Source organism: Equus asinus, chromosome 22, assembly GCF_041296235.1.
Source record: "Equus asinus isolate D_3611 breed Donkey chromosome 22, EquAss-T2T_v2, whole genome shotgun sequence".
Taxonomy (NCBI): domain Eukaryota; kingdom Metazoa; phylum Chordata; class Mammalia; order Perissodactyla; family Equidae; genus Equus; species Equus asinus.
In genome coordinates this window covers 56,284,182-56,356,270 of record NC_091811.1, presented here as the reverse complement: position 1 = coordinate 56,356,270, position 72,089 = coordinate 56,284,182, and the positions used below count along the sequence as shown (strand labels likewise).

At 34.3% G+C, this 72,089-nt stretch overlaps 3 protein-coding genes and 3 pseudogenes across 3 annotated transcripts; 1 reads left to right on the top strand and 5 right to left on the bottom strand.

The window, feature by feature from the left end:
* Positions 1-13,142: 13,142 nt before the first annotated feature.
* Positions 13,143-14,081, bottom strand: LOC106832641 (olfactory receptor 6C74). The gene has a single exon (XM_014843474.1). It carries the CDS (start codon positions 14,079-14,081, stop codon positions 13,143-13,145), a length of 939 nt encoding a protein of 312 aa, XP_014698960.1.
* A 12,790-nt stretch (positions 14,082-26,871) lies between these two features.
* LOC106832640 (olfactory receptor 6C3-like) lies at positions 26,872-27,805 on the bottom strand (annotated as a pseudogene).
* An 8,600-nt stretch (positions 27,806-36,405) lies between these two features.
* LOC106832603 (olfactory receptor 6C1) lies at positions 36,406-37,347 on the bottom strand. Its single transcript, XM_014843437.3, has one exon. It carries the CDS (start codon positions 37,345-37,347, stop codon positions 36,406-36,408), a length of 942 nt encoding a protein of 313 aa, XP_014698923.2.
* A 14,930-nt stretch (positions 37,348-52,277) lies between these two features.
* LOC123279804 (olfactory receptor 9S13-like) lies at positions 52,278-53,206 on the bottom strand (annotated as a pseudogene).
* Positions 53,207-55,825: 2,619 nt separating this feature from the next.
* LOC106832601 (olfactory receptor 9K2-like) lies at positions 55,826-62,057 on the top strand (annotated as a pseudogene).
* A 2,040-nt stretch (positions 62,058-64,097) lies between these two features.
* On the bottom strand, positions 64,098-65,069 carry LOC106832600 (olfactory receptor 2AP1-like). The gene has a single exon (XM_014843436.3). The coding sequence runs from the start codon at positions 65,067-65,069 to the stop codon at positions 64,098-64,100; it is 972 nt and encodes a 323-aa protein (XP_014698922.3).
* Between the last annotated feature and the right edge of the window lie 7,020 nt (positions 65,070-72,089).

Genomic DNA, 72,089 nt, shown 5'->3' with positions numbered 1-72,089 from the left:
TCACTTAGAGAATGAATAAATTTATATAATAAAAATATATAGTAACTTCTTTTTACACTTTTTAGTCTATCCGTTTGCAATATATAACTTCAATATATCCCATTCGATTTGATAAAAAATTGAGCTGACAAATAATGAATCAATGATAGGGTTTGGGAGACTTCCATTGCCTCTGTATGGCCAACTTACCTCTGATATTCATACCTAACACTCAGAATGACTGAAATATGGAAAATATTAGCAACTGCCATTGTTTTAATCCAAGGAAACCAGCATTTCTGAGAACAGTTGCTTTCATTGAACAAATTTGCCTTCACTTGTCAACGTTTTTGTCTTAAATTTCCATTTTATCCAGAGGGGATGTATTTCTTTGACCACAGAGAGTAAGAAAAGAGGAAATACACAAAAGAGAAAGAAATATCAGAATGTGTTTTAAAACTCTCTGGTATGGTGTCTACATAGATTTTATGTAGCACAAGCCAGGTAATTTTTTATCTGTTCTCTCAGCCACTGGCTCAAAGGGACTAATTCAGTGAATCACAATTGCCAGAACAGGAATGTACACAAAACACTGAGGAATACAAAATGTGATACACATTAGTATTGAAGTTGGAAAAGGAAGCTTAGGGGTCAGTGATCAATGAGACAGAAAAAAAAGTAACAACAAGCAAACAACAACACCGTGTGAAGCTTGCTTCCGTTCACATTATTTTTCAGACAGAGTTTAGCAACCAAATGTCTTAATTCCTGATGCAGATCTCTACCCAATACTCCATGCCATTTTTTAAAACTGGTAATCTGCCATATTGTACTAAGTGCAGTCATTAACTCCATTATTTTTAATCTGCCTTCCAATAAGAATTTTTGTAGCATACTATTACTAATACATAATACTTTTCTTCCTGCTCACTCTTGCTTGCCAGGAATGACAACTGAAGAATTTCTTGATTTGATCGATTAATGTTGTAATTTATATGCCAATTATAATATTAGGAGTTAGTACCTTCCCTGACTAGTCTATAATAATATAATCATGCCCAATGAGAGAGTGTGAGTGAAAAAATTGTGCAAGTCCTTCATAAAAGTTATGCAAAATTCAGGTCCTTGAAGTTTCAATTATGTACAAAGTAGAGCAAACACAATTTTTTCCTGTTTCTCTTCTTTTATTTATTATTTATTAATTTATTTTTTATTGCAGTAACATTGGATTATAATATTGTATAGCTTTCAGATGTACATCATAGTATATTTTGAATTCTGTGTAGATGACATCATGTTCACCACCCAAAAACTAATTATAGTCCGTCACCACACATGTGAGCCTCATCACCCCTTTTCCCCTCCTCCCTCCCCCCTTCCCCTATGGTAACCACCAATCCAATCCCTGTTGCTGTGTGTTTGTTTGTCATTGTTTTTATCTTCTACTTATAAGTGAGATCATATGGTACTTGACTTTCTCCCTCTGACTTATTTCACTTAGCATAATACCCTCAAGGCCCATCCATGTTGTCACAAATGGCTGGATTTCATCATTTCTTATGACTGAGTAGTATTCCATTATTTATATATACCACATCTTCTTTATCCATCCATCCCTTGATGGGCACTTAGGTTGCTTCCAAGTCTTGGCTATTGTGAATAATGCTGCCGTGAACATAGGGGTGCATGTATCTTTACACATTTGAGTTTTCAATTTCTTTGGATAAATACCCAGCAGTGGAATAGCTGGATCATATGGTAGATCTATTTGTAATTTTCTGAGGATACTCCATACTGCTTTCCATAGTGACTGCACCAGTTTGCACTCCCACCAGGAGTGTAAGAGGGTTCCCTTCCTTCCACATCCTCTCCAACACTTGCTGTTTCCTGTCTTGTTAATTACAGCCATTCTGACCTGAGTGAGGTGCTATCTCATTGTAGTTTTTTTTTCTGCTTTATCTCCCCAAAGCCCCCCTGTACACGGTTGCATATATCTTAGTTGCAGGTCCTTCTAGTTGTGGGATGTGGGACGCTGCCTTAACGTGGCCTGACGAGCGGTGCCATGTCTGCGCCCAGGATCCGAACCCTGGGTGGCCACAGCGGAGCGCATGAACTTAACCACTCGGCCACGAAGCCAGCCCCCTCATTGGAGTTTTGATTTGCATTTCCCTGATAGTTAATGATGTTGAACATCTTTTCATATGCCTGTTGACCCTCCGTATATCTTCTTTGGAGAAATCTCTGTTCAGATCTTTTATTATGTTAAGGTATTTTCCTTACATATCCATTTTAGAGTTTTTATCATAAATGGATGCTATAACTTGTCAAACGCTTTCTCTGCGTCTATTGAGATGATCATGTGATTTTTATTCTTCGTTTTGTTATTGTGGTGATTCACATTGATAGATTTGTGGATGTTGAGCCATGCCTGCATCCGTGGAATGAAACCCACTTGGTCATGATGCATGATCTTTTTAGTGTGTTGTTGTATTCGATTTGCTAGTATTTTGTTGAGGATTTTTGCATCGATGTTCATCCATGATACTGGCCTGTAATTTTCTTTTTTTTGTGTCATCCTTGTCCAGTTTTGGTATCAGGATAATGTTGGCTTTGTAGAATAAGTTAGGAAGCCTCCTCTCCTCTTCAATTTTTTGGAAGAGTTTGAGAAGAATAGGTAATAAGTCTTCTTTGAATGTTTGGTAGTATTCACCAGGGAAGACATCTGGTCCTGGACATTTATTTTTTGGGAGGTTTTTGATTGTTGTTTCGATCTCCTTCCTGGTGATTGGTCTATTCAAATTCTCTACTTCTTCTTGGTCCAGTTTTGGAAGGTTGTATTTTTGGAAGAATCTATTCATTTCTTCTAAATTATCCAATATGTTGGCGTATAGCTTTTCATAGTATTCTCTTATTATTTTTTGTATTTCTGAGGTGTCCATTGTAATTTCTCCTCTTTCACTTCTGATTTCACTTATTTGAGCCTTCTCTCTTTTTTTCTTGGTGAATCTAGCTAAGGGTTTGCCAATTTTGTTTATCTTTTCAAAGAACCAGCTGTTGGTTTCATTATTTTTTTCTATTGCTGTTTTAGTCTCTCTTTCATTTATTTCTGCTCTAATTTTCATTATTTCCTTCCTTGTGCTGATTTGGGGCTTTGTTTGCTCTCCTTTTTCCAGTACCTTTAGATGCGCTGTTAGATTGTTTATTTGGGATTTTTCTTCTTCGTTGAGGTAGGTCTGAATTGCTATAAACTTCCCTCTTAGAACAACTTTTGCTGTATCCCATAGATTTTGGCATGTCGTATTTTCATTTCCATTTGTCTCCACAAATTTTTTGATTTTTCCTTTGATTTCTTCATTTGCACGGAGTATCTTTTTCCATCCTGTCACTTTCAGTTTGTGAGTGTCTTTAGGTCTGAAGTGTGTCTCTTGCATCATATATATGGGTCTTGTTTTTCTTATCCAATTGGCCACCTTATGCCTTCTGATTGGAGCATTTAGTCCATTGACATTTAAAGTAGCTGTTGCCATTTTGTTACTTTTTCCTGGGTGTTTTAGTAGTTCTTCTCTGTTCCTTTCTTTTTCTCTTGCTCTCTTCCCTTGTGGGTGGATGGCTTTCTTTAGCAATATGTTTGATTTCTCATGTAGTACTTATTTGGTTACTTATTATATGTTTCTGATTTGTGATTACCATGAGGATCCTAGATAATATTCTGTGTTTATTGCATTCTATATTGAGCTGATAGACTCTTTAGCTTGACTTCTTTCTAAAAGCTCTAGTTTTTCACTCCCCTCCTCCCACATTTTATGCTTTGGGATCTGAACCAGTGAACCCTGGGCCACCAAACTGGAATGTGTGAACTTAACCGCTGCACCACTAGGGGCCTCTAAAGATAACTTTTATACCCAGACACAGATGTCCCAAGGTTTACTTTAACTTTTGTTTCAGAAAAAGGTAAGTTAAATTTAAAAATTAACTTATCTTACACAAAGTATATTAAGATTTGTTTTTCTATCATGGTACAGAGTAGAATATATGGGTTAACTAAATTAAGGGTGATTAAAATCATTTAAAGACATTGATAAATTATCAAATAGACATAAAAACGAATGTTTTCTTCATAGTGATTCGACTAAAATATGAAATGTGAGAATTATTTATTTTTCAAGATATTTCCCCCTTTCACTTAGGTTCACGTTCACTACAGATCACAGTATTGGGATGCTAAAGAATCCTAATATACCTCTATCATCCTTTCAAGTTTGGATAAACTTTTCTGAAAGTTTTATTTAATCTTTAACTGGAAGTGTTACATCAAAAATTAAAACCTAGAAAAAGAAACAATCTATAAGTATAGAAATTGAACATACCCCATGATTTTAGCTAAGCTACAGTTTTATCTTTTTGTCTAATAAAGACACAAGGGAATCTATTGAAATTATTAAAGAGAACAAGATAGGAAAACATTATCTCTAGACACCGCTCTTCAGAAAGTATTATTTATGTACAGGAAAAAAAAAATCCACACTGTTTGTTTTTAAAATTCAGGAAATATGCAGCAAAACACTGGTTGTTTCACAGTCCTGAGGGAATATGGGAAAATTTGCTAGGCTTGTTTTCTCCAATAAGGAAATTTCTGCTACTTACACAGAAACACACACACACAAACTAACATGGTAAACAGACTCTATATTAAAATGAGAGTTTTAACTATCAATTGGTAGGACATTGTCTGAGTATTCAAGTCTGATGAGTTTGGTAGATTTTGACGGAGTATTTCTTCTTGGAATTTGGAAAAAACCTCCGGTGCCACATTTGGTTTGTAACTGGTTGGTCTGTGCAGGAAAACTTAAATATCTGAAGCACTTTAATTGTATTGACATAAAGATATACTCAAAATAGTTTAAAAGGATTGGTTATGTATACCACTTTGGGAAATAAACTGTTAAATGTTGTTAAACAAAGTCTCCTATAAAGGGCCACTTTGTCATGACTCATAACAAAAAGTCAACAGCAGCAAATCCCAAAAGACTTAATACTGGTGTCTGAATGGAGAGGAAAATTGCTTCCTGCCGTCCGTTCTTAATAAAACTGCAGGCGTGGCATAGGAACTAGACTTGAAAGAGCCCAAACACGTTGCTCTCGTACAAGAATACCTCACGACAATGCCTTGAAAAAAACGATCATTTCTCAACTGATTTGCCTGTGAATCTTGAAAGAGATTTGTTCTCTATATAGGTACGTTATAGGTATATTTCGTGACTCTTCATTCTGTTCTATTGACCTATTTGTCTACTTGAAGACAAGGCTTTATTGTCTCTTTATAAGTATTAAAATCAGGTAGTCTTAGTGCTCCCACTTTGTTCTTCTTTCCCAAAGCTGTTTTGGCAATTCCAGGTCCTTTGCATTTACATATAAATTCTTTATTCAATTTGCCAATTTCCATCATAAAAAAAAAACTTCAGTCGTTATGATTGAGATTACATTGAATCTATAGATCAATTTCAGGAGAAGCAACATCTGAAAAATATTGAGTCTTCCGACTTATGAAGAGACTAGGTCTCTACAGTGTTTGGGTCTTCTTAATTTCAGCAACGTTATGTAGTCTTCAGTGTACACGTCTTGCAAATATTTTGTCAAATTCATCCCTGTTTTTTACTTAAATTGAAAACCACATTATTTAAAATTTAATTTCTAATTTTAATTTAGAGTATATAAAACAGGATTAATTTTTGTATTGATGTTGTACCCTGTACTCTTTCTAAACTCATTTACTAATTCTAGTAACATTTTTGTAGATTCGATTGGATTTTCTTCTTTGATGATCATCTTGTGTGTGAATAAAGACAGTTTTACGTCTTGTTTTCTGATCTGGATGCCTTTTATTTACTTTGTTAGACTTATTGGACAGGCCAGAACTTTCACTATAATGTTATATAGAAGTGAGGAGAGTGAATATTCCTTTATTCCTTTATTTTTTCTGATCTGATGGGAAAAGCATTTAGTTTTTCACCTTAAATATGCTATTAGCTGTAGGTTACTGTTAGATGCTCTTCATCAAGTTGAAGTGGTTGCCTTCTATACTTGGTTTCCTCAGTTTTTCTCAGCAATGGATGTTGGATTTTGTCAAATTACTCATGTGTGACAGTTGAATTATTTTTCATGGTTTATTAATACAAAGAATTATATCATTAGTTTTCTTTTAATGTTAGACCAACAATGCAATCCTGAAATAAACCCCACTTGGTCATGATGCATTATCACTTCAATGTAATATTAAATGCAATTATATTTATTAGAATTTCTGTAACTATATTCATAAGGTGTATTTGCTATAGTTGTATTTTCTTATAATGTCTTTCTCCACTTTTAGTATCATGGTAAAGCTGGCTTAACAATGAATTGAAAGGGTTCTCAACTCTTCAGTTTTTGGAAAGAATGTATGTGAAATTGGTATTTCTAAAAATTTTGGTAGAATTCACCAGCGCAGCCATCTGGGCTTAGGTTGTTTTTGTTATGTTTTGTGGGATGGTTTTTACCTACAAATCAATGAGGTAAACAGGTATAGGGCTATTCAGGTTATATATTTCTACTTGAGAGCTTTGGCAGTTTATATTTTACATGGATGTTTGTCCATTGCATATAAACTGTCTTTTTTTGGCACAAAGTTTTTCACTGTATCTCCTTCTTATTCCTTTATTATCTTATGATCTGCAGTGATCTCATCTTTCTAAATTTTCATATTAGTAATTTGGGCCTTCTCACTTTTCCCTAATGAGACACATTAATCTTATTTATTTTTCTCAAATAATTCACTTTTATTCATTTTTTTGGTCATTGTTTCCTGTCTCATAGAGTTCTGCTCTAATCATTCAGTGTGTATAGGATAGTCCTCGGCAATTTGTGCTGAAACAAGCGGACATTCATACATCATAAAATTAACTTTATTCTGAGACTCAAACTATATTAAAAATGAAATCAAAAAGGATCATAGACATAAATGTAAAATGTAAAACTATAAAATTTCTAGAAGGGCAAATAAAAGAAAATCTTTGTGGAGTTGGGTTAGGCAAACAAATCTAGATATGACATTAAAGAGACAACCTAATGAGTAAATGATAAACGAAACTATCAAAATTTTTAAAAACCTGCTTTTTGATAGACATTGTTATGAGAATAAAATGACAAATTACAAACTGGGATAAAATATTTGCAAAGCATATATCTGATGGAGGATTTGTATCTAAAATGTATTAAAAAAAATCTCAAACTTCATTAATAAGAAAAGAAAAACCAAATGAAAAATGATCAAAAACTAGAACAGACGCTGCACTAAAAAAGACATGGCTAGTAAATAAGCACATGAAAAGAGGCTCAACCTCACTAGTTATTAGGTTAATAAAAATTAAACTGGCAATGGAATATCATCCCTACATATTATAATGGCTAAAAGTTAAAAGATTGACCATACCAAGTGTTGGTGAGGCTGTGGAGGGAGTGGAACTCTCATACATTGCCAATGTGAGTGTAAAATGGTACAACCACTCCAGAAAATAGTTGCCAGTTTCTTAAAAAGATAAGCATGCACCTCCCATACAAGCCAGCCATTCTTCTTCTATATTTTTACTCACAATGTCCAAACACCTATCCAGAGAACATCTCATAAGTGAATGTTCATAGCAGCTCTATTTATAATAAAAAATGGAAATAACCTGATTTTTTAAAAGCTGGACATAAAAAAAATTCAGAAATTTAAAATGTAAACAAGTTCAAAAAGTTGATCCAATTTGACAAGACAGAAGATATCTAACATTACACATAGGTCAACCTAAGCAGCCTCTAACTGTTCCATTTAAGCCAGTGATCTTTTCAATACTACTAAATTCTTTATTTTTCCTCATTTGAACTTGAGAGATAATTTAAATTTTAGCTGATCATTCCCAAATGAGCTGAGTTCTGTTTAAATGCTCTACATAGAACATAAGTATTACTTGAAATATATTTTCTATGTATATTTCATATATTATTGAAAAGGTTGTTGTAATGTCTAGACATGTATACCAGTGTCAATTTGCAATGTTTATTCAAAAGTTCTTAGCTCATGAAAAAGCTTTTTAAATATGTGGAAGATATAGGGATTTACATATTTTCTCTGTGATTGAAATACTCTAATATATGCCGTCAATTATTTTGTCTCCTTTGTTCCTTTATCTCATTTCATTTAATGATTATTTCGGGGGTCTTTCAAATACATCAGACTTCTCAAAATTAGTTGTATTTAATCAGGAAGTATTGAATATTGCAACTACATAAAAATATAAAAGTATATGAGAGTTTAAAAGTCAGTGAATGTTACCTGACTTGTGGTTGCACAATTGCTTTCATTTATGATCTAGATAGCTATTCCAAGTTATAAATGACTTACCCTGTCCAGGGCAGACTGATTTAACTTCCCCCCACTGAGAACATGGTAGAAACAAGAGTCAAAAATAAATGAAGATTATTCTTGCCAGTTTCTCAAAAAGAGACATGTATCTTTTGTAATACTATAAAATATTCAAGTATTTCAAGAAGAAATGTAATTTCAATGTTTTTACAGAGAAAGATTCAAAACAGATATGCAATCTGGAAATTATATGCATCTGTTAATGTCTTCCAATTTCACTCACACTCTTTAAAATCACTGGACCCGGATATCACAGAGAATTTAATTAGAATCATCTTCATGACAGATAAGATTTATTTTCTGGGTTTTTTTCTTATATATTTAAATCAAGTAAAATATCTTCATAAAAATTCTAAGTGAAAAGGTGATGGTCTAAATGAAAAGATGTTTGGGAAATCGCTCATTTGAAAGGAACACAAATTTTGTAACAAAGAATTATTGTTTCCAATTGTACGCTAACAAAAGACACAGTTTTATCCTTTTCCTCACAGGAGACACAAAGCAATTAATTGAAAGAGAAAGAAGAAAGAAAAAAGAAGAAGAAATGTCCTCTGGTGACTGGTGTCAGGACATACCAATTAAGCAAAAAGAGAGAGAGAGAGAGAGAAAAGAAAACAAAGAAATAAGGAGTTAAAAACTACTGTGAATTGTTTTAACTACAAAACTGAAAGAACATTCTCTCAAAAGAGAACTAGAAGTGATTTAAACTCTATACTTAATGCCAACAAGAATTTCAGATACTCCACTGCCCTGGGACAATATGACCAATTCTACTGGAAAGAGGGTTTTTCCCCAAAAGGAACCTGTCTCTTTTGTCCACTAGGCAATATGTTAGGATTCCAGTAACTTGATTGTGACCCATCCCCAAAATTGGAAACTTTCACGGCCCAGATTTGTTTACCAGTCAGGGACCCACACCACTTGTCCATCTGTTGGTTGTCATACCGAGGTGACTGCCTGTTGCTGTGATGCTGAAAGCTATGCCACTGATATCCCACTTCCAAAAAAATTGGCCATGAAAACCCTACGCATAGCAGTGGAGCATCGTCTGATATAGTGCCAGAAGATAAGAGGATGGCACTGAAAGCCCAGGCTGGGTTCCACTCTGCTGAACACAGGGTAGATAGGAATCAGAATTGACTCAAGGGCACCAACAATAAAATACTTAAATGGCTCACTGTTTATTTTTATTTCGAAACAATATGAAACATAAAGAAAAAACATGGATCTTTTATTCCTGAACCATTTGACACTCCATCTGTTACTCAATATAGTAGTGTGTGTTTATGACAAAAAAGAATATTCTACTAGATAAACACAATACAACGTTCATTACCAGGACATTAACATTGCTACATTATTAACATACAATTCTCCAATTCTATTCAAGTTTCACCAATTGTCCGAAAATTTTCCTTTGTAGAAAAAAGAATATAGTTTAGCATTATGTTTACTTTTCAAAATGTTTTAATCTCCTTTAATTCAGAATAGCTATCTAGTCTTTCCTTAACTTTCAAGATCGTGGACCAGAAATTATTTTCCAGTAATTATATATTGTGTCACTCGATTTTTGTCTGATATTTCTGCATGATTACATTAAATTTATTAACCTTTGGCAGGTACATCACAGACATGATGATGTTTTCTCATGGAATCCTACAGGCATCACACTATTTTATTTTTTCCCATTATAGGTGATGTTTTCTTTCATTTCTTGATTAATATGGCTATTTACAGGATTGTTCACCATAAAGCTACTCTTTTGTTTTTGAAATTAATAAGTATTTTGTACAGATACATTGAATACTATGTAAATATCTTAATCTTTGGAAAGCTTTCAATTTATAGGTTTGTTGCTTTCTATCATTACAAATTTGTGGTTTCTAATTTTATTCATTATTATCATTATTTATTTTGATGCTCAGATGCCCCAGAGTTGGCCAGTGTAGGCCCCTTCAAGATTGTTCCCTTGTCCTTTTGACATATCCCATCAATTTTTGAGAGTTTCTTTATTCCCTGGCACCACAAAGCGCTCCAGACTCAACTTGTACCTTTTCAACACCAACCTTGATGTAAACAATTTCTTCAAGGAGTCTTTTTTTTTCCCTATAGTGAAGAAAGTTATTTCAAAGCCAAGATCTGGGTGCTGACGTTACGTATGCTCATTGCCGTGCGGGGTCAACATTGTCAAGTCCTCACAGTGGCCAGATTTACACACACACGTAAACACACACACACACTTATGCATACACGTATACACATGCACAATATACATATACATTCTAACATGTACAGAGGGGCGTATATACATATATACACACACGCTCATTCATGCATTTATACTCATGTACATTCTAACATGTACAGAGGGGCGTATATACATATATACACACATGCTCATTCATGCATTTATACTCATGTACATTCTAACATGTACAGAGGGGCGTATATACATATATACACACACGCTCATTCATGCATTTATACTCATATACATTCTAACATGTACAGAGGGGCGTATATACATATATACACACACGCTCATTCATGCATTTATACTCATGTACATTCTAACATGTACAGAGGGGCGTATATACATATATACACACATGCTCATTCATGCATTTATACTCATGTACATTCTAACATGTACAGAGGGGCGTATATACATATATACACACATGCTCATTCATGCATTTATACTCATATACATTCTAACATGTACAGAGGGGCGTATATACATATATACACACATGCTCATTCATGCATTTATACTCATGTACATTCTAACATGTACAGAGGGGCGTATATACATATATACACACATGCTCATTCATGCATTTATACTCATGTACATATTTAACACACACAAACATACCCATATATTTATACTTATATGTTTTTCTATAATCTCTCTATATGTTAGATAACATGAGTTCACTCCATTACATCGATCTAGCACCACAGTGGTTATTCCACTGTATTTATGTGACGTACAATTGGAAAAAAAATGTGGGTTAAAATGATGCCATTTCTTCCAGAGATGTTTATGTTTTGATTTAGCTGGGTACTGAAACTCTTAGGAATCCAGGACAATCTCAGTCCAAATGCCCATATTGAGATGATTTGAGGCAGAATATACGGACCTGTGAGAGTCAGTTTACTAGAGTTTCTCAACTCAAAATCAGAGGTGTTCACCCAGTCTCCTCTGATGTGCCCTGTCTCTGTCTCCTTGGACCCAGGAATCAGTTAAAAACACTGAGCTTTTCTTAGTGATGACACTTCTACATCAGCAATTCCCTCAGGGAAAAGGAGGCCCAAAGTCTAAACTGATTTTCCTGGATCTCGCTTCCCTGTATTCTGGACTGATAATTCTTCCTTATCTTGTTTTCTCTCCAATTAATGTCAAGCACATGATTTTCATATTTCCCATTCCTTCCAGCAGTTTTGTGTCTGAGGATTAATGTATATTTAAAGTTCTCTGAAGTTACTTTCTTCATTGTGATGTGAGTGACATTTTCCTAAAGAAAAGAGGTTGAAATGCGTCTTCAGAAATTTCATGTCCTGTAAAGTTAAGCTAGTTTTATGTAGGTCGTTTACCTATTCCCTATAGTTTTACAGCAGTGCTTTTATATATTGCAAATACTAATCATTTCTGGCTGTAAATATTGCCTCTCAATTTGTGGCTTATATTTTTCTCATTTTCTGATGTTTTTGAAAAACTAACTCTCAGCTATTTCTCTGCATAAAATATCTTTCAACTCCAATTCTTAATGATTTTGCTGCATATACAAGTCTAATTATTATTCTCTCTCTATTTTTTTTTTTTTAAGGAAGATTAACCCTGAGCTAACATCTGCTGCCAATCCTCCTCTTTTTGCTGAGGAAGACTGGCCCTGAGCTAACATCCATGCCCATCTTCCTCTACTTTCTATGTGGGACGCCTACCACAGCATGGCTTGACAAGCAGTACCATGTCCTCACCTGGGATCCAAACCAGCAAACCCTGGGTGGCTGAAGCGGAACGTGCACACTTAACACCTGCGCCACCCAGCCGGCTCCTCTCTCTGTATTTTTAAGAAATCATTAAACTATCTTCGTATCACAGCGTTGCTGTTGAATTACTATTCGCCCTTTGTTTCTAATCTATCTTTACTCTCTTATTGCTCTTAAAATGTTCTGTTTATCCTTGCAGTTTCCAGAATTCCATTATGATTTGCCTACTCATGGATTTCTTTTTATTTAAATTTGCCTAATATTTATTTAGTTTCCTAAAAATTCAAATTGGTGTCTTTCATCAGTTATGGAAAGTTAATAGCCATTATCTCACAATAAAAGTTTTCCCTGTTCTAGATATGTTCTGCTACTAGATATCCAATCCAACATACATTAGAACAGAGAAGTGGAAAGGAACATGGAGAAAATGAAATCCCACTTTGTCTCTCTCTGAGAGAATTTTGGAAGAAATTCTATAGAGGCACCAAATAAAACAGCAAATGAACTTGACAATAAACAAGAATTATCTTTTATATGTGCTCTCAGCATGAGGGGAAAAACAACAGTGATGGTTAGACTTTGAAGGTTAGGCAAGCCCCAACAGAAATTATAAGTCACAAGATAGGTAATATTATTTGAATACAAACATTGAATATCTCTGTGACACACTGCACCCTTCTTGTTTTATTTTACTCATAACCTCAGTTAATATCACTAAAGTGGTTCACTTCAGTGAGAAAAATTCTATTCTTTTGATCATATGTTTAAAAGCATCTTTCACTTGTTTGTTTCTCAGTGTATAAATGAAAGGATTCAACATGGGGGCAACAGAAGTACTGAGCAGAGCTATCCCTTTATTTAAAGACACTCTCCCCTTTGCAGACGGTTTCACATACATGAAGATGCAGCTGCCATAAGAAATGGACACAACAACCATGTGAGAAGAACATGTAGAAAAGGCTTTCTTCCTCTGTTGAGATGAAGGAATCTTCAGAATAGCCTTGATGATGTTTGTGTAGGAGAGAATCACTAACACCAGTGTAACCAGGAGCGTCAAAATGGCTGAGAGAAGCGCCATTAATTCTACTAAATCTGTGTCTGTGCAAGAGAGTTGCAATATAGGAAAAACATCACAGAAGAAATGATCTACAGTATTGACTGCACAGAAATCAAGCTGGAGACCCACAAGGAGTGGTGGAAAAATTATTATAAAACCAGCCAACCATGAAGCAAAGACCAACAAGCTGCAAAGTCTGCCATTCATGATGGTGTTGTAATGCAAGGGTTTGCAGATGGCCACATAGCGGTCATAGGACATGGCAGCCAGCAGAAAAAATTCGGTTGCACCCAAGAGAATAGTAAAAAACATCTGTGCTGCACAACTGTTGTAAGAAATAGTCTTATCACCTGTTGCCATACTGACAAGAAATTTGGGGATGCAGACAGTTGTGAATAAGATTTCTAAAAATGAGAAATTTCTGAGGAAGAAATACATGGGCATCTTTAGATGAGAATCCAGTAGGGTGAGGGCGATGATGGTTAGATTCTCAGTGACACTCAACATGTAGGTGAAAAAAAGGAGAAGAAAAATGACCACCTGTAATTGTAGATCATCAGTCAGTCCAAGGAGAATAAAGGTTCTCACTGTTGTGTGGTTTCTCATAGCTGACTTCTACAAAATAAAATAAAATAAAGAATAGGGAAAAAATGAGAATTAAAGGGGAAAATGTTGCATGCAATACCAATTATCTTGAGATCCTCCATAAACACATTGTTACCCACAGCCAACCTCCTTTAATATTCTGCTAGACAGAAGTAACACCTATAAAAATTTACTCACATAAGTTTTACTCAAAATTTCATTAACTAAATAGAACTCTTCTTTTGTTTTCCTTTTTCAAGTGTCTTAAATCAGACATTTCAAATGGACTGATAGTGTCATATAGAACCGAAAGAAACAAAAAAACTTTCATAATTTAACTTTCGTCTTCTGTATTTGCAATTCTTCCCTGTCTATTTAGTTTATATTAAAATATTTTACACCATCTAGTGACCTATTCTTCTTCTTCTGTTTCTTTTCTTCTTTTTTTTTGCTTTTGTTAAAAGAATCATTTGTTTTTATGATGGAAATACAAAGTAGTGAAACTCTCTCATTGAGTCATAGATGGTAGGCTACACAGGACCTCAAGAAATCTTTGAAAAGCCATTTGCTTTGAGGGAGATAAAGTTTCGCTATCCTCACTTTATAGAGGAATAAGGTTCATTGTTCTTTGCCAAACACCTCTTCCTCTGTGTTTCTCACTTTTTATGGTGGACTTTGTTATTCTCCAGGTCAGATTTTAGCTGAGGCCTCTCTGCCTTTTAAAATTAACATAAACTTCACCTAAACATTCTCTATCCCATATACAGTGGGAATCCAATACTTTCAGAAAACTTCTGGAAATTTCAAGCTTTAACCCTCATAACCCTTTTAGCTTTGCTTTCCCTGTTTTTCCAGAGACTTGAATTTACTTTCATCTCTCTCACCCTGCTTGTTCTCCTTTGTCTGATATATGCCCAAATAGACATAAAGCATATCCTAGTGCATGATGTTTACATCATTATGTAACATGCTTTACTGATTATCTCCAGTGACAGAGGAGAGTTCTAGAAAACAAGCTATTTAAAAAAATAAAATGTTAGCTTGACCTGCTCGCTAGTTCGTATTAGTGTCACTGCCCTGCGTGCTTCCCCCTGTCCCCATAGCAGCCTCTTCTCTTTTATTCACATCCAACCTGTCTTTGTGATTCAGCACGTAACGATTCAGAATTATGTTAACCTTTTCATTTCTTCTTGTTTTTCTGTCTTCTCCCTGACCATACCTATGCTCTCACATTTATCACCTCAGAAGTCTATCACCAATTTTTTTTTTAAAGAATGACAATACTTTCCTGAGGAAGAATTATTGCGTCGTATGTTAAATTGCATTTTAATCTTATTACATTTCACATCTTCCAGTTCTGGTATCTAAAAAACTACAAATATTCCAATGGCTATAAATGATTACAATACACCTAAGTTTTTTTTCTTCCCTCTTTTACTTCATTTCTTTCTTACTTTTTTTTCTTTCCTTCCCCATTCTCTGCAAATGGATCATTCTTCTAAAAATATCTATATTCTGTCCACTTAAGTAAACTTCATACTCATGTTAGTCTATTTTAAAGGCGAAAAGCATAGGGAAACATCAATCAACAATGACATGTTCTATAGTGTGCCAGAGTATAAAGTCAGAAATAGAATCATACATGGGCACTCTCTAGCCTAACTTTAAATTACAAAATCCTAAAAAAAAAATTTAAAGAAAACTTACAAACTACATGACAACATTATTTTTCTTCCTAATTCTACAAGAAAATACATCCTGGATGAAATAAAATGGTCATTGTTTCCAATGATTCTTACCATCCCAGGGGCTTCTGTAACAGCTTTGGCAATTTATAGGTAAGAGATAAGATATTCCTTAGATATGAAAATTTGACAGTTTGTGAAATGTTTAAATTCTATTGAATTCGATATGATGCTTGGTAAACATAAAAGAAAATTTCCTAAGTTCAAGACAAAGTTGTTTTTCCAGTGAGATATTTCACAATATTCATAATAACTATGTGTACTAAACGTGTAAGCAATTATGATTATCTGGAGAAAACAACATATTCATTTAATAAAATGCATCTCTGAGATTCCGTCGGATACTATGAAGGATATATATTCAAATCTTGATTCCTACAAAATGAAAGATTCAAAGATTTCTCTTTCAGATAACTCAACTACTTCAGTATAAGTTTTGGTATGGTAAGCTTAATGTTTGTTTTGTAAAAAGCATCAGTTCTAACTTCATGAAATATATTTCAACGGTTTACAAAGCAATCTTTCTTTTTCTTCCAGCTTCACCCAGTAAAACTAATACGATTAAAATAAAAACAATTTTTTTCCAAACCTTAATGTCTCTATTGGCAATTTCATTCCCAACTGTCTTCTTATGATGTGAGTCCCAGAACAGAGGCAATTTCTAGTGTTACATATCCATCATGTTTTTTTATACTGCCTTAACCCTTGGCATTGTCTTGGATTATCTTCCAAAATACATCTGCACAAGCATCACACATTTATGATGTGTAAGCTCAAATTTTATCATGACAAGAAAATTAATAGTTTCATTTCTTCTCATTAATTTTTTAAACAAGTAATTTTCTCCGATTTATGTTATATTTAAGTTAGAGTACATTTTCTGGAATATATACAAAATGAAAATAAATATATATTTTAAAAGATTAGAAAGGAGGGGTAAGAAAAGATTTCAGACTGGTTGTTTACTTTGAGATGTTTTTGGTCTATATGAAAAGCACAATTGCTTGTTTCTTAGTTTGTGAGATTACAAGGAGAATCAGACTTTTTGTACTCTGTGATATTTGTCTCAAGAGAATTAACTGATTAAAAATTTTTAAAAAGAAGAAAACATTTCCCTGGAGACTATTGTCCAAGGAAGTTAAAAATACAAGGAAAATTATTTTAATAGTGGAGAAATTCTACAATCTGTAAATTTAAGTTTAAAAGCAAGACAAAAACTTCTTGAAGTAGCTATATATTGTAAACCATAAGGATTTTTAAGAAAACTTGGCCCACCTTCCATGTCCATGTCATATACATCAAACAAGAAAAATGAAACCAATCTCTGTAGACATATATGAATGAAAAGAAATGACATTTTTCAGGGACATTCCTATTATACTCACATAATTGTGAAGCAATCTATTACAAATTTTTCTTCCTTTACACAAATTACTCCAATGGCAACAACTGTAGGAATGCATATATTTAAAGAACCTATATCAGAATTATACCAAGTCATATTATTTCTTTGTGCAACTTCAACAATTTCACACACCAGCTACCCCCATCACACAACTACAAAACATTAACAAAATTCACATTACCAAAGCATTAGAAGTCGGGCCTAGTTGTGTTAGATACTGTGAATATCATGTAACTTTAAAAAAGAAAATGTTTTTCAGTACTAAATTATAATTGTATTCTATTTTTCTCCTTTCACCATTTTCCCTGAATCAAAATTTACAAGCTTAGAAAAAATTAAAGTTACTACTTTAATGGGAAAAATAGGACAAATGTGGATTAAAGTATATCTAACAGAAAATATGATCTTTAAAATTTTAGACATATCGATTCTTTTCATCATTTTGAGTCCTATAGCAGTCTACCAAAAAGACTTAAAAATGCAAACAACTTTTTTAAGAAGATATATACATAGCTTTATTCAGACAAAATCATCTCTGCTTCACTATTTAACTCTTTTGTCATCGTGCTGAACAGAGCACACTCATATTCCATTGCTCTCTGAATGGATCTCACTCTACCCCACAATCTATGATCATTTTTCCCTGTCTATTAATGGCAACCTCATAAATGGTTTGATTAGGTATTTTTATTTTGCGTATTTTTAAACTAGTGTAGTAAATTTTCCCATTACTACAATATACTTATGTATATTTTGGGTAGTTTTCTAAGCTTTACCCACAGTGTTGTATAAAATTAATCAACACTTTATCCTTTGGAGTATTTATGCTTTCTGTGCCTGAAGGAAAATATCTAATGATTATGAATAATTCTCAGGAAGATTTGAGATCCAAGAACTTCATTCCTAAAGGATCACAAATTTATGTGTTATACAAGTGTTCTCCTCAGATGTTAGTTAAAATTTTAACAAATTGCCTTTAACTACAACTCCAGATAATTCAGTGTATATTTCCCTAATATGTATATGCCCTCATGTTTTGAAATCTCAGATGCAAAGATAAGGATTTGGAAGCTGAAAAAAAGTGGCAATAAAAAGTGACAATATAAGATGAAGAACTTAGCTGATCATAGAAAACAATTTTACCTCCAGCTAAATGAACCTTTATTAATTCTTCAGACACACTTAATACTTCACGTCCTATGTGTCCTTCAGTTTCTATTCTGACAGCTATCTTTTCTCCAAATAGTCTTTGTGATATAGTCTAGTGGATCTTAAAGTGATCTTTCATAGTAAGTAAGCATTCTCCGCTTCAATATTAATAGAACATATGTATGCACATAGCTAGCCTTCCTTGGAACTTGTGGTGATTATGTGACTAAATTCTGTCCAAAGGATGCAAATGGAGATAATCTGCAGAATTTCCAGGATTATCCCTTGATAAAAGAGACTTACCTTCCTCTTCCTCTTTACCTCTCTCACTGTGTAATGCAGATGTGACAGCAAGTTATCAGGAGCCATGAGTGTGAACAATTAACTTATCAGTTTTCTAGAATCTTTCTCTATTGGCGTTTTCACATGGTATTTTTGTTTCTAGGTCCCTCAGATGACAGAGTGTGAAAATATATGTTTTTAACTAATTCACATCTATACACACAAGTATAAATATCTGTATATGTGCATCTGTATCTAGATTAAGCTAATCATGAGTGTGTACTAAGGTCTTCAACTTTAACCCATCACCACATGACTCATTCTAGCTTTCTTCTCTTGCTTACGTGTAACCTCTCCTACAGTGAAACATTGGCTCCCTCCATCTGCCAATCATTTACTCCCTTATTCGATTCCACTCTATATGTAGAGGGGGAGACAACTTTATCAACTAGAGTACAGGACTTCTGCACAGTTCCTTTAGACTGCCGTATTAATGATTCCACTCATTTCCAGCTACTTAGGTCAGCACCTTTTTCCCCTACTCCCTTCGCTGTGGCTGTTTCACGCATTTGTAATCTAGTTAAATTCTTCTGCATTTTATTTTAACACCCTGAAATCTATTGTTTTTATTTGCATATGTTAGAATTATTCTTTGTGTTGCAAGATTTTACTGGTTTTGACAACTAAAGAGTGTGATATATCTGTCTTTACAGCATCGTATAGAATAGTTTTGCTACCCTAAAAAAGTCACCTGTGTTTCAACTATTCAGTTAAACTATCCTCCTTCTCCCAAAGTCCTGGAAACCACTGATTTGCTTACTTTCTCTTTGTTCATCTTCTAGAATATCATATAAGTGGAATCACACAGCATATAGCCTTTTAAGTCTGCCTTATTTCACTTAGCAATGTGTATTTAAAATTCATCTATGTCGAGTGACATCAGCATCATGGCATAGTGAGCTCCCAGTAAAGTCTCCCCCAAAAGACACAATGAAAAGGACATATATATTCCAACAGGATATCCACACAACACAAAAGACGTCTGAGAAACCCATGCAGCCACACGTTGTAAGGTGGAAGAGCTGGAGCCCCACATCCCAAGGAAGTGGTTCAAAGTAAGAGAATGCTTCTCTTCCTCAAGGAAGGACAGCAACCCAGGGATTATGTGCAGCCACAAGGAAGAAAGCAGGAAGGGAGAAATGGCCCTCTGTGGGAGCACAATAGATCCCTGAAGTCCTTCATAGCCTGGGGAAAAGCCCTTCAGAGAGGGGACTAGCTACCATGGGGGTGTCTGCATCAAGCCAACACACCAGAAGATCAGATAGTGAGGGCAGAATGAGAAGCCCCCAGGATTGCACAGGAGAAGAAAGTCTCACTTCCCCACTCCTGGCACCCTAGCCCAGCACTGGGGAGCTATGCCACAAATTGTGGCAGGCTCAGAATACACAGCTCTTGACCCCCACCTAGTGGCGAAAGGTGGAAGTGGCAATTAAATACTACCACAACGAGGAAGAACAAATCTACTTCATTGAGCACTATGAAAAATTATATTAAATCTCCAGACTGGAAAGAAAATGACAAGTACCCAGATATCACTCCTGAAGACATAGAAATCTATAACCTAAATGACAAAGAATTCAAAATAGCTATCATTAAAAAATACAACAAGTTAAAAGAGGATACAGATAGACAATTCAATGAGTTCAGGAGCTACTTCACCAAAGAGATTGAAAATGTAAAGAAGAACAAAGTAGAAATATTGGAGATTAAAAACACAATAGATGAGATACAGCAGAATATAGATTCCCTGAACAGTAGAGGTGATATCATCGCAGAACAAAGCAGCATGAGTGAAGATCTTCAGATGGAGGAAGAGAAAGAACTAAGACTAAAAAGAAATGAAGAGAGTCTCTGAGAATTATCCAACTCAATTAGGAAATGCAACATAAGGATTATAGGTATTCCAGAGGGAGAAGAGAAGTAGAATGGAGCAGAAACATTGTTCAAAGAAATAATAGCAGAGAACTTCCCAAACCTGGGGAAAGAGATGGAAATTCACATGAAAGAGGCCACCAGATCTCCTAACTTTATCAATGAAAAAGACCTATTGCAACACATATAGTAGTGAAGCTGGCAAAAGTCAATGACAAAGAAAAATACTAAGGGCATCAAGGCAAAAGGAACTAACTTAGAAAGGAATGCCTATCAGGCTTTCTGTGGATTTCTCAGCAGAAACCTTACAGACTAGGAAAGAGTGGAATGAAATATTCAAATCTTTGAAAGACAAAAACTTTCAGCCAAGAATACTCTGTCCAGCAAAAATATCCTTCAGATCTGATGGAGAAATAAAATATTCCCGGATAAGCAAAAACTAAGGGAGTTCATTGCCACAAGACCACCCCTACAAGAAATCCTCAAGAAGGCCCTCATACGTGAAAAACAAGAAGAAAGGGGTTGCAAAGCCCTGAATAAAAGATAAATAGGTAGGGGCTGGGCCTGCGGCGCAGCTGTTAAGTGCATATGTTTGCTTCTGAGGTCGGGGTTCGCCAATTCAGATCCTGGGTGTGGACATGGAATTGCTTGGCAAGCCATGCTGTGGTAGGTGTCCCACATATAAAGTGGAGGAAGGTGGGCACGGATGGTAGCTCAGGGCCAGTCTTCCTCAGCAAAAAGAGGAGGATTGGCAGCAGTTAGCTCAGGGCTAATCTTCCTCAAAAAAATAATTAATTAATTAATTAATTAATTAAAGATAAATAGGTAGACAAAATCTGAAAATTGGAGCTAACAGGCAGAACAGGTTAGCAAATACTCACGGAAAACATTAGAGATAAAAGGACAGAAAACATCAAAAATAAAGATAATCTTGTCATTTTAAGCACAAACTCATGACACAAGATGGAATAAGATGTGACAAAAAACAACCTGGGGGGGAAGGGGAATTGGCTTAGTCTGAAGAAATAAGAGGGCATCAGAAAATGGACTATCTCATATATGAGATTTTGAGTACAAACCTCACAGTAACCAACCACTAAACAAAAAAGTAGATCAGACTCACAAGTCATAAGTAAGGAGAAAACTAAGAAATACAGCATGAAAAACTGCCTAAGTGAATTGGTACTCTGAAATACATGGGATGAGAAACAAAGGAAATGCAGGAGAGCCAGAAAACAAATGATATAATGCCAGCATTAAGCCATCATATATCAATAATCACTCTTAATGTAAATGAATTGAACTCTCCAATAAAAAGACACAGAGTGGTGAGATGGATTAAAGAACAAGATCCAACAGTATGCTGCCTCTAGAAAACACATCTCAGCACTAATGCCAAAACAGCCTCAGAGTGAAAGGTGGATGATGATACTACAAGCAAATGTCATACAAAAGAAAGCAGGTGTTGCAATATTTATAGCAGACAAAGTAAAATTCAAGATAAGACAGGTAGAGAGAGACAAAGAGGGCCAGCATATAATGATAACAAGGACACTCCATCAAGAAGACATAACAGTTATAAATATCTCTGAACCCAACACAGAAGCAACAAAGTACATAAAGCAACAATTAACACACCTAAAAGGAGATATTAACAACAACGCAATAATAGTTGGGGACCTCAACATGCCACATACATCAATGGATAGACCATCCAGACAAAAGGTCAACAAGGAAACAGTAGAACTAGACCAGATGGACTTAATAGATATATATAGATCACTCCATCCAAAAATAGCAGAATACACATTCTTCTCAAGTGCACATGGGACATTCTCAAGGATAGACCACATGTTGGGAAACAAGGCAAGCCTCAATAAATTCAAGAAGGTTTAAATAATAGCAAGCATCTTTTCAAACCGCAATGATATGAAACTAGAAATTAACTATAAGAAAAAATGCTGAGAAAGGGACAAAGATGTGGAAACTAAACAGCATGCTACTGAACAAAGAATGGATTATTGAAGAAGTTAAAAGAGAGATCCAAAAATATGTGGAGATGAAAATGAAAACATTCCATACCAACTCATATGGGATGCAGCAAAAGCAGTCCTAAGAGGAAAATTCATCCCAATACAGACCCACCTTAACAAACAAGAAAAATCCCAAATAAGCAATGTTTCTACCTGAATTAGAAAAAGAAGAACAAAGCCCAAAGTGAGTAGAAGGAGGGAAATCATAAAAATCAGAAGAGAAAAAAATGCAATGGAAACAAAAAAGACAGTAGAAAGGATCAACGAAACAAAGAGCCAGTTCTTTGAGAAGATGAACAAAATTGACAAACCCCCTAGCCAGACTTACAAAGAAAATGAGAGGGAAAGCTCAGATAAATAAAATTAGAAATGAAAGAGAAATTACAATGGATACCACAAAAATACAAATGATTATGAAAGACTACTATGAAAAGCTATATGCCAAAAAATTGGACAGTCTAGAAGAAATGGATAAATTCTTATACTCTTCTCAACCTCCCAAAGCTAAATCAGGAAGAAATAGATAATCTGAATAGACCAATCACAACTAATGAGATTGAAACAGTAACCAAAACATCCCAAAAAACAAAAGCCAAGGACCAGATGGCTTCCCTGGTAAATTCAACCAAACATTCAAAGAGAACTCAATACTTACCCTTCTCAAAATACTCCAAAATTTTAGCGAAGACGGAATACTCCCTAACATGTTCTATGAGACCAACATCACCCTGATACCAAAGCCTGAGAAGAACAACAAAAAAAAGGAAAACTACATGCCAATATCTCTGATGAGCATAAATGCAAAAATTCTAAACAAAATATTGGCAACCCGAATACCTCAATACATCAAAAAGCTCATACACCACGATCAAGTGGGATTTATTCCAGGTCCACAGGGATGGTTCTACATCTGCAAATTAGTCAGTGTGATACACCATATTAAAATGAGGAATAAAAGCGACATGATCATCTGAAGAGATGCAGAGAAACCATTTGACAAGATCCAACAACCATTTATGATAAAAACTCTTAACAAAATGGGGATAGGAGGAAATTATCTCAACATAATAAAGGCAGTATATGACAAATGCAGAGCCAACATCACACTCGATGGGGAAAACTGAAAGCCATCCCTTTGAGAACAGGAACAAGGTTGTGTTGGGAGCCGGCCCAGTGGCTCAGTGGTTAAGTTCGCACATACCACTTCTCAGTGGCCTGGGGTTTGCCGGTTCAGATCCTGTGTGCGGACATGGCACCACTTGGCAAAAGCCATGCTGTGGTAGGTGTCCCACGTATAAAGTAGAGGAAGATGGGCATGGATGTTACCTCAGGGCCAGTCTTCCTCAGCAAAAAGAGGAGGATTGGCAGTAGTTAGCTCAGGGCTAATCGTCCTCAAAAAAAATAAGAAGAAGAACAGGAACAAGACAAGGGTGCCTACTCTCACCACTCTGATTCAACATTTTACTGGAGGTTTTGGACAGAGCAATTAGGCAAGAAAAAGGAATAAAAGGAATTCAAATGGGAAAGGAAGAAGTGAAACTCTGTTTGCAGACCCTAAAGAAACCATTGGAAAACTATTAGAAATAATCAACAACTAGGGTAAATTTGAAGCCTACAAATTCACCTTACAACAATCAGTTGCATTTCTATACCCAACAATGAACCAACATAAAGTGAACTCAAGAATACAATCCCATTTACAATTGCAACAAAAAGAATAAAACATCTAGGAATAAACTTAACCAAGGAGGTGAAAGATCTATACAATGAAAACTATAAGACATTATTGAATCAAAACTACCCTAAGATATCACCTTACACCTGTTAAAATGGCTATAATCACTAAGACAAAAAAATAACAAACGTTGGAGAGGTTGTGAAGAAGAAGCAGCCCTCATTCACTGCTGGTGGGAATGCAAACAATTGCAGCCACTATGGTAAACAGTATGGAAATCTCTCAAAAAACTAAAAACAGAAATACTATACGACCCAACTATCCCACTACTGGGTATCTATCCACAGAACATGAAATCGACAATTCAAAGTGACTTATGCACCCGTATGTTCATTGCAGCATTTTTCACAATAGCCAAGACAGAGAAGCATCGAATGCTTCTGACAAATGTGCTCATTGACTGATGATTGGATAAAGAAGATGTGGTATATATCTATCTATCTATCTATCTATATATATATATATATATATACACACACACAATGGAATGACATTGAGCCATACAAAAGATAAAATTGTCCCATTTGCAACAACATGGATAGACCTTGAGGGTATAATGTTAAGAGAAATAAGCCAGACAGAGAAAGACAGACACCAGATGATTTCACTCGTATGTAGAAGATAAACAAACACACGAACGAAGAGAAAAGTTCAGTGGTGACCAGGAGAAGGGGGACAGGGGCAGGGCACAGGGGGTGAAGGAGAGCACCCATATGGTGACAGACAAGTAATAATGAACAACTGAAATTTCACAATGTTGTAAACTATTATGAACTCAGTAAAAAAAAATCATCTATGTCTTTGTATGGTTTGATGCCTATTCTTTGTATTCCTGAAGTGTATCCTATATGAATGTACCCCAAACGTTTAGTCATTCACCTTTTGAATAACATGCTAATTGCTTCCATTGTTTCCCAATTAAATATAAAGCTTATATAAAAATTTGCATCCAGGTGTTATGTGATGTCTAATTTCTTTTACCTTTATTATTTTCCTTCTCACTGATGAAATTTGTGTTCTCCCAAGAACTCCTCTCTTGAGGGAGCCTGACTCTTACAGCACTTTCCACTGTACTCACTGGGTATTCCCTGTTGGTGTGGTGGTAATGTTGGGGGTGCCAGAACAGTCTATCTTCCAAATAAATTTCAGCTTTTTAGTGGCCTTTGTCTCTGCACTGTGCTCTTTACAAGAGTTTCTCCAGTGGTGTATCTTTTTATTCCCTGGCTTCTACTCCGTTCCCTGGCTATAGCATTGCCAATCTGTTTCCTTGAAGGCATGACACCTGTTGACTTCTTTTTCTCTCCTCTTGGGTGAAACAGGGAGGTTAACAGGGAATGGAGCACAAGGATGTTCTTCCTTCAGATGGGAATAAGCACTGGCAAATTCTTTCCCCCCCAGGTTTGACTAGGCCCCAGAATCTCTAGGTGAACTGAATGGTGATCATCCTTCCTGTAAAAATTTTAAAAGTTTAAAAAGACTGGGAGAAGTGGTTGCTTTTTCAAGTGTGTAGATATCAACATGAAGTTACAAGGGACATGAAAAAACAGAGAAAAGTGGCCCAATCAGAGAAAGAATAAATAAATCTCCATAAACAGACTCTAAAGAAAGAAAGCTATGTGAACAGCTGACAAAGAATTCAAAATAACTGTCATAAAGATGCTCAATGAGTTCAGGAAAGAGGCATGTGTTTTAGTTTTATTTCATTTATTTTGAATTTTTTAAAATATATAAACAAACACACGGACAAAGAAAATAGCTCAGTGGTTACCAGGGTGGAAGGCGGGCACACGGGGTGAAGGGGCACATTTCTGTGGTGACAGACAAGAAATAATGTACAACTGAAATTTCACAATGATGTAAATTATTATGAATCTCAAAAAAATAGAAATATAAAAAATAAATCTAAAAAAATGATTAATTCCTAAAAAATAATTGAAAACATGGAAATTCTATAAATAATACTTCATATCATGACCAATATTTATCTTGAAAGTATGCACTAAACTTCGCAAAGTATACAGCTCTACAGTTAAAGTGCAATGCACTAGGACATATTACCTCAAGGACTGAATTTAATATACAAGAATACAGATCATGTAGACTCTTTAAACATTAAAAAATTACCAATGTTCATTTTGAAAATACACAAGAAATGACACACTAGTTTTGAAACTCTACATTTGAAGTACAACGTGATATCATATGTACCTTTTAGTGATTGATATTAACAGAATTAAAACCATTTTTTACTTTATACTATAGAGTCAGTATTAAAGAAATACATGTCACTTCCAGAAAATTCTATAGGAGAAATAAATTTTTCTATATTTTTGAATAAGTCAATAAACAATGCACTAGAGAAACTTGGGTATAGAAGTGAAAAAAATGGACTGGGAAAATATTAAATCAACTGTAACATGGCATATAAAGAGGCTATAAAGAACAAGCATAGTTATGCAGATATTTAGGAATTTCAAGATTTTAACTAAATGCTCTGTAGAATGTCCTTCATTTTCTACGAAAAAGCAATTCATTTAGTTGCAGAAAACACTACTTTATGGACGACACCTTTGAAAGCTTGTTTTACTTGCTGGTTTCTCAGGGTGTAAATGAAGGGATTGAGCATGGGGGCCACAGAGGTATTCAGAATAGCTACTCCTTTTGTCAATGATGCCTCTTTCTTTGTAGTGGCATTGGCACAAATGAATATACAGCTTCCATAAGAAATGGAAATGACAATCATGTGAGAAGAACAAGTGGAGAAAGCCTTTCTTCTCTGACTGGCAGATGGGATTCTCAAAATAGTTCTGATAATGTACATGTAAGATAAAACCACTAAAGCCAAAGTGAATAGCAAAGTAGCCAAAGCAAAGTAAAAACCAATTACTTCTAGGAGCCAGGTATCTGAGCAAGACAGTGTAAAAGGGGAAAATAGTCACAAGCAAAGTGATCAATGACTTTGGAAGCACAGTAATCTAGCTGGTGGAGAAGCATAAGAGGTGGGAAAACGGTCAGAAACCCGCCCAGCCACGCGCAGAGCACAAGCAGGCTGCAGAGTTTCCTGTTCATGATGGTTGTGTAGTGAAGGGGCTTGCAGATTGCAACGTAGCGGTCATAGGACATGGCGGTTAGGATGTAAAATTCAGTCACCCCCATGAAAATAAAGAAAAATAGTTGGGCTGCACTGTTGTAATAGGAAATAGTCTTATCCCTGGTGATAACTGCCCCCAGAAATCTAGGGACACATACAGTTGTAAATGAGATTTCTAAGAAAGAGAAGTTCTGGAGGAAGAAATACCTAGGCGTCTGTAGATGGGAGTCCACCAAGGTGAGGGTGATGACAGTCAGGTTTCCAGTGACACTCAATACATACGTGATCAACAATAAAAGGAAAATCAGAATCTGAAGGTCAGGATCCTCGTAAAGGCCTAGGAGGATAACTCTGTGATCTCTGTGTGGTTCATTCCCCTCTCTCCCTCTCTCCTTTTTTCTTCTTTTAAAGCTATTTAGGTGGAAAGAGTACTTAATAGAGGAATGAAGAGTATCATTCATCAGGATCAATAGCATCATCATTGATGTAATTCTAAAACATTTTCTACAATTCATACCAAATATATTTCCTTTTGACGATATTGTTTGCATTATGTTTTAATATATATTTGTGAGTCCTGCTGTTTACTAGTTCTCTTATTTTCAATCCATCAGGGGAAGTTAGGAAACCTTCATCCAATAAGTCACATCATTGAGAAATGGCAAATAAAATCAATATTTCTTGCTCTGTCCAGTTTATGCAAATTATTATATTTTGTTGAAACAATCATATATAATACGCATTTTTCTTTATTTTTTCTCATGTATTTATTAGAGGATACCACCACCTAAAAACAGACATGAATGATTTTAATTCCGTCAAAAGGTAAAAGTGAAACTTACAAGGTTAAAGTAACAACCCATTACATTTTTTATGATATAAGAAATCAATTAATGATTTTCTTAGCAAATAAAATAGATTTTTATTTTTAATTATTAATTTTATTTTAATATCAATATTTATGTGTATAATTATCAAGATAATATTAGAATATTCTATACATATTATATAGTAATATATACATTTACTGTAAGATATAATAAATTACCCACTTACTGTATTTAACAAATAGAAGACATATTCACCTATTGCTTTGTCTTGTAATTCCATGAATATCATAAATGTTTGATATCTTCTGTGATTTGTTAGAAATGTATATATAGAAATATTTTTATGTCTAAGCTTAAAGAAACATGCACTATTTATCTATTTTTAATTTTGCAATGAAGCACAAATTGGAAAAGTAACACCTTGCCTCAGATCTTAGCAAATCTGTCACCCAGATTGTAGCCCAGTGCATTTTCCATTTGAACATACTTCTTTCCGAGCTATTAAGCTTTATGAAAAAAATGTTTTGGGGCCAGGCTTGTTGCCTCATTCTGTATGCTCAGCTTTGGCTGCCTGGGTTTTCAGGTTTGGATCCTGGGCACAAACCCACATCACTCACCAGCCATGCTGTGGTGGGGTCCCACTTACAAAATAGAGGAAGATTGGCACAGATGTTAGCTCAGAGCTAATTTTTCTCAAGTAAAAAAAAATAAAATAAAGAGGAAGGCTGGCAACCGATGTTAACTCAGGGTGTACGTGCCTCGGCAAAAAAAAAAAAAAAAAGTTTTCTCTCCTTGTAATTCTGCCTCACATTTATCTTGTACATAAGACATCTGATCCATTAGGATATTTCAGAAATGTATAAGAAAACCTCTTTCATTCATCCTAACCTGTTAAGTTAATTCCCAGCTGTGCTTGATATGCCAAGCTGTAGATTTGGCTTGCTAAAATTGGGACAGTTATCTCCTCCATATTTTAGATAGTCAAATTTCTACTGTGAGGGATAGAATGTAAAATCAATGCTTTTCTGCCAGGCACTAGCAAAATTCACACCTGTCATATATGATTTTAGTTTTTCTCTATTTTATGATGGCTCAAGGGAAATAGTTCAGGAAATAAAAATAGGATGTCAGAAACCTTAAGAAGATGTGGAAATATACTATGGTTCTCTTTGATAATATTAATCTAGAATTTTAAGAAAGAAATATTTGAAGAGAGAACTACATCCCTGCTCTGTTACAGACCATGAGAGATTCCTACAGGCCATTCTTGGATTTCTCAGTAGCCTCCTAACTCTTCTTTATGGTGAATCTCCCTTGAGAACATTTACGTTCATCTTTGTATCCCACAGAGGATGCAAAATCTTGACTTCTACAAAATAATATTTCTGTTAATCACAATTACTTAGTATTTCAAGAGTAAAAAAAATAGATGTTAAATACATTTTCTTACAAAAATAGAACTCAATCAATAATTCTCTTTGTTGTTTATTTTATTCTCTTTGTTGTTAATCCTTAGGTTTTGTTAGTGTTGGGGCATCAAGAAGCAAGATTATGTCATAATTCTAAGTTACATAATAACTTTTACAATGCACAGGTTGTGCTCACAATTTTTTAAAATGCTATTACATAGGTTAACTAATTTAATCCTCATTACCAATAGCAATGTTTAATCGCAGTGTCAAATTTGTCCGCTTTATTGTTCATCTTGACCTTTACATTTATTTGTCATGTTTTTACCATCCCTGGTGATCTAGTAGTTAAGGTTCGGCGCTCACACAGCCACAGCCTGGTCAGACAACCGCATGACCCGTCTGTCATCTGTCAGCTGTGTATTGCTGTGCCGCTGAAAGTTATGCCGCCAGGATTTCAAATCCCAGCAGGATCATTCGTGATGGACAGATTTCAACAGAGCTTCCAGACTAAGACAGACAAAATCAGTCCAGCCCCACAAACAAAGCTTAATTTAGCCCACTTTGGGAGATCATCCCAACCTGAGTCATCTCTTGTTCATGCCTCTGGTAAAATTTCCCAAGGTTGATATGAGAAAACTTCTGATGAACGCCCACATCATCCAAGAAAATTCCAACACTGTCACTTTTCTGCAAATCAGGCATTTAAGGGAAATCAGTCTTAGTCTTTAAGTTTAGTCTTCCTGAGGGCACATGTGTGAGATTCTCCCTTTTATATCCTCTAGTTCTATTTTAGATTGAAATTCTTTCACACTATTTGTCCCCCAGTTCTGTCAAAGTTTGCTTTAGATGCTCTGATGGTGTGTTCATATATATATTTATAAGTGTTATATCTTCTTGAGGAACTGACCCTTTTCTCATTACATAATATCTTTCTTTATCTCTTGTGGCAGTTTTTGACTTTAATGCCTATTTTGTCTGATTTGAGTATAGCCAGTCACCCCACTCTCTTATCATTCCCATTTTCATAGAATATTTTTTCCATCCCTCTACTTTTAGCCTATGAGTGGGTTTCTCAGTGAAAGTGTAGAGTTGGATCTTTTTTTTAATACATTCACGTCCTTTGGTTTTGATTGCATTTTGATTTTGATTACATTAAAATCATTCTTTGTAGGGTAAGTTTTACTATTGCTATTTTGTTGTTTTCTGTTTGTCATGTAGTTATTTCATCTGTGGTTCCTATTTTGCTGTCTTCTTCTGTGTTTCATTGTATTTTTTGAAGTGATATGCTTTGATTCGTTTCTTTTTCTTTTCTGTATCTTCTACAGATATGTTCGTGTGTTTACCATGTGGCTTACATAGAGTATTTATAATAGTTATTTTTAGCTGATACCAACTTAAGTTCAAACACATTAAAAAACTCTACACTTTTACTTCTCCCCCCACTTTATGTTACTTATGTCATCATTTACATGTATTTATACTGTGTATCCTTAAATACATTTTTAGTTGTAGTTATTTTTAATATATTTGTTCTGTAATATATATTACAATTAAAAGTGACTTACACACCACCAATATGATAACAAAGTTTTCTGTACTTGTCTATATATTTTCCTTTAGCTACAAGTTTTATACTTTCTTATGCTATCATGTTGCTGTTTAGCATCCTATCATTTTAACTTGAAGAACTCCCTCTACCATTATTTATAAGGAGCTCTAGTGATAGTCAATTCCTTCAGCTTTTCTTTTCCTAAGAAAGTCTTTCTCTCTCCTTCAGATTTGTAGGATAGTTTTGCTAGGTATGGTATTTTTGGTGGGCAGTTTACTTTCTGGTAAACTCCTGTTCTCATGTTAATCACATAATAATTTTTTTCTTCTTCCTCTGGCATATGTTCTATTTGGTGTGTGCATGCCCAGAGTTATTTGGGGGTGTGCAGGGATGGTTAGTTTTATTTCCTTGTTGTCCTGTTTATTAGTGTAGGGAGAGCAGAGAAACTCAAAGCTTATGCTCTTGGCAATATCTCCTCAATATTTAACTATAATTTTTTAATAATGATTTTCAATTTTTTATTGATCATGTATATGAAGGCAACTAATTTTGCTACATTGCTGACTTATTTCCATTTCTCATTAATTCCCTTTAGTTTCTTATGGCCTGTATGTGTTCATATATTTAATATACAACAAGTCTTTTGAGTACATATCTTGTACCCAGCATTGTTTCAGATGCTTGAGAAACATTAGTCAAGAAAAATGGCAAAGGCCCCAATCCACATGAATTGGATGAAGACAAACAATGAATAACAAATACAATAAATACGTAAAAAAAGTTAGTTTGTTAGATGGTGAAAATGCTATGAAAAAAAGACATACATTAGGTTAATCTGCAGTAGAGACAGATTGAGCATTGAATCAGTTATTTAGGACATACTCACTAAGGTAGTGATGCTTGAGCAAAGGTGTTAAGGAGCTCTGGCTGTTATATCAAGGAGATATCTGACGATAGTTTACTCTAGATCAAAAGACACTGCAAATACCATAAAACTATGTCGATAACCTTGTCATTTGCAAATAGTGACAGCCCTGGTTCTTCTTTTCCATTTCCTTAAATTGTCGTGTGAGTCTCTTTATTTGCTGCGTTCTGGATAAGCCCTCTAGTATAATGTTGAAACAAAGCAGTGGTAGTGGGCATCCTTATAAAGCAGCTCCTTTAACAGAATATGCTTATAGCATTTCTAATTGAGTGTAATGTTTGTTATAGGACCTTTTAAATTAAGATCTTTTTTACAAATATTTTTAAGCCTAAAACAGAATTAATAATACAATAAATCCGTATATGCTTATCATCCATATTGCATAATCATCAGTACTTTTCCAGACTTAGTTCACCCCTGTTTTTTTTCCTTTGCCAAAATATCTTAAACCAAATCTAAGGCAGCATGCTGCTTCACCATATATAGTTCTGAAACTATAGAAAGCTTTCAAACTGGATCTTCAAAGATGAGTAAGAATGGAAACTTAGGTGCAAAGGCATAGAAAAATGAATACAATAGAATTTTTAGAATGTTATTAAAAGTTTGCGTGGCAACAATAGAGTCTAAGTAAAAGTAGGATAAGGAATGATAGCATAAGCCTTATGGGACGTTCACTATGTGCTTGGTGTTTTTCTAAATTCTTCACATGTATTAACTTATTGAAAGTTTATACAATTTTTTTCTGCTCTCTCTTGCTCACCAGGAGTGGCAGTTGAAGAGTTTCTTGTTTGGATTGATTATGTTGCAGTTTACATGCCAATAATAATATTAGGACTTAGTACCTTCAAGTTCCACTCTCACCACGTGTATTCAGCATAGTACTGAAAGTCCTAGCCAGAATAATTAAACTAAATAAATAAATGGCATCTCTGTTTGCAGATGAAATGATCTTATATTTAGAAAATCCTAAAAACTCCAAAAAAGAATTGTTAGAACTAATAAATGAATCCAGTAAAGTTTCAGAATACGAGCTCAAAATTAGAAAATCAGTTGCATTTCTATATGCTACTAATGAAGTATCTGAAAAGGAAATTAAGTAAAAATGTCAATTACAATAACACCCAAAAGAACAAAATACGTAGGAATAAAATTAACTTCGGTGGTAAAAATCTTGTACACTGAAAAATGAAAAACTAATGAAAGGAGTTAAAGAAGACACAAACCAATGGAAAGACAGCCAGTGTCTTCTTTAATTCTTTTCATTGCCCAAATTCCTTTCAACACCCAAAACACATAAGGAACTCCAACAACGAAATAGCAGAAGACTGAAACAAACAAAAAACCCCTTATCACCTAATAAATAAATGGGCTGAAGACTTGAGTAGAGTCTTAAGTAGATATTTTTCCAAAGAAGACATAGAAATACAAGGAGGTAAATGCCCAATAGGTATATGATAGATACTCAATGTCGCTAATCTTCAAAGAAATGCAAATCAAAACCACAGTGATGTATCACTCACACTTGTCAGGATGGCTATTATCAAGAAAACAAAAGACAAGCTGGTGAGGATGTTGAGAAATTAGAATCCTTGTACATTGTTGGTGTGAATGCAAAATTGTGCAGCTGCTATGGAAAGCAGTATAGAAGGTTCTTTAAAATTTAAAAATAAAACTATCATAGGGCCGACATGGTGGCATGGTGACTAAGTTCGCACTCTCCACTTTGGTGGCCCAGGGTTCTTGGGTTTAGATCCCGTGAGCGGACATACATGCCGCATGTCAGGCCATGCTGTGGTGGCATCCCACACACAAAATAGAGGAAGATTGGCACAGATGTTAGCTCAGGGACAATCTTCCTCAAACTGAAAGGGGAAGATTGGTAAGAAATGTTAGCTCACAGACAATCTTCCTCACACACACACAAAACGACTATCAGGTTATCTAGAAATCCCATTTCTGGGTATATATTAAAACAATTGAAATCAGTGTCTCTAAGAGATATTAGCACTCCCATGTTCGTTGCAGCAGTATTCACAAATGTCAACATATGATAACAACCTAAATGTCCGTGGAAGGTTAGATACAGAAAAGGTGGTAAAGGCATACAATGGAGTATTATTGTGCCTTAAAAATGAAGGATATCTTGGGGCTGGCCCCGTGGCCGAGTGGTTAAGTCTGTGCACTCCGCTGCAGGCGGCCCAGTGTTTCGTTGGTTCGAATCCTGGGCACGGACATGGCACTGCTCATCAAACCACGCTGAGGCAGCGTCCCACATGCTACAACTAGAAGGACCCACAACGAAGAATATACAACTATGTACTGGGGGGCTTTGGGGAGAAAAAGGAAAAAATAAAAAAATAAAAAAAAAAATGAAGGATATCTTGTCATATGTGACAACAGGGATGAAACTTGAGAACATTTGCGCTAAGTAAAATAAGCCAATCATAAAAAGATAAATACTGTGTGGATCTACTTCTATTAGGTATCTAAAATATTCAAAGTCATAGAATCAGATGGTAGAATGTTGTTGGCAGGGAATGAGGAGGGAGAAATGGGGGAGAAGCTAATCAATGAGCATAAAGTTTCAATTGTACAAGATAAGTAAGCCATAGAGATTTGCTGTAAAACATTGTGCCTGTAGCTAACAACATAGGATTGTGCCCTTAAAATTTTAAGTGGGTAGATCTCGTAAGTGTTCTTACCACTTTAAAAAATATAATGTGTACATACTCACAATTATAGCTGTTAGATATAGGGAACAATATTAATAATTGCTACAATTTATTGAAAGCTAATTATGCTATATGCATTCCAGATTTCCTTCTATCCCTATAGTGAGTTATGTACACCTGATTGACCTGATATTATACCGGATTTACCAATGGGGAAATATATGCTTAGAAATTATAAAAACCTCATTTGTCAACTATATGTCTTGTTTAAGATACAAACTGTACCTCAGATAGGATGAAATGAAATAGAAACCATTCATAAGTTTCCTCTAATATTTTAAATCCCCTTCAATTTTCTATCACTTTCTTTTCTTTATCCATAAATTCTATGCTGTGTTTCTCAGTTGAATATATCGCATAACAATCATTATGAATGTTACACCACTAATTAAGATTATAGTGTATTTTTTGTTACTAAGAAGCGGTTTGTATAATTTAGAATATGTTTTAGTATCCATTAATTCTTTTTCAGCTTGACACACACACAGACACACACATACAGCTTTTCAAAATACTTTAGGTACTTATTAATGCCTTATGTAGAATGAATTAAGGAGTTTTTTAACAGATGAAATCCTCAATTTATATAAAATGGAAAATTTTGCTTGTTATGAAGTTTTTATTAAAAAACAAACTTAAATGATTTTGTTTAGGTGTAAAATAATTTGGATACATGCCTGGTTTCAAACTAGTCCAAATCTTGACAAGGAACTGCACATGAATACGTAATATATATATGAGCTTATTATATATATGTATATATAAGCTTATTCAGGAGGAAGAGCTTATTTTCTATGGAATTATAGAAAGTGAACTCATCCTACATATCTGAAATACCTATTTCTTCACTGTTTTCTACAGTTTGTATGCATGTATGCATATATGCACCAATAGCTGTTGAGTTATTATGGCATTGGGAAATATGGAGATGTATTTTGCACCATTTCTACAAAAGGATATATTGTTAAAGGTCTGTGCATTTTTTATCAATAGGAAAATTATATGGACACATTCTATTAAAGTTAGTGACAGGTAATGTGTCTTGGTTTTTAAATGAAATTATTTATATTTTTCAATCAATTATGTGGCATTTATGTTTTTTTCCTAGAGAAACTGTGAGATAGTTAAGAGAATTTCTGTCAAATATAAATGAAAGTCACAAAATTATATTTTCTGTGTAGAGTAAGTAAAATATATCAATATTTATACACCGTCTCTTCCATTCTGGTGAAAATTTTTCTTTCCTAAACAAAACTCAAAATACAATTTTACTTTTTAAAATAATTATTTCTTAAGAAGCTAGAACTAAGAAAGTGTACAGAAGAATCGGAGTCAGAAAGACACAAGAAAAGTTATTAAATTAAATGAGAAATGTATTAAACAAATGTGCTTGTAAAGTATAGGAAAAAAGAGAGAATGAACAAGGATGAGAGGGAGGCCATTGTGATTTGAAGAAGCTACTGAAATTTCACGTTTCTATTTTTTAAATTGCCCTGCAAATTTGTCTCTAATTTATTACACTAGGTCACTTCATTTGCTTGTGAAAAATAGTTTTCCTCACCATGCCCAGGAAAGCTCGCTTGACTTGCTGATTCCTTAGACTGTAAATAAAGGGGTTCAGCATGGGGGCTACTGAGATGTTTAGCACAGCAACTCCCTTGCTCAAAGATACCCTGTCTTTTGCTGAGGGTTTAATGTACATAAAAATGCAGCTGCCATAAGAGATGGAGATGACGATCATATGAGATGAACACGTGGAAAAGGCCTTTGTCCTCTGACTAGTAGAAGGAATTTTTAAAATGGTTCTGATGATATACATGTAAGACAGAAATATCAACGCCAATGTGAACATTAGAGTAAACACCGCACAGGAAAACCCCATTATCTCTAGGAATTTTGTGTCTGAACAAGAAAGTTGCAGCAGGGGAAAATAATCACAGGTAAAATGGTCAATAATATTAGACTTACAGTAATCAAGGTTTAAGAGCAACATGAGTGCAGGGAATATGATTAAGAATGAAACTAGATATGAAGAGAAGACAAGGAGTGTGCAGACTCTCCGATTCATGATGGTCATGTAATGCAGAGGTTTGCAGATGGCGATATAACGGTCATAGGACATGGCAGCTAGGAGATAAAATTCAGTGACCCCCAAGAGAATGAAAAAAAATAACTGAGCAATGCAATCATTAAAGGTAATGGCTTTATCTCCTGAAATGATGGTGCCCAGAAACTTGGGTATACTGACAGTCGTGAATGAAATCTCTAATAAAGAGAAATTTCTGAGGAAGAAATACATGGGGGTCTGGAGGTGGGAATCCAGCAGGGTGAGGGTGATGATGGTCAGGTTCCCAGTGATGCTGAGCATGTAGGAGATGAGCAGAAAGACAAAGATCACCACCTGGAGCTGTGGGTCATCTGACAGTCCCAGGAGGATGAACTCTGTTATTTCTGTCTGGTTTCTCATTCTTCAGTTGTTTATTTGTTTTTCTCCTGCCAGACCTATGGGAGAAAGTGCAAAGAACAAATTTGTAGAGTGACTTGACAAATACTCAAGTGTGGAGCCATAATGTGGCTGAAATAGTATGTCATTTCACCTGCAGGGGAAATGTAAAGCAAATTGATAATGACAATGATCTTCTGATTTCCTCTGTTTTACAGGTGAAAAGTTTTTGGTTGAGGCAGCCTTTAAAAATTCAGTATCACAAAGCTCGAAGTGGTCTGGCAGCGATTTGTTCCTAGACTTTTCTGACCTCAAATATTACCTGTGAACTCTCAGAGATGTGTCCAGAAGCATCCTTCCCGCTGAGAACCACCTTTGTGCTATTGCTCCAATCCGTATACAACTTTCCCTGTCAATGTAAGTTGAACGTTCAGTTACAGGGTCCAGCCCGGTGGCATAGTGGTTAAGTTTGGCACACTCCACTACAGTGGCCTGGGTTTGTGGGTTCACTGGCCAGACCTACGCCACTCATCAAGAGAGGATTTTCACAGCGTCCCACACACAAAATAGAGGAAAGATGGGACATAGATGTCAGCTCAGGGCCTCTCTTCCTCAACCAAAAGGAGGAAGATTGGCAATAGGTGTTAGCTCAAGGCCAATCTTCCTCACCAAGAAAAAAAAGAAGTTCTACTACATTGAGTCCTCAAAAGTGGGAAGGATAGTTTATTTTTTTTTAAGATTTTATTTTTTCCTTTTTCTCCCCAAAGCCCCCCCCGGTACATAGTTGTGTATTCTTTGTTGTGGGTTCTTCTAGTTGTGGCATGTGGGACGCTGCCTCAGCGTGGTCCGATGAGCAGTGCCATGTCCGGGCCCAGGATTCGAACCAACGAAACACTGGGCCGCCTGCAGCGGAGCGCGCGAACCTAACTACTCGGCCACGGGGCCAGCCCCAAGGATAGTTTATTTTTAAGTGATTATTTTGTCTTTAGCCATCTATCAACTTTTGCTAACACTCAGTTTTTCCAACTCCTACTACTACCTCGTTGGAACTCAGAAATGCTAAAGTCATTGTCATGAGTAATTTCAGATGTAGAGATAGAGGAGAGGAAGAGGTGAAAAATCATTTAAACTGGAAGGGCTTAAAATTGAGATTGAATCCCTTGCAACATGTTATGACATTTCAGACTACAAATGTGTCATTTTTAGGACCAATATTTTTATCCAACTTATTTACTTTTGTATTTAAAATTATTATTATTACTACAATTATATTGAAGAATTTTTCTCAATTAAAGAGTTAGATAAATTTTCTCCAAGAAAGCTAGGGTAATGGTTTCATTTCTTTATTCGTATGTGTTTTTAAAATAGTAAGTTTTAATTTTTATCTTTTTAAATAAAAATTTAAATGATATTACCATAGATATTTCCATGAGGAAGAGTGAGGACATCTAGGTTTGAATCCAAGCCACTTACTAGGTATGAAAATCGCTTAGCTCCTCTGTGCTTCATCTATAAATACACAGCTTGTTCCTCTGTATACAAGCCTATCTCATAAGGTTATCATGAGCATTAAATGAGTTAATATATGTGAAACTTTAATAGAGATGCTTAGCACTTAATAACAGCTTTATAAGGCTCTGTTCAGTGGAGAAAATGTTCCCCAAACTTTGGGATTAAGAAGGTGCCCTGTGTAAAAAGCTGTGTACAAGGTAAATAGTAATGAATACATTTAGCACATAGAGAACCACATAGGAACGATAACAACCCAAGAAAATGAAGTGGAATCACCTGGTTGTACAGCACCTGTCAGGCATTCTAGGCAAGTGAATTGTTCTTCCCCTATGTGTACCTGGTGACCTCTCCCACTATAGTGTGGCTGCCTTCTCCACCCCGCCACCATCCCCCGTCCCACCCACACACACAATCCACTGCTCTCATCTTCAGCTAGGATTTGATCAGCACATTTGAGGTATGTTAGGTATTTGCAGCATGTCAACATTGCTACCAATGACCACTTCATTTCTCTGCCCCTCATTAGTAATAGGAATATTTATGAGAATGATTGCATTAAATAAAATATATGTATGTGACTGGCAATGTGGGTAGCAGATTTCAAAGACACCTAAAATCACCACTTGTATTATTCCTACAACACTAGGTTTAATACTCATTTATGATATCCATAGGAATCTTATAGTCATTCTTCCCAAGCTGTGACACAGCCTGTGCTGAAAGCTCCTGTGAACTCCTCCATTGCTCTGGCATCTCAGCAAGTTAGGACAGTCTTCCCTTCAAAGCTATTGCAATATAATCCAGTTCCTCATATAGTCATAGTAGATTTAAAATAAACACTTTAATTAATTAATATTGAATTTGCCATTGAATCATCTACTGCCATCATGTACAGTTCTTTATTTTATGCCAAATTCTAGGCTGTATATGACATAGGTTGCATCTTTGTTTTATAAGATGTGTTTTCCTACTTTACCTACTTTTCAAGATATATTTATTTACTTGACCTGAATTTCCTGTAGTAAGTAAATTTCTAACAGAGGCCTGTAAAAGGAGCCAAATTTTCTGATATGTAATTTAAAAGAGAACATAATAAAATTTTATTTAGGGGCCAGCCCCGTGGCGCAGTGGTTAAGTTCACACATTCTGCTTCGGTCGCGCGGGTTCACCAGTTCAGGTCCCGGGTGCGGACATGGCACGGCTTGGCAAGCCGTGCTGTGGCAGGCGTCCTAAATATAAAATAGAGGCAGATGGGCAAGGATGTTAGCTCTGGGCCAGCCTTCCTCAGCAAAAAAAGGAGGATTGGCAGCAGATGCTAGCTCAAAGCTAATGTTCCTCAAAAAAAATTATTTAAAAATTACTTTCCTTAAATTTCTTCACAATTCATCCACTTAATTAACTTCACTCTTGGTCAGTAACATCATTTTTCGTTCATCAAAGTTTACTTTTCATTGAAAGTACTAGTTCTTCATAACACCTTGAAGTCACGAAATGCATTCTCATCAGATAAACAAGATTTGGTTTCAATCTCAAAGTTGAAATTTCTCCAATAACTTACCAGCATTGGAGATCCAGGTTCAAAAAACAAAAGTTTATTTCGTTATTATTCCATTGTGGTCAGTGTATCATCGCACTATATTTTTAATCTTGTTTCAACTTTTTTTCATATTTGTATTTCCTCGTAAGTTTCCTCCTAATTTTAACACTTTTCTGAGTAATAATACCATGGCTTGTACTTTTTACCTACTGATTAAACCTATGAAAGAATGCCTGAGAAGCTGTGAAGAAAAATTTTAGTAGATGTAGGAAGGGTTCTTGTGAGCATCACTTAAAATGAATATTTTATAGCCGCTCTTCTAGGACCAGAGAAAACAGGTTTAAAGAAACTCTGGCAAGAGATGATCCAATATCACAGAAGCAGGGTTTGTATACTGTGCTTTTATGTAAAAATGTTTATGAAAATTCAGTACATTGTATTCATTTACTAACATCAAATAAGCCTGATAAGAATTACCTGCATTCATTCGTTCATTCGTCAGCCTTTCGAGAGTAATGGCCTTCAGTGGTTAACAAGGGGCATGTGATTCCTAGAGCCTTACCCATCCCAAGGATGTAGTCATGAAGAGTATGAAGGATGTCTCCAAAAATTTAACTCATCTTTTCAGCTTTTTATTCCTGAATGCTGATCCATATTTCCCTCTGGAAGAACATGGTTTAGATTATTAAACTTTATATTTCTTTCCACACATTTCATCAAAATCAATTCTTACTTGCCTTCTAAGAATCCCCGAGACAGACTTTTTGAGTTATCCAAAGTGAAAATTAACAATAATATTTCATATTTTTAAATAAGATGACTACAGAGCATCATCAAGGAGTCATTCTGAAAACACCCTAATATTTTACCCTTCCAAAATCTTACCATCAAGTTAATATTAACAATAACCCTTAGATAAACTAGATATTTATGATTCCTTTGATGTCTAAGGTGAGAAAGGGACTCTATATTAAAGGATACATTAAGTTTGAAGGACCAGAGGGTGTTCCTTCGAGAGACCTAGAGAAGAGCATTAGACTGGTTCCATTTTATTTCTGGTGTGTTTTGTTGTTATTGGTTTGCTTTTAATAATGTTTTATGTTGTACTGGGTGGAAATATCCCTTAGTAAGGCAATAACTTTGAGTCTAATTGATTCAACTTTCTCTATGTTTACTAAATTCTCTCTTCTTTTGTTAAAACTCATTAGAGTTCATTAGAAAAAATTCACAAATCCTATCTCCGAAGCAGTGTGCTTTATTGATTATATCACTCTGTTTCTTTCTACTTTATAAGTTTTAAGAGTTGTTCCTGGCTTGGGTTAATACATTAGAGAAAAGGAAATTGTTTAATTCAATGTTGGGGGAACATCTAGTTTTGATTCATAATTACTCTAAATTTACTTTAGGCACTGCTCAATTATTCTGGGCTTTGGACCCTGATACGGTCTTTCTTAAAGAGCTTCCCTTGGCCTGAAAGAAGCAAAGACTCCTCAGGAGAAGCCATCCAGTCTTTGGAAGGATTGTTTTATTAGACGCTTTTTACCTTTTTTTACACAATTATTTTAGATAGCTATATTCCTGAGAAATCTGAATCATTTATATTTCTTCATTTCAATAATGATGGACAGATTCAATTTTCAGCACTCATGCAGTGTTCGTAGAATAAAATCAATGGAAAACAGAGATCATCAAATCACATTTAATAATAATTTCAGAAGTAGTAACACTCATATCTGTTTATAGGGAATATCAACTCATAACCTCACACATTTACTTCATTTGCTATAATGTTCAGAAAAGTAAAAAGAAAATAAGATTATCTTATCAAAACGCCATTAATTGCTTATTTATGACATTCTAGGGTAAATACTTATCACAGAAAGTACATGGCTTTTGCTGTCAGGGAAACATGGGTTAAAAACACAAATGGTCCACTTACTGACTTTGGGACTTTGGATGAGTTACTTAATTTCTTTAAGCTTCAGTTTTCTCTGTTTAAAATTGAGTTGAAATTTCAAGGGTGTTTTTGAGAATTAATTGCAATAATGTAAATGAAAATAATCTATAAACCATGTGGCACTTAAGATTCTTTAAGACCAGCTGTTTTATTTACTTTATTTTTTTGTCAGTTGGAATTACTTTGGGGAGGATGTTCATATTGAGTGTAATTTAGCCAAGATATTATTTATTCCGGTGAAATACTAAGGACTTTTATATTTTATCTCATTTAGCCCTTAAAACACAGCTATGAAACTTTTATCTTTATTCCCAAATAAGCAACTAGCCTCAGAGAGGTTATGTACTTAGATATGTTCATAGCTAGCAAATGTCAAATAAAATCTCAGACAACCTGAAACTAAAATCTGTTCTCTTAAACAAAGAACTACCTAGCCTATATTCAATTAGAAACACACAGAGACGTGGATAGTAGTTTCCTGCCTTCAATAGAGAATGAATAAATTGATATGATAAAACAAAATATATTAACCCCTTTTTACACTTTTTGATATATCCACTTGCAAAATATAACTCCAATATATCCTATTTAATTTATTTGAAAGTGGAGCCGATAAATAATGAATCAGTGATAAGGCTTTGGAGACTTTCTTTGCCTTCTATATGTCCGACTTACCTCTGATTTTCCTACAGGCTCATTAATACTCAGAACAGCTGGAATATAGAAAGATATTAGCAGCTGCCATTGCTGTAGTCCAGAGAAACCAGAATTTCTGAAAACATTTGCTCTCATCAAATTTGCTTTCTATTTTCAATGTTTTTGCCTTAAATTTTCCATGTTATCCAGAAGGGATACGTTTCTTTGACTACAGAGAGTAAGAAAGGAGAAAATATACAAAAGAGAAAAAAAATCACAAAGAATTTTAAAATTCTCTGGTATGATTTCTACATAGATTTTATGTAGCAGAAGTCAGTTAATTTTTTGTCTATTCTCTCTTCCACTGGCTCAAGGGGACTAATTCAGTGAACCAAAATTGCCAGAACAGGAATGGACACAAAACACCAAGGAATACATAACATAATACACATTACTATTGAAAGTGGAAAAGGAAGCTTGAGGGACAGTGTCCAGTGAGACAGAAAAGAAAGTAACAACATGCAAACAACAACACTAAGTATGAAGTTAGTTTCTCTCAACATTATTTTTCAAACAGAGATTAGCAATGAAATATCTTAATTCCTGATGCAGATCTCTACCCAATACTCCATGCCGTTTTTTAAACTGGCAATCTGCTACACTGTACTGAGTATATTCATTAACTCCATTACATTTAATTTACCTCCCAATAACAATGTTTGGTACCATAATACTGCTAATACTTGATACATTTTTCTCCTGCTCACGCATGCTCTAGGAATGGCAGTTGAAGAGTTTCTTATTTTGATGGATCAACATTGTAATTTATATGCCAACTATAATATTAAGAGTTAGTACCTTTCCTGACTAGACTAGTAATAATATATCATGCCCAAATGGGATAATGTGAGTGAAAAAAACAATAAAATAATGCAAATCCATCAGAAAAACTATGCCAAGGAATTTCAAATATGCATAAAATAGAGCAAATACAAGTTTTCTGTTTATTTATTTTGTTTTGTTTTTTTTCAAATCAGGCTACCATATTGGCTATTATAGCTCAAGACCTCTGGCAAATTACTCAATTTTTCTGAGCATCAATTTACATATTTGTAAAAAAAAGATAATCACATCTAGTTTACTATATAACTCTGAAGATTAAATAAGATCTGGTATAGAACATACCTAGTTCCAAATATGGCATAGAATAAATGCTCTCCCTAGAAGAGATATTATTTATGAAATCCCTATCAAACATCCAGGAGGCAGAAGAGTAATGGTAGCTGCCTAAATATTCTTCTTTTACATATTTTTTTAAAAAATAAAGATAAAAAAAGAGAGTATATAAAATAAGACACAACATATGATTTCAGTATAACTAAGAAATATGTGATGTTATGAACTTCAAATTATTTGTAAGTAGGAAAATAAATATCCAAGTCCATCAGATGAGTGAGAAGAATTGAACAGATACTACAGATAGTGTATAAAAATATAGTTGTTGCAGATATTTAATTTATTTCATATTTCATATAAACTTAAGAAACTGTTGTATTAGTTAAAAGGAGAAAATATTTAAGAATGAGGTAATTAAAACAGTGTACACTCCTTTAGCCATCAGCGTATAAAATATTTTTATTATTCAGGAAATTAGCAAAGAGACTTATGCTCTATAGTCATTGGTTTTCTATTCAGAATTGTAAATCAGTGATTACATACAACCTACAGATAGCTTGAAAGGAACACAAGATAGTCAATTTTAGGTTAAAAAAACAGCTTAAGAAAGTAATCTCAGCGTTGCAGGTGTCTGTGAGATGGACATAGGAGGATATTGTAGAAGTTACAACTCATTTTTCCTTTATTGCATCTTCACAATGACGTTCATTCATGCTCACACATGCTTTCATTTGTTTCTAGAAAACACTACTTTATGAACCAAATTGTTGAAACCTTGTTTTACTTGCTGATTCCTCAAGGTGTAAATAAAAGGGTTCAACATTGGGGCAATTGAAGTGTTGAGAATAGCTACTCCTTTGGTCAATGATGCTCTTTCTTTTGCTGAAGGCTTGACATACATGAATATACAGCTTCCATAGGAGATAGAAATGAGAATCATGTGAGAGGAGCTTGTGCAAAAAGCCTTTTTCCTCTGACTAGCAGACAGGATTCCCAGAATGGTGCTAATGATGCGCAGGTAGGACAGAATCACTAACGCTACTGTGAACAGCAGAGTAACAAATGCAAAATAAAAGCCAGTCATCTCTATTAAGCCACGTATGTGAGCACAAGAGTTGTAAAATGGGGAAATATTCACAAGAGAAGTGATCAATTACATTGGAAGCACAGAAATCTAACTGGAGGATAAGTATGAGCAAAGGGAAAACAGTAAGAAAATTTTCTAGCCATGAACTAAAGACAAGTAGGGTGCAGATTTTCTTGTTCAGGATGGTGATGTGATGGAGAGGCTTACGGACGGCAACATGACGATCATAGGACATGACAGCTAAAAGAAAAAATCAGACACACCCATGGAGATGGTGAAAAAGTAATTGAGCTAAACGGTTGTTATAGGAAATGGTCTTGACTCTAGTAACCATTCCCCACAAAAATCTCAGGATAGAAACACTGGTGAATCTAATCTCCAAGAAGGAGAAATTCCAGAGGAAGTAATACACAGGAGTCTTTAGCCTGTACAAATTTTCTGAGTTGAACCACACCATCAAAAAGGTAAAACATAAGGATAGGCTCTGGAAACACATATTGCAACCGATAAGATATACCAAGGGTTTATATCCATAACACAAAGGTATATCCTGCTAATAAATAGGATCACATAAACACAATGAAAAGTAAACACAAGTTATGAATAGGCAATTCATAGATGAGAAATAGAAATATTAAAATGTCCAGTCTCTCTATTAGTTGGAGAATATGAAATTTAAAAGAATATATAATATGTATACACTAAGCCCTTACTATGCTGTAACTACTCTGCTAAGCACTTTTATACATTATCTCATTTGATCTTTATAATATCCTATGAGTTAGTAGTATTGGTCTTCATGTCTTTTGAGTAGAGAAACTGACAATCAGAAAGATTAAAAAATTTTAGAATTTACAATGATATTGAATCTCTTTAACCTCAAAACCCAGGCACTGTGATTGGGTCTTTATGATACTGTCTTTATCATTAAATGAATTGTGGCATCATTTTTTCTCTCTGTTTGCAAAACTTGTAAACAAGTTTATCCAGTGTTGCTTAGGATATACTGAAAGGACTTGTCTAGGGGAGGAAAATTTTGATATGTTGTGTTTTTATTTTCATTTACTTCAAGATATTCTTAATCTTGCCTTGAGAATTTCTGTTTCCCCATGGATAATTTAGAATTATATTGCTTAATCCCAAATATTAGTACATTTTCTAGATATATTCAATTATTTAGTTTTAGTTTAATTCCTTTATAGCCTGAGATTTCATATTCCATGACTTCCAGTTTTTAAATTTATTCATTGTGTTTTTTGGAGCAGAATTTGGTTAATTTCGCTGAATGTTTCATATGCCCTTGAGAAGTATTAATTGAGTGACTATTGTAAGCTAAACATAAAAATAGAGAGAGAAAAAATAAAACCACAGTTTTATCACCAGAAATCTCAAAATCTTGTACAGACTTAATGATTATATAATCAAAAGTCCATGTTAACAGAGAACAGGATAGGTAATTCTGCTTACTATATGGAAATTGAATATTAATAATTAAGTGACTTTCCATCATCCCTTGATTCAGGTAGAAATCAGGACTTCAACCTAATTGACGACTAAGTTTGAGGTTCTTTTTATTATAATCAAATACTTTGGTGGAACTATAGGATATACACACCTTTATATTGTTCAAAACAGGGTTATATTCATGATTGAATTATGCACAATGATGTTTCTAAATTCACAATGACTACTAAGTTCTGAAATTTATTATAATCCAAAGACACAGAGACACATTTTTCTATGATTTCCATTTTTTTCCATTTTACTATCTACATTTTCATTTTTGATTATTACCCTATTTATTATCAAACACTGATAAGAACTCAGGGTACTTAACTTGTCTTTTCAAAGAGTAGCAAATATGTTTTTTTTTTACTTTGGGCATCCCTTGTTCTGTTTTTCATAGGAGTCGAGATATGTATTTCCATTCCCCTATGGAGAGTTCTGATTTTATTGAAAATATACCATGTGTATGGTTGTAATTTACAGTTTGTCAATGAGACGACTTTGTACAAAATTTGGAAGTTGGAAGAGAAGCAGAGGCTATTACTTTGCAGAGGAGTTTGTAGTCAGAATGGCGAGCAGAACCGAGATTCACATTGGATTCTCAGTAAGTGAGAACTACCCACTTTATGGCTAAGATTATTGGTAGATGCTTTCTCAGAAGTTACTGAGAGTCATTGCCATTTCCCACTAAGTTTTCTTGAACCATTCTCTAGAGGGCTTCAACCTGAGATCTTTGGTATTAGTTTCCTCAACATTCCATCCGTTGTTCAAAGTTTTGCTCCCCCATCTCTCTAACATTTTTAAAAGCTATAATTCCTCCATTACACCCTTATTTCCAGAGTGTTTACAGAAATTCTGCTTTCAACTGAACCCTGACTGATGTAGGATCCATGCTTTAAGAACTTACAATTTTGTAATTTCCCGTAATTACCATATTGTATGGTCCCATATATATTTGAACTTTAAACCGAATATGCTGATTCATGGTTAGCAAAGATAGAAAGTAAGGCAGTGTACTATTCTACATCAACTTCTTATGGGTGAAAACTCCCTCTCGTATGCTTGTGAATTTTTTATTGTAAACTCAAAACTGTATGGAAATTTTAAAAGCTCTTGATGATGATTTATCCCTATCAATAGTGTTTAAATTACTCTGGCACACAGGTAAAGGCAGACAACATTGACCCAAACAAGGGATGAGATTATTTAAATCTCTGTTCCATGCCTTTTGAGAAAGGATTCATCGTGCTTATCCTTAGGGTGTAAGATTTCTGTGGTCTCAACTAAAAGCCTAGATATTTACCCAGGCTCTTCAACTTTGAAAAATCATAAAATGTCAAGTTTCTCACAGAGACTAGGAGACAGCAAGAATTTCTTTTTAGATTCTTCCTCAGTTAGCTGCCGATGTGTACTGTGGTCTCAGGCTTCCATTGCTTGCTACTTAGGATTTATCAAATATGTTTAGGGAAGAAAACGCTGAAAAATATCAGGCTCATTAGTTTCCAATTACCTTTTATATAAGATCTTTTCCATTCGTGAAAAGTCCTGGTTCCATTGATAGATGTGGATTCCACTTTATTTCTCTCCAGTCTTGTGAGAGAGAAGAAACATTCATTTACCATTTTCTGCTTTGAATTTACCAAACACTGCATAAGAAAGAACAAGAAGCTCTAAGAGAAAAGTTGTGGAGAATATGATTCCTCTTCGTAAGTATCCTTCTCTCCAGGATGGTGACTTCTCAAATTCTAGCTGCTATTTTTGCTCTCTAATGACATCAAGTAATTTGCATTGATGTTTTGAGAGACAGGTTGTTTTTCAATAAACTCTTTTACTGGGAAAAATTTACCCAGTTTCTGCTAATGTAAACATTTTGTATTATCATTATACTATTGTCAAAAGTGAAAAGATAAACCAAAAGAATGAACATTGGTACATTACTATTAAATAAATCCTGAATTTATTTGTATTTCATTAATTTTCTCACTAATTTCCTTTTTTTATTACAGGATCTAACCTAGGATAGCACATTGCATTTTTTCATGAAGTCTCCTTAGTCTCTTCTGGCCTTTAATTATTTCTTATTCTTTTCTTGTATTTCATGTACTTGTCAGTTTGAATTGATACCGACCCCGACATCAATTCCCCCACATTAAACCCAGCATATGTGGAGTTAAAACCAAAACACTCTTTCCCTGCTTACTCCCTGCCTTCCTGGCTCCAGAATCCACTATCCTCCATGGAGACAGACACAGCCAAGGAGAAGCACTTGGATTTACTATCTCCTCACCATAAAGAGATACAGGCCAGTTGGAAAGCTGCTGACCAGCAAGATCATGGGCTCCCTCCTCTCTGCAAGTAGTCTCAAGGCCAAAGACAGGCTGGTGGGAAAGCTCTGACAAACAAGGCCATATGCTTCCCTTCCCCTACCTAAAACCCAAAATAAAAACCCTTCCTTTTAGCTTTTCAGGGAGTTTGGGATTTCAGCGTTAGCTGCCCTCTCTCCTTGCTCAGCACTGTGGAATAATAAAATTCCTACTTTCTTCCACTACACTCAGTGTCAGAGATTGGCTTGCTGTGAAATGGGTGAGCAAACTCACCTGAGGTTTGATATCAGGAGGAGTATTTGTCAAGCATTTTTAAAAGTGTTCTTCAGTTTGGATTTCTCTCTTTCTTTTTATTTTTAAGGAATACATTAGGGTTATGTATTTTGAGGAAGAATACAAGAATGATGAGCTTCCTTCTCATCACATCATATCAGGGAGTAAATGATATCAATATGACTTATAACTGTTAGTATTTTCCTTAATAACTTGAGTAAAGTTTTCCATTAAAACCAATGCTATTTTTTTCCTGTCTATGATTTCTTCTTAGAAGCAAGTCACTAAGATAGCCCAGATCTATAGAGAAAAGGGATATAATTAAGCTCCACTTTCTGGAAGGAGTATCTGCATATATTTTTTGGAATTCTTTCATAAGGGAGATTTCTTCTCCCACATTTATTTATATCACTATGAACTCATGTCCATAAATTTTTAATTCACCCTTGAGACTTCTCTCTAATAGTGTATTTAGAAGAGTATTTTCTAATTTACAAATGTTTGAGTAATTTTAAAACCTTTTTCTTTTATTTACCAGTGGTTTCAAACATATATTTCAAAATAAACTGGTTCTCCTTCAAAAGCAGATTATACCACTTCACATGAAGTGTAGGGAAGTCATCTCATATATTCCTAATCCACCCCTCTCACCTTTTATGCTATTTTGCCTTACATCTCACATTACTATAAACACCCAACACATTATTACCATCATTGCTTCAGTCACTTAGATTTTCAAGCAACTAAAACGAGAAAAGAGATTATATTTTTCCTTCCTTTAGTCCATTTTTCAAGCTCTTCATTGTTTTGAGAAAATTCAAGCTTTTTACTTATATTATTTAGTTTTGGTCAATAGGAATTCCTTAACATGTCTTGTAGGGTAGGTTTGTTGATAGTGCATTCCCTCAGTTTTAGTTTATCTGAGAAAATTTTTATTTCTTTATCATTTTTCTACATAGAATTCTAGGTTGTCACTTGATTGTCTTTTTGCTGGTATTGCTTCCAATGAAAAATCAGGCTTAATTTTTAGTCTTTTTCTTATGTAGGTAATATATTTTTTCCCTTGAATGCCATCAAGATTTTCTTTTTGCCTGGGTTTTCATCAGTTTTATATTGATGTGCTTAGTTTTTGGGTTTTTTCCTGCTTGTGCTCTTTGAGCTTATTCAATCTATGTTTTGGCAATTGTCAATAATTTTGGAACATTTTTAGCCATTTTACACAAACACACACTCACACATCTACACATGATTTGGAATTAGAAATGAACCATCATTAGGGAAAGTGAGTGGAGAGCAAGGACAATAAAGAGAAGTCTCTCAGATGGATCCTTAGAGCATTGGGGATTCTCATATTTAGGAATCAATCACAGAAGAAACCAGCAAAAGAAATAGAAAGAAATGCCAATACAGTCAGAGAAAACCACATTATAATTTCTTATTTAACCCAAGCAAACAAATTATATTAAATGAAAAGCAGTGATCAATTGTGCTGAATATTACTGAGATTCAGTACAATAACAGTAAAAAAGATGACTCCTTAATTTGAAAATGTGGAATTTGAAAGACAATGGTTACTGAATTGAATTTGAGATATTCAGAAATTAAAAACAAATTTTTTCCTAGAACTTATTTTTATGGGAGAATTATCTGTATCTTATAGAGACTCTAACCATAGGTTAACACCAAGATGCTTTAACCTTAAATTATTTTTCAGTTTAATAAAAATATTGATGCCGTATTTGTATTAAAAAAATTTAGAAATGAAAATTTAATTTGGAGGAGAAAGGATTTTTTATCATAGTTTAATTGACCGAAAGTTGAGATGTGTTCTTGAGATAAAGCATTGGAATTTCCATAGACTTCTTTTAAGTAACAAATAAAAGTCTTTCAGTCATAGGCATTTTATTTAAATTCAGAAGATTAATTTGATGAATGAACAAAAAGAAGATTGTGACCATAATTACATGGAGAAGTATAAATCTGTCAGAATTTGTTTGATTTTCAAACAAATTTACAAAATTTACAAATTTACAAAAAACTAAGAGTTTTTTGTATATATGAGGTAACATTTATCACATATATTTTTGCAAATATTTTCTCCCAGTCTCTGTCTTGTCTTTTCATTTTCTTCACATTGTCTTTTGCAGAGCAGAAGATTTTTAATTTTAATGAAGTATTAAATTTGGGATGCACCAAGTTACCTAGTCTAGTAATACTTCAGTATCTTTATTTGAAAATGGAGATAAAATGATAAGGGCATAGTGTACCCGGTCTTTATGTATCGGCTTTTATTATTACAAAATACATTGTTTTATATTAAGAAGAAAATGGGAAAATAAAAATTGGTAAAATGTTATTGACACACATTTTCCGTGTGAAGTACTGCTTCTCAACAATATATTCTGGGCCCTCTTTTCATAGGAGTAGTAACTATAAAGATGATACTCCTTGCAATACAAACCTGGATCTTTGGGAAAATATAGGACCTTCACTCAGAAGTGTTGTATGTAACCATTACCATTGTGTTTTGCCACCTTCACAACGGGGTTGTTATCTTTTCCAAACGAATATCAGTTTACTGGCTTTGTAGAAGAAAAAGTTAAAGAATATTTCACACAGATGTGATATTATTCAATTATTATATTATGTTATATATTATTGTTAATATAATAAATTAAAATTTACTTCTAATCAAGGTAAAATCAAAATGAAAATATTTTTACTACATCATAATTTGGAAACATATATGCTTTCATATATCCTAAGCAAATAAAATAAAGATATATATAGCTATATTATTAGAAATATTATTTTGTAAAACTTAGAAAAAGATTTCTTGCTGTTTATATAAGTACCTTGATATAATAATTTTACAAGAACATAACCAGGACTCTTAGAAACAAAACTTGTCCATATATAATGGTTTTACAAATATAAGTAAGAGACTCATTTCCTGTGTAATATTCTTTTCACAGCATCTTTCACATCTCTGTTTCTCAGACTATGTATTAGAGGGTTTTGCATTGGTATTATAAGTGTGTAGAGCACAGCTACAATCTTGCTCTGATCTGGTGAGGAGATGGCCCCAGGTAGGGCATGCATGAAGAACACAGTCCCGCAGAATAAACTCACCACTGCTATATGGGAGCCACAGGTGGAGAAGGTCTTACCCCTGCCATGGGTTAAGGGGAGTTTCAGGATAGTGGAGGGGATAGAAGCGTAGGAAACCAGAAAGACAGTTATGATGGTGATGATGATTAGAGCAAGGGAATAAACAGCACAATCTCATTCACAAAGGTGTCAACACCTGAGATCACTGATCAGGGCTGGGACATAGAAAAAGTGGTCCAATCTGTTTTCTCTACAGAAAAACAAACTAAAAGTGAAACGTGTTTGCTCTACGGAGTTGATGCATCCACGGATATAGGGTCCAGTCACCAATCGAACACAGACTTTCTGGGACGTGCACGTGGTAAAGGAAGGAGAGAAAATGGCCAAGAATTGGTCAAATGCCCTGACAGCCAGAATAAAGCCTTCAATTGTGACAAACAGGGAAAAGAAGAAAAATTTGACTGCACAGCCTCTGTAGGAAATGTTCTTTTCAGTAGGCAAGAAGTTGGCTAAAGTTTTGGGATCAATGACTGTGGGTAGCAGAGATCTAAATAGGACAAGTTTCTAAGGAAGAAATAAATAGGCTTTTGATGTCTGGAGTCCACCTTAGTGACAGTTATCATGCTGATATTTCCCACCACAGTGGCCACGTAGAGCAGCAAGAACACTGGGAATAAGAGGATCTGTAGCTTTGGAGGGGTCCTGAACCCCAGCAGAGTAAACTCAGTCACCGCTGAGTAATTCCTACTCAGCTTACTATTCATAGCTGAGACATAGGTGGAAACGGAGAGATGGTAAAAATGGAAGAAACGAGCAATCAGAATACTTGTTTTGGTAAAAATAACCAGGAACCAGCATGAAGAAAAATTGTTTCATATCATATTGTACCCCAAATTTTACAAAATACCAATGAACATAAAGAATAGATAACTATTTTTAAAAAGTCTTCCCAGTGAAGAGCTAAATTTGATTTGCTAGCCTTTCTATATATATTTATTGGCAAATAACGCAGATTTGCTCTCTAAATGTGTTTTGGAGAAATGGAGATTGTATAAAAATATCTGGAAACAAACGAGCTTTTTAAAAAATGTTCATGATTTATTATCAGTTTACTGACATTGAAAGTTGCCTCTTTTAATGGAAGTAATTTCTCTCAGACATTATAATTCATTTAAGATTTTATTTGGAGTAAAAATCCATTCACTTGACGTCTTATTTTATTTTTAAATGATTATTTAGTTTATCTACTATAGAAAAATAATATATAAAGATTGTATCTGTCTTTCTTGTATTAGGAGAAAGACTTCAGATCCTGATGAAAGTTTTACCCCTTTAAACATTAACCTCATATCCTAATTCTCTCATTATTTTTGTCCCTATGGTGACATATAGTCTTAGTGGCACAGTTCATCTGCTAAATGCAGAAGTCACTCTTGTTTATATTTCCTAAGCACAATAAAATCAGACTTTTATTGTTTAACTTCCTTCCTTCCTTCTCTCTTTCATTCTCTTTGGATTTTGCAGACTGGAATGCAGGTAGAGAATTCTAAGATCTTGGGCAGAAATTTTTCTGTCCTTTCAGAAACAGACAAATCTAATTAGAAGTACAAACATCTTCATATATGAAGGATAGGAGGCACACAGGACAATTTAAAGATAGCTACAAATTTAAAAAAATGAAGAAATATGTATTTAAACAAGTTTGCATTGTATTCATTTTGACTTTTGCTACTATGACTATAAACTGTCCTTAAATAAAATGCAGTGCAGACGTAGAGAAATGAAGCGATTGTTATTCTAATTTTATGAGTGGTGAAATTGAGACAAAAATAGATATAAGAGACCTATTTAGAGTCATGAGCTTGAGGAGCAGGGTGGTTTACCATTCAACAATCTACAACAAAATGAAAAGAAAATTGGCGAATGAGAAATTCCAAACTTCACATAATATGAAATGTCTTTTATAAGAATATAACTATAAAAATTTATAATTCTGTATTTGTAAATTTATATATAAATTGTATACTTATAATAAAATTATGTGATATAAATTATTAAATGTCCCATAATATATCTTTAATTCTCGTTATTGTCATTTCTATCGTTTTGGTAATTTTGACATTATTTTAACATAGATTGGGGCTATGGGAGTACATTAGAATTAGTTTGGTCCAGTTACAATATCTACTTTCTTGAAAAAATTAAAAGTTAACAAATTTTGACTGGTTGATTTTAGAATGTATAGGAATAATCAAAATAATCACTGGTAGGGCCTCTTAACTACAAAACTGCTAGTTTCCTTAAATTTATATTTTATATAAACAGGTTTCTGGTCTCAACAGAAACATTTAAAAAAAGGGAAAGGTGTAATTAAAGCTATCTAAAGGAAGAGCGTTGAGAACAAAATAAATATGAATCTCAAGAATGAATACTAATTCTTATCTTAGTAATCCTTCACTATATTTTAAACTGAGTACATTCATGAAAAAATAAAAGTATGAAAAGGAGCAAACCTTTGTTTTATGGAAAGTTTTTCTGAAACACGGATTGCATTTCCTCACTGTTCACATCATGACTCAAATTGCTAAGAAGAAGTACTAGGAAACATTGCAGCTTATGTCTCTCTTTTTCATTTTTTTATTTTCTTTGTTTTTTCATTGATCAAACCAACAAATAGCCCTGTAATAAATGCTAAGAGAAATTCTCTCATGGAGAGGGAAACCAGAGTAGCTGGCATTTCCTCTGCAAGATATTAACCAGGGATCAAGGTCTCCCTCACCGGTAATGCGTTTTGTGTCATAATGCAAAAAGAAAAATGAGAGAAGAAATTATTAATTAGTAAACTCACCAGACCTTTAGAAAGTTAGAAGGGGGGGCCGGCCCCGTGGCCGAGTGGTTAAGTTCGCATGCTCTGCTTTGGCGGCCCAGGGTTTCACCAATTCGGATCCCGAGTGAGGACATGGCACCACTCATCAAGCCATGCTGAGGCAGCATCCCACATAGCACAACCAGAAGGACCTACAACTAGAATTTACAAGTACGTACTGAGGGGCTTTGGGGAAAAGAAGGATAGAAAAAAACAAAAAAGATTGGCAACAGGTGTTAGCTCAGGTGCCAATCTTTAAAAGAGAAAAGAAAGTTAGAAGAGTCGTCTGGAGGACATGAGAACTAACCTGCTACTTCAAAACAAAATAATAGTAAAACAAATTGGGATGAGAACTATGTGGTCTTTTATTTTTGTGATTTACACAGAGGGACATTCACGATATTTCCTTTGAATAGATTACAACTTTTACTTTTAGAAATTCACATTTTATCTCTACTGTAAATACACCATGCTTGTATAAGAAGAAAATTAATATAGAGAATAGTCTAAGTAGTTAATGGAAGAGTTCAAAAAAAGGGTGGATTTTGAAGTAACACAAAGATTAGCAAGAGCAGGCAGTCATACTTCCATCTATGATTTCAAGGCACAAGAAGAGGTGGTGTTACAAGATCCCAGAAGTCTGGTGAGTCAGTGAGAACCATGGTTTCCACAAGGTGCTAGAACCAAAAAGAGAAACATGCCATGAAGTATAGTAAAAAAGAAGGAAATTCTCTCTCTTCATACATCCTCAGTGCTGCCATTGGCCTGTGAAAGAAGCATCGACAATAGGTCAATGAGGGAGGGTAAGTGGATTTGGCCCACAGGCTGTATTTGAATGACCACTACCTTAGAATGCACAAAGATTCCTCAACTAACATTTTGGGAAAGAAAGAATCTTACATAAAATTTTTCAAGACTTTCCACAATCCTGTTCTATGCATTCCATAATGTTCCTAGAGATCCTAATTTATTCTGATAATATTTCCCTTTAGCTAGAAAAACTGTCTATGGCATTTCTTAGAGTGCAAGTTTGGCATGATGCATTCTCTTAACTTTCCTTTATCAGAAATGTTCCTCAATTTGCCTTCAATTCTAAAGTATATTTTCCTGGATTTAGCATTTTGGTTTGGTCTCCCCTCCTATCTATAAGCACATTAAAGATGTTGTTACAGTGTCTTCTGGTTTGAATTTTTTCTGACAAAAAGTCTATGGTCTAACTTGTGTTTGCTTGTATGTAATGTCTCTTTTTCCCTCTTGCTATGTGACCAATATTCTCTTTTTGACTCATTTTCAGAAATTTTGTTTTGAGGTGCCTTCATTTGGTCTTCTTTCTGTTTCTCCTGATTGGGATTATGTGAATTTTCTTGCGTCAGTGTGTTTACAGCTGTCATCAACTTAGAAAAACTTTTTGCTCATTATAGTTTCTAATAGTTTTCTGGCCTCTCATTTTCCGGTTACATTTGTAATATTTTCTCAGCTCTCACTGAATGTTCCTTTTGTTTTTCCTTTTTAACTCTATGCTTATGTTTTTTTCATGTTGCTATGTATTCAAGTTTAAAATCTTTCCTACTCGGTGTCTTTACTTTTGGTCAGGAATTACAGTCATTGCTTATTGTACAATGTCTGAAAATGGTTCACATATTTATCCATAGTTTAGTTTTTTGTTATGGAAAGAAAATCTTGTAGTAGTTATTCTTTCATTAAAAAATGTAGAAACATCTTAAATTCTTTATTTTTTAAATGTTAACTGGTCTTTACATTTGGAGTATAAACACACACTTCAGTGAGACTCTATTATTCTTTATATATTGAAGTATTTTATTTGTTAATATTCGGTTGGAGAATTTTTGAAGTTACGTTTATGAGAGAAAATTATCTATAATTTTTATTTTAATAGTTATTTGAGACATGGCAGACTCGTAAATATAGTTGGGAACTATTTCCTTTCCCATTATTTCTGAAAGAATTTATGTAAGAGTGGTCTTATTCCTTTATTAAACGTTGGGAAGTAAACACTGGTGAAGTCACATAGGCAAGGACACTTCTTCATGGAATGATCATTAATAAAATGTAATTACTTTAACAGATAATTTAAAATTCACATTTCTTTTTGATACATCATTTTGTTCTATTTTAAATATGTTTGTTTAAAAAATCATTGGGGCCAGCTCCGTGGCCGAGTGGTTAAGTCCGCGCGCTCCGCTGCGGCGGCCCAGGGTTCGGATCCTGGGCGCGGACATGGCACCGCTCGTCAGGCCACGTTGAGGCGACGTCCCACATCCCACAACTAGAAGGACCTGCAACTAAGATATACAACTATGTACCAGGAGGGTTTGGGAAATAAAGCAGAAAAAAAAAAAAAAAGATTGGCAACAGTTGTTAGCCCAGGTGCCAATCCTTAAAAAAGAAAAAAGGAAGATTGGTAGCAGTTGTTAGCCCAGGTGCCAATCTTTAAAGAAAAAAAAAATCATCAATATTTGCTAAAAACATTGTTTACTTCATTCTTTTTTTTTAATGTAAGGAGAATCTGTGGTGATATCCCATTTTTAGTCCTGATATTCGTGATATAAGGTCGCTGGTTTACCTTTGTTAACTTGGCAAGGATTTTATACAATTTACTAATGAAGAATGAAAGAATGGAAGTGAGTATTCTATATTATCCATATTTTTTCTATTTAACTAATTGTTATCTATCTTATTTACTTTATTCGTTTTTTTGTTTTGATATGCTGTTTTCTATTTCACATTACTGAGAGATGAATCTTAATGTTCCTGCCTTTCTCCTTTATATTTACCTATATGTCTTTGTATATCCCTTTTCTGCATCCCAGAAGTTTAGGTATATCATAATTTATTATAATTTAATTTGATTTCTTTTTTATCCATGGACTTTTATGAAGTGTTAATTTTTAGTGTCCATACCCATAGAGTTTTCTAGTTATCTAATTGTTATTATTTCCTTATCAAGTTGACATGATCAGAACAGACACGGAACAACTTCAATCTTTGAATTTGTTGAGGGTTTCTTTATGTCCCATCTATTGTGAATGTCAGTGTTTCATATGTACGTATATGCAGTAGCATGTTGTTATTTCTAATGCTATTGTGGGAAGTTTTATGATGGGAAAAATTATATTGGAATCTGGTACATTTTATAGCTTAGATATCTAAGCTTTACCCCATGTGCTTTCTAGTTGGAGACGTTGGAAAGTTAAAATGTCTCTTGCTTCCAGGATTCTTGACACAGATTTTGTTCTACCAATTAGATTCATACAAGCTCAGAATTCAGTAGGGCGTTATCTTTCTGTTCCTTTTCTACCAGTTAGAAAAATTGTAGGAAAAAGTGGGCTTTCTCTGCAGCATTGTTGAGTTCCCAACTTCCTGGAGAAGCTATTTTGATGGATGAGGAAGTAGTGACATCTCTTTAGTCTGTGTATTTGATCCCTGGATCAGAGTTACGGTGCTGTGTTTTTAAATCATACCTCCAATGGTAGCCCCCTTTGTGAATTAATCCTATGTTGCTATAAGGGTCGTTAGAAGTGTCATCCAGAATTTCCTTGAGCCTTTTTAAATTTGATAGGCCTCAACTCACTTTAATTAATATTTTCCTGTTTAAAATATTTAAATTGCTTTCTCTACCAACACTGACCAAACTTTTACTAGTACTGTATTATAAAAAGGAGAAGCTCTTGTCCCACATCATTCTGCTATCTACACACCCAAAAAAACTTCCAGAAAAATTCTAGAAATAATTTTTCACTAAAAGAGAGATTTTCTAAAAATAGAATCACAATTAACTGATGGAAATATTTTAGAAAAATGACATCCCTATAATATTAGACTCATTAAATAGAATATTATGTCTCTGGTTTAAATGTAGTCTTTTTGTCACCTAGAAGTTTTTAAGGAATTTTTTTAAATATTGGTCCTGATCTCTTTTAAATATTTTTACTAAAGATTTAAGAAATGATTTTATTGAATGCTATCATTTCTTCCATTATATTTTCTGACTGTTTAGTATTTAAATATAGGAAAGCATAAAATTAGCAAAGTATTATCTGACTTTGAGTTTGTGATTTAGAAGACATTTGTCATATCATGAAATATGTGTGCTTCAGGATATACAGGTAAACCATAATTTGCAATACATTTTAGTCCTTTTTAAATCATAGCAAATATAATTTACTACATAATTTTAAATATTCATTTATCTAAGCTTTTCTCATAGTGTACAAACTTTTCAATCTACTTCTCTGTGCCTATCAATATGTCTGCTGTGATAATTACCACAAAGTTTTTCTTTGTTGGTAAAAAAAAAAAAAGTCCAAAGAAACTCCCCAAGATACACACGACTGGAGAAGAAACGGTTCCTTGTATTTGCACTATTATTAGAGTATTGGTAACAGAGGTCCCCACAGTCCTCATGGACAATGGCCCTGGAGACTGCACTTATGTCTCCATAATTGACTTTATGATTACTCCCGTGCCAGTGGAATCCATCACAGGAGGTGAGCAAAACGTCATTGCTGAAATATCCTGAAAAAAGATTTCCCAGGAGTAAAAGTTACTAAGGCCATCACAAACAACCACTGTTGATACTGTAGCAAACGATCATGGGCTCTGGATGACACGGGTTGCTATGCTCCTTAAATATCCATGGTTATCCCAGTATCCTTATTTTGAGACATATAAAGTATATGAGAATTCAGGAAAGCAGTTTTCCTTTGCATATATCCCTTGTCCTGACTGACCTGAGTGAGGTCCCTTGAATTGATGCAGCTTTCATAGAAAGTCATTCACTGCAGCATAAGGACTGGAATGTTCACCAGCTTCTCTCTCTGCTTCCAAAAAAGGGCTAAATGATTATGGCATTTTTAAATTAAAGAACTACTAATGGAAATGAAATATTTGTAACGAGGCAATAAAAATACATTTATTTGTAGGAATGGTCTTGATCTAAGTAAATGAGTGTATGTTTGAAAATAGCTTTAGAGAATTTTATTTTATCTAGGCTTAGTCCCTTTTTTTTCTTTTGGGGAGGAAGATTGGCCATGAGTCAAGATCTGTTGCCAATCATCCTCTTTTTGCTCGAGGAAGATTGTCACTGAGCTAAAATCTGTGCCTGGAAGAGCCGTGTGTAGGTCCTTGCCTGTGGTCCGAAACCACAAACCCTGGGCTGCCAAAGTGGAGCATGCAAACTTAACCTCTATGTCACCAAGCTGGCCTCTTAGTGATTTTCCGATGTTATTAATTTTAACATACCAATAATTTACTTATTTTTATTCTATTTTCAAATATTGCTATAGTAAAAATGGAAACTAAATAGATTATGGCAAATCTTGGTAAAAACATTTTTAAATATACTTATCATGGGATTCAAACACTGACTTGAGTATCATAATGGCTATAAACACAATCATAGTGATTGCATGTAACACTTCCATTTGGGGTTATATGCAATACTACTCCTGTTTTTAGATAAAGATAATTATTTGTCAATAAATATACTGAAAACAGAAATTCAGAACATGAGTAAAATTAGACAATAAAATATGCTGCATTCCTGCAGAACTCCCTGCAAAAATATGACTTAGAGACAATAAGCAGATAACCCCACTGCTGAATAGAATAGCAGTCCGAGCATCCCAGTGTCATCTAACCCAAATTCTCGATTCTTCATGACATTAAAATTGTTTTATATGCAGTATATAATTAAGCTGTAAACAATTTATTTCTACACTTGACTATTTCTGTCACTGGAATCAAAGCCAAGATTTCATTTATTTGCCTTGTGCCTTTTAGTGGGTTTCTGCCATGGGTGACAGAGAACAAGCAATGACTCAGAAGTGACTAACTTTATTCTTGTAGGTTTCAGGGCCCGCCCAGAGCTCCACATCCTCCTCTTCTTGGTATTTCTGCTCGTCTATGCCATGGGCCTTCTAGGGAATGTTGGGATGATGGCCATTATAAAGACTGATTCCTGGCTGAACACACCAATGTATTTCTTCCTAGGCAACCTCTCCTTCATTGATCTCTTCTACTCGTCTGTTATTGCACCCAAGGCTATGATCAACTTCTGGTCTGAGAGCAAGTCCATCTCCTTTGCAGGCTGTGTGACCCAGCTCTTCCTCTTTGCTCTCTTCATTGTAACAGAGGGATTTCTCCTGGCAGCCATGGCTTATGACCGCTTCATTGCCATCTGCAACCCACTCCTCTACTCTGTCCAGATGTCAACACGTCTCTGCTCTCATTTGGTGGCTGGTTCCTATTTTACTGACTGTATCAGCTCCATTATTCATACCAACAAGACATTTACTTTATTCTTCCATGCTTTTCGGGCCATGGACCACTTTTACTGTAATGACCATCCACTTCAGAGAGTTTCTTGTTCTGATCTCTACATTCATAAGATGGTTTCTTTTTTCTTATGCAGCATTATTGTTTTGCCTACCATAATTGTCATTATTGTGTCCTATATGTATATTGTGTCCACAGTTCTAAAAACTTGCTCCACTGAGGGAAGTAAGAAAGCCTTCTCCACTTGCAGCTCTCACCTAGGAGTTGTGAGTGTGCTGTGTGGTGCTGTCTTTTTTATGTATCTCGCTCCTGACAGAGTTTATGAGCTGAATAAAGTGTCCTCCTTATGTTACACGTTAGTTACTCCCATGTTGAATCTTTTGATTTACTCTCTGAGAAACAAAGATGTCAAAGAAGCTCTGAGAAACATACTGGAGAAAAAAATTATTTAATTCTATTTTAGCAGTGATATAACAGAAAGATCTGGATATTAGGACAATTGGGAAAGCGTTAACTCAAAGAATGCACCATTGATCTTAGAAATATGTAATCTTAGTGAGTTTATGTATTTGAATTCCTTGGACTTGCAGCTAAGAATACATTTGGATTATATTTTGCCCATCTGTCGATTTTGGAGTGGAATGACTTTCTTCGAGCCTCATCTTTATTTTTGGTAAAGATAATGATTGCCATGTCATTTGTTTTTAGGGAAACTATGTGCCAAGTTTCCTGCTGGCTCTCTGAGGGTGTTCTTTGGGATGCATTGTTGATCTTGAGTCAGTAATATGTATTACATTGATATGTACGTAATTGGTAGAGAGAACAAAATCTGATCTAATAAGCAGACAGAACAAAATAACAGATTTACTGAAGAAACCTTTGTGAGTGCTCAGTGAGAGAATTGGATTCTCTGCAGCGCACAGAGTCCTAAGGATGACATGTCCAGAGGCTGAATGAGTAACCCATTTATTTCATGGTTTCTCACTTAAATAAGTCATTTTCGAAAATTCTTCCTTTTCACAAGAAAACTGTAATGAAAATAAACCAAAAGTAAAACTAATTCATTTTTTGTTGTATATGACTTTGTGAGAATTAATTCATCACAGTTATATTTATTGAATTTTGATGTACTCTTTTCCCTATGGAAATCCCTAGGACTAAATAATTTTTATAATTAAGCTCACAATCTAATGAGGGGAAAATAGCTGAACAGAGAACTAAACTGCCACGTGGTAAACCTAGTCAAAAGACATACAATTATGTGTTAGGCATTGAGGTGTTTTTTGATATAATCATAACTAGGTGTATAGAAACTGACAAGTTCTACATTTTCAATCATCTTTCTCCTTCATAGTTTCCTGGGGTACTCTTTCGGGATCTCTGCTACTTAGATTTTCCATCATTAGACGGATGAATAAAGAATTCAAGAGTGCAAATTTGGCACTAATTAACTATATGCTTTAATAGAAGCTTGTTAACGTCTTTAGGACTCAGTTTTCTTCATCTGTATCTTGAAGGGATTGGAGAGGAAATATCTATAGCCTCTTTAAATTTTAAAGTTAAGTATGCTAGAAATCTGTTCCATTCATTTTGAAAAATTAATATGGACAAGAAATGTTTAGAAAATGTCAGCTTTTACTTGTGGTGGAGGGCCTGCCTAAGGACATCAAATTATGAACACAAAGTTTAGTATGAAGTTTAGAAAGAATATAATTTAAGGCTACAATATTATTAACACCATGATAATGTTAACATGGTTTTACTTCATATTCTTGTAAATGAGAAACAGAACAATCATTAGGCACAACACTAAATTATGTGAAATTTACTATAAGGACATATTTCTAATTAGCTTAAATTTGAATCATCCCTTTACCTCTTTCATAGATTCATTCAAACACGTTAATCATGAAGCATTTTCCCACCAATAATAGAACAAACACATATTGATTTTCTCTTCTTAAGAACTTTCTTACCTCAAACACTGAGTATGCCCAGGTTCTTATTAAGTGATCATTGTGGAAAGACAAAGTTTAAATATGGATATTATAATTTGAAAATAACTGACTTTGCATCAACTCACTAATATACTGCTTAACCTATTATTAACTAGCTAAAGTAAATTTCTTCAGGATATCTATTGAATTATACAGTTACAAGTATAGAGATTGGAGACCGTATGGCAATGGATAAGAAAATTTCAATTGTAAAAAACAATTAGAATTCATATTTCCAATTCTGACTTTCCCTCAAACCTTTTCTTTAAAAGTAAGATATAAATGAAGAAAAATATTATGAAACTGTTAGAAGACACACATACATACACACACACACTAGCCTCTAAATTTTTACAAACAAAAAAGTGGTGATAAAATCAGCTTACTTAAATAAATAGTTTTACCGTCACCATGTTCAAATAGGAATATTAGCGATGTAATAAAGAAAATATTTTTGAATACAATAACGTACATCTACAGACTTCCAAACATTTATTATTTATTGTAATAATTAATCTCAGATAGTTTCACTTTTTTGAAAAAAATCATTATCTTCCTGACCATATCTTTGAAGACTATTTTGACTTGCTTGTTCCTTAGGGTATAGATGAAAGGGTTCAACAGAGGGGCAACTGAAGTGTTTAAAACAGCCACTTCCTTATTAAAAGTTGCTGCATCCTTAACAGAGGGATTTATATACATAAAGATACAGCTTCCGTAAGAAAGTGAGACCACGACCATGTGAGAGAAACATGTAGAAAATGCTTTTTTTCTTTGTTGAACAGAGGGGATTCTCAGAATTGTCCTGATAATGTATACGTAGGAAAGGATCACAAGCACCAACGTGAAGATGAGGGTAGCTGCAGCAGCGGCAAACTCAATCACTTCTATGAAATGTGTGTCTGAACAAGCTAAGTGCAGTAAGATAATGTAGTCACAGCAATAATGGTTGATGATGTTGGATGCGCAGAAAGGCAGCTGCAGAGTCATTGTATGCGGCACAATGACAACTAAAAGACCGGAAAACCAGGAACACAGGACAAGTTGAATGCAGAGTCTCCTGCTCATTATAGTTGTGTAATGTAGGGGTTTGCAAATGGCAACATAGCGATCATAGGACATGGCAGCTAAAAGGTAAAATTCGGTTGCTCCCAGAAGGATGGCAAAAAAATACTGAGTGAAACAACCAGCAAAGGAAATAGTCTTGTCTCCAGTCCCTATGTTGACCAGCATTTTGGGAACAAAGACAGAGGTAAAAGATATTTCCAGAATGGAAAAATTCCGGAGGAAGAAATACATAGGAGTCTGGAGGCGATAATCCAGCAGGGTCAGAATGATGATGGTCAAGTTCCCCATGACACTTAAGATGTAAATTAGCAGCAGAAACAGGAAAAGCACCGCTTGAAGCTCGGCGTCATTTGTCAAACCAAGAAGGATGAACTCTTTCACTGAGGTTTGGTTTCCCATTTTTAACTTCAGGCTAATTACAGTAGAGAATAGTAATAATGATAAATGTTGAAATAAAACAAAAGGCTCCAGATTTTTATTGAAACATAAAATCAAGGTCAAAAACAATTAAAAGTAAAATTCAAAACTCTGAATCTTCCTCTACCCTTTATTTTTAAAATGACACATATCTTAATGAAAAATTAACGCATGTTCTTAATTCATTTCAGAAATAACAAAGGTCCTGCTCCTTAGGGACATTTTCAGTCATTTCTTCTAAATAGCATCAATATTTATTTTTCAAAACTTGTTTATATTTTTGTTCTTATTCTTTTCATCCTGATTTTCCTCTCTTTGTTATTGTATGCTGTCACAAGTGCATAGATAAATCTAAAGCAAATTTAGACAGTAGGTTTTATTTGAGTTTTTTTAAATTAGCCTTTTAACTCTCAGTTTATCAGTCAACAAAGTGAATATAATGTAAGGTATGAACTACAGGAACAACACTGAGTTTGCTTGTTTTCTTCTCACTGTCTTGCATTTTTTGTTTATTTCAACTTTCTCATTTTAAAGAATAATTCTGTGCACCTACTGAAGCTCAAAGCCTGGGTAGATTTTTCTCTTAATTCTTAATAAAGTGTTTGGAATACATATTGCTTACAGTTCTTTGTTCATGTGAAAGGTTCAAAAAATGCCATCATCATTTAATATAGATATATAGATTAGTCCTTGGTAAAATAGTAAATCAAGATAATCTCACTGATTGTGCTTTCTTGCTGCATGCAGAATCTGGCTATCAGCACAATACAGTTTGTCAAAAAGTCCATTAAAGCTCAGTTTTACATACAATTTTATCTAACAATCCCAATCAATGATAATTGTTTCTCCTCTTCTTTACAAAAATTTACCATAACACTGAGTCATAAAGCAAAGTTTTTTTCTAGTTATATCAAGCATGTACACTCTGACCACAGGAATAGACTCCTATTCCTTTATATTTTTTATGCAGAGACCAGAAAATTGTACAGATTTCGTAAAAATTTTAATGTAAAATATATTTTTGACATCTTTAGACTCATAGCCCTATTTTAATGAATGCTACAGAATTTTTATGCAAATAGAAGCTCCAATTAAGTTTATGCATATAGATCTTCAGAATTTTCTTTTAATATTTTCCATAATCGGACATGAAGAAATATTTTTAAGTGAATGCATTTTCCTAAGCAAGAAATCATAAAATTCTTTTATTTTCAGCAATTGTTTCACTATATACATTGGTGTATTTTCAAATTATAATAATACATATTAACTTAGCAATAGTCACACATGTTATATCCTTATCAAAGTAAAAATTCCAGAAATGTTTAATACAGGAAAAAGGGACTTTTACCAAGTTTAGAAGACTTACTGTTGAGGCTGGCCCTGTGGTGCAGTGGTTAAGTGCACCCGTTCTGCTTCGGTGGCCTGGGTTCACCGGTTTGGATCCTGGGTGCAGACATGGCACTGCTTGGCAAGCCATGCTATTTTAGGCATCCCACATATAAAGTAGAGGAAGATGGGCACGGATGTCAGCTCAGGCCCACTCTTCCTCAGCAAAAAAGAGGAGGATTGGCAGCAGATGTTAGCTCAGTGCTAATCTTCCTCAAAAAAATTTTTAAAAAAGACACTAGTAAAATGATATCTGGAAAATTTCAGAGTTACTAATATTATAACTTCAGCCAATTTGCATTCTTGTAGAAAATTGTATGTTTAAAGGTACAATATGCTGTTCAGCTATGTTGTGTTATTATATTAAAAATTCTATGTTAATTAATAGCTGCATTAATGTACCAATAATGTAAATTTGTGTCAATTGAAATTTTGGCTATCTATGTCTGAATGTTATTTTGACTACTTTGTAATAAGTACAGATAAACAAGTATAAGAATTCAGATAATTTGATGATATCAATGTAATCTTCTATTTTGAGACCCTTAATATTAATTAACTTAAAATTCCAACTTAGAAAGTAATTAATCAAGGAATTGCAATCACTAAATAATGTTAATATTTTGAAATTTTTATTGTTTAATTTTTTTACAAAAAAATTTCTAATTGATTCTCAGTAGAAACAATTTAATGAATGAATAAATGTGTTTAAATCAAAATTTATATTAGTAAGTAGTCTCATCACTTATCAAATAAACGATGAGCAAAACGATAATTTTTGTATGAGAAGAAAAATTTATATCAAACATATTTGCATCATCATACTAAAATATGATAATCCTTTATAATAAATATTAGTGCTATGTTTATTTTATACATATTTGTATAAAATCATATATGTATGTATTTGGTGAAATAATAAATACCTGATCCCAAGAAAATCTGTTCAGCAAAAAATACATTGTCTTAAAAAGATTTGCTGCTAGGTCACTGATAAAGGGAAAAATAAGACTTATGTGTAGTTCAAAGGGCGTGGAAGAACTTCCCCAATCTTTTCTGGATAACTTTAGTTATGAATTTCCTCTCTCAAAGAAAAACCATCATCATGATGAATTATATGTAACTCTCCTGTTTAGCTCCTGTCTCCTTCTGTGGTGGACCCCAAAGCTTTAAGAAATATCTCTTAGCTTATGGAGCACTGTTATAGATTACAGTTAAGAAGAAAGTTAAGAAAATTGAATCTGTTGGAAGAGGAATAGGCATAGCGGAAAAACAGAAAATGTGTCATTTATTTATTTTACCACTTTAAGCTTAATTGTGTATGGACTAATATTTTCTGCCTGAAAAAAATATATGTACTAAAATGTTATGTTTTGAGTTTTTTACCTGTTTGTGCTTAAAGCATTCCAAATTTTATTTAAAAAATTGTCCGTTCAGTTATGTCAACAAGCAAACATGAAAGGTACACAAACAAAACAATAAGGAGACTATATGTCTCTAGTTAAACGGTGCCGTCACCAACCCTCTCCTACCTCAAGCAGGTGAATCAGTTCTGCCTTAGTTCCAAATCAGCTCCTTTTGTGGCTGAATTGGAGCATATAAAGGTTTAGGATCCATTGGGAAATGGTCCCTGGGCCATGAAAATTGTCTGCTTCAAATGCTCTGGAATGTCTAGCTTTCTGTTCCAACAAAGATGTGTCAAATCAGCAGGTAAGAAGAAAACAAAGACAGCCCTGTTTTAGAGCCTGGAAGCAGCTTGCAATGCCCTGCCAGGCCTCCCTTACTGTTCCATTGCTCTTAGCATCCATCAATTTTCTTCTTATTCGTTTTGCTCTATGTGAGTGGATATCTAGCTATTCCTTAGTCACCCGAGCCCATTGCCAGCTCAAAGCCTCTACACCTGCTGTTCCATCTTTCCGTGATGTTCTTTCTCCAGACGTCACATGACTAGCTCCCTCTTGTCATTCAGATCTCAGAATTGGGCGTGCTCCAGTGGAAGTTTCCCTGCTCGTGCTATCCAACACAGCCACTACTCGATCACTGTCTAACACCTTCACTTGCTTGATATTTTATACATAGCAGATTTTTTCATTGTTCACATCACTCCTAAATTCTATCATTTCCTTATTTGCTTGTGTGTTTATTGTCTATCATCCTCACTAAATTGTAAGCTCCACTAAATGAGGGACTTTATTTAATGCTGGATCTCTGGAACTTATGAAAGTGACTAGCACATATTTGGAATCTTGTAGATACATATTAATTGAATCTTATTTTTTAGTTGATTTTTATTTTACATCAATTTTCTGTAGACTTGAACTATTCCAGTATATCAGCTTGCCTTTTTAATCTTTTATAAAGGAACAAAAGTCTTTGAATGAACTATTCCTGTTCTTCAAAGCAATCCAAAGATACCTAAAAACAGGAAAAGATAAGGTTGACAAGCCCAAAACAGTTTGAGCAAACTCCAAAAAAATTTGATTTATATCAAGTATTTCAAATATACTAATCTTAAAGGCCTTCCTAAGTGATCAGTTAGGAAATAGATTTCACTATCAATCACATTTCCCATTCAGGAATCACATTCAAGGAAGTTTGTAATCTTTTCCTGAAAAATTTTCTGATTAATATTTCTGATTTAATCATGTGGATAAATATGCAAATATCACAAACAAAATGGTTAATAGTTTTTAGAAGCAAAGTAAATGCAAAAAAAATGAAGTGGAATGTCAGGATTATATAGTTAAATAAAATGTCATCTTCATAATTGTTTTTCTAACTCAAGCCTATTTTTAAAAATTATATAGATGGATTTTAATTAAAGAATTATATAGATGATTCTTGTAATCTCCAATTCACATGTATAAATCTTCCATATAAATTCAATTTATTTTCTGAGAAATATATTCAACCAATATATTAAAAAAACTCATCGGGTCTATAAGATAAACACTGTATAAATAAATATATAAAATAAATAAACTATATAATATATAAACATTCATTATTTAGATATATAAAAATATACATGATATATATAAAGATAAATCATATATATAAATGCTAAATATATTCATGCCTCAAAATGATTGTAATCAATAAAAAACTTCTATATACAAAATAGAAATATGAAAAACTATTAGATGCAATTTGAGCTTCTTCTAGATGGCCATTATTTGCTTGTCTGACACCACGTATATTCATGTTAATTATTCCGATATTTTCTCAGGAAAATAGGTCCGTTTCATTCTAAACCTCCCTTGATTCATATACGCGTAAGTACCATCCTTCCTTCCTTTGATATATTATCTCCTCATGTGATTTATTTAGCACTTATCTCATATTGTGAAATGATAAGTGAATTGCTCTAATGATAACTAGTCTCTCTATATTCTCTTGGACCTTTCTTTCATTGAATGCCACATGGATGCTGCCAAACTTTCTCAGTGATCTTTTTCATTGAATTGCTTTGCTGTTTGCTTCAACACCGATATTCTTTGTAATGTGTTATGTAAGAAATATCTACTAACTTCTCTGTGTGCCTGCGGAAGTTTTGGGCAACTACCAGTTTCTTTATGATACATCGAACTGTTTTTATATACGTATATTCCCTGCAAGAAGGGCATAGAGCATGATCTTTTTCCTCAGTAAACATTTGTTGAGGATTTATTTAAACAAGATTGGATTTCTAAATTAGATACTATGTTTTATTGAGGTATAATATATTTATAACAAATTTCACATGTTTAAAATATACAATTTGATGATTTTTGAGATATGTTATATACCTGTGAAAATTTAACCACAATCAAGGTAATAGATATATCCATTGAACCCTAAAAATTCCTCACATCCCTTTTTAATTCTTTCTCCACATCCTACCCCATTCCCACAAAATCGATTTGTTTTTGTAACCATAAATTATGTACATGTCCTAGAAGTTTACACACAGAGTCATATATTTTGTCTAATTTATTTCACACAGCATAATTATTATGAGGTTCATCGCGTTGTTCTGTGAACCAATTATTTATTTCCTTTTCATTTCTGAGCAATTTTTCCATTTTATGGATGTACCATAAATTGTTTTAAACTTTTCTTAGATGAAGTACACTTGGACATTTCCAATTTGGGCTATTACAAATAAAACTACTATGAATATTTTTTACAAATCTTTGTGAACGCAATGCTTATATTTTTCGTGGGCAAATACCTAAAAGTGGAATGGCTGGGTTGTATGGTAGGTGTATATAATTTTTAAGAAAATGTCAAATTGTTTCCAAAGAGGTCATAGCATTTTATATTCTCTACAGCTGGATACTAGAGTTCTGTTTCTCCACATCCACAGTAACACTTGCTATGATCAGTCATTTTAATTTTAGTCATTCTATCGGGTTTGTAATGGTATCTAAGTGTTATTTTAATTTACGTTTCCCTAATGGTTAAAGATGTTAAGAATCTTTTCATGTGCTTGCTTATTATGGGTATATGTTCTTCAGTGAGGTATCTCTTTAAATTTTCTGTCATTTTATAGTAGATTGTCTTATGTTGGGGCTGTAAAAGGTCTTCGTATATATTGGAAAAAAAATCCTTGATCTATTTTATAACCATTTTCTTCAGTCTTTAATTTACGTTTTTATTTTTATGACAGTGTGTTTTGAGGAATAAAGCTTTTCATTTTTAGAAGCCAGCCTGGTGGCATGGTGGTTAAGGTTGGGCACTCTGCTTCAGCTGCCTGGGGCTTGCAGGCTTGGAGCCCGTGTGCAGACCAGCACCACTCCTCAAGCCACGCTGTGGCAGCGTCCCACATGAAATCAAGGAAGACTAGCACAGGTGTTAGCTCACTGACAATCTTCCTCAAGCAAAAAGAGGAGGACTGGCAACAGATGTTAGCTCAGGGCCAGTCTTCTTGGCAAGGAAATTAAAAAGAAAACTTTTCATTTTTATAAAGTCCAATTTATTGGGTTTTTTAATTTTTTTCATGCTTTTTTATATCTTAAGAAATCTTTGACAGACAAATATCACTATCCTGTTTTCTTCCACAAGTTTTATAGTTTTAAACCTTACCTTTAGATCTATGGTCTATTTCAAATTAATTTTTGCAAAAAATGTGAGGTAAGCATCAAGGTTATCATTATTTTGTATATGACTAGAAATTGTTCTAACACTTTTTATTGAAATAATAATCCAATAATCCTTTCCTTATTTAATTACTTGGAACTTTTTGGAAAATGAATTCACCTATCTGTGTGGGTCTATTTCTGGACTCTCTATCTGCTTCATTGATCTATATGTCTATATTTATACCAATACCATAATGTCTTGATTACTTAATCTTTATCAGTCTTGAAAACAGATAGCATTAAGTTACTCCTCTTTTTCAAGATTGGTTTGGGTATTCAAGGTCCTTTGAATTTCCATTAAAATTTTAGAATCGTCTTGTCAATTTGTAAAAAGAAGGTTGAAAAAAGACTGTTGACATTTTGATTAGAATTGCATTGAATCTCCAGACAATTTTTTGTGAGAACTGACATAACAATATTGAGTCTTCTAACCCATGAACAGAGGAATAGATATGTGACCAGAATAGGAAGAAAAATTTTGCACTCACAG

Bases quoted from the DNA above. Each gene is read 5' to 3' on its own strand.
- LOC106832600 (XM_014843436.3), bottom strand. From the start codon at position 65,069: ATGGGAAACCAAACCTCAGTGAAAGAGTTCATCCTTCTTGGTTTGACA.
- LOC106832641 (XM_014843474.1), bottom strand. From the start codon at position 14,081: ATGAGAAACCACACAACAGTGAGAACCTTTATTCTCCTTGGACTGACT.
- LOC106832603 (XM_014843437.3), bottom strand. From the start codon at position 37,347: ATGAGAAACCAGACAGAAATAACAGAGTTCATCCTCCTGGGACTGTCA.